We start from the raw sequence: 57301 nt of genomic DNA on the forward strand, positions 1-57301 counted from the left end.
AAAAAAAAAACAAAAACAAACTCAAGAAAGGAACCATGAAAAAGTTCAAAGACTGCTTTGGATTAGAAATACAGTGTTGTAAGCTATCTTGATTTATGAATTAATAAGGATTATATCTATTTCTCTAAATGAAAAAGTGAAGATAACGAAGGGTAATATCTTGCTGTATAATAACAAGATGATAAGAGAATTATGATGAATATTGGGAGTCCAATCATTTAAAATAAATAAACTGATTTCTTTTTAAATATTTACTAAAGAAAAAATCTTTTGTTACATGTATATTTATGCTACTAATACTCTTTTTGATGGCACAGGTATTAAAATCAAGAGTGCATAGTAAATTAAAACAGAAAGCCGAAGGGCCTTGACGGTCAATTGAGTAAAATACAACCCTACATAAATAAATAGGAGCCATCGCACACATTGTCTTATATTTTCTAAGCTTGCTTTAAATTTATTTAATAATGAAAGAAAAAGTGAGCAAGCTCACATACGCTCCCCCAAAACTCGACAATGCAACACGTAATGAATGGCACAGTGCATTTCAAATACACAGTATAATTCAAAAAGGGGCATTTCTTGCAAAAAATCATTACATCAAAACTTCTTGCATATAAGGACATTCAAATCTTTGTTAGAAATTTAAATGGGCTGAAGTTTCTAGATAAATAATGGAATCAAAATTTCTTGGTAATATACAAATCTGTACATTATGTCTGAAATACCTACAAAGTTTCAGGAAATTCAGTGCAGGAGGTATGCTGACAAACTGTTATTTAAATTCCTCAGTGATTTCGATGTGTGTTAATGAGTGTAAGTCCATGTGCAACACATGACAATTTACACATTTAAGTAATTGATGGAAACAGAATTATGATGTAGTCATATGAATTTATTTATATACTGTACTTATGAAATTATTTAAGGCAAAGCACCAATTTGAAGGGGGGGGGGGTAAGAACTATCCAAGATTTTGTGTGTGTTTTTATTCATTAATATTTTGATCTCAAAATCAACAGGGGTCTTTTAAGGTCATAAAATATTTCACATAAAATTTCATTACAAAAGCTGATTCCAGTGGATTTCCTTATTTCCTAGCTGGAAAGTTTCTTCAATAATGGGCAAAACTCTTAAAGCAAAAATAATGGAATAGGAATTTCCTGGTAATATGCACATCTACACACTGTGTACTAAATATCTGCAAAGTTTAAGCAAATTCTGTGCAGCGGTTTAAGAGGAGTTGCATTAACAAACTGTTTATCTCTATATTCAAGATATGGCCAAAAATCTAAGTTGAAAAGTGCCGAAATTCCCAGAAAAATAAAGGAATCGAAATTTCCTCGTAATATACACATCTACACACTGTGAACTAAATATCTGCAAAGTTTGACCAAATTCTGTGCTGCGGTTTAAGAGGAGTTGCGCTGACAAACTGTTCATTTTTATATTCAAGATATGGCCAAAATCTAAGTTGAAAAGTGCCGAAATTACCAGAAAAATAAGGAATAGGAATTTCCTGGTAATATGCACATCTACGCACTGTGTACTAAATATCTGCAAAGTTTAAGCAAATTCTGTGCAGCGGTTTAAGAGGAGTTGCGCTGACAAACTGTTCGCCAAAAATCTAAGTTGAAAAGTGCCGAAATTCCCAGAAAAAAATAAAGGAATCGGAATTTCCTTGTATTATGCACATCTCACATGGTGTACTAAATATCTGCAAAGTTTGACCAAATTCTGTGCAGCGGTTTAAGAGGAGTTGCGCTGACAAACTGTTCGCCAAAAATCTAAGTTGAAAAGTGCCGAAATTCCCAGAAAAAAATAAAGGAATCGGAATTTCCTTGTATTATGCACATCTACACATGATGTACTAAATATCTGCAAAGTTTGACGAAATTCTGTGCAGCAGTTTATGAGGAGTTGCGCTGACAAAAAAAAAGGACTGACGGACTGACTAACTGACTGACACAATGACCGACTGACTGACGGACGGGTCAAAAACATTATACCTCACGCAACTTGTTGCGTGGGGTATAACAAACTTATACCTAGCAAAAAAATATTATTATGTGTCATAAATACCATGGCATCATGTCCTAATATTTGAAAAATAGCATTTTTGAATATTATTTTAGTTTCGTTACTAACGCTTGCAGCAATGCAAAAAAGTGACAGTGACAGTTTCTGAAAAAAATGATCGATGACTAAAAGGCATGATAGAATATATTTGGGAAAATACCTATTACATACGTTACCATGGAAACAAAGTATTGCATAGCAATGGTATTATTCATTGATCAGCTGAGTGACTCAAGTGACCTGAAACCGGCTACCTTGATTGCATCTAGAACCTGTCCATCCTTTATTGCAACTTCTGCAGGAAAAGTTTTCGTTTGCACATGTTTCCAATACGGAGCAATTGGGTGAACAAAAGCTTAGACAATTATCCTTGCCATTTTCTGTGGGACTGCACGCTAAACGAAAGGATACATTTTGTTAACGAAAATAGTCGCTATATATCAAGGATGTGAAAAAATTTAAATTTGTAACATAACATTGACTTTTTCTGTCTCGAACACTGATATGTCAAATACTACATTTTATGTGCATGTATGTTGAATTGTATTCATGGCCCTGTTCGTTTTTTTCCTATATAAAAGACACTGATTATTGATAGGTTCTATTATATCAAGCTGTGGTAATGAGGTACACGGAATTACACGTTTTAAACAATTTTTGAACCATTTTACCTATAATAGTTAAGATATATTTGTAGGTTATCAAGAAGAGAATTTTTATTTATTAATTCAAATAGTATCATTAATTTCATTCTTAATATCTTTAAAACGTCAGTTCCATTGTGTCACGTAAGAGTCAGTTATAACAGTACCAACACCTAGCACATCGTACTTTGATATTTTTATGAAAATATAACTTTTAAAATTTCACTGTAGAAATATCACTTGCGAAAACATCACGTTTATTGAAAATATTATAGCATTTCACTGCTAAAAATATACTATACAATAAAATAATGTATATTATGCAAGCGAAATTTGTTTATTTTATCAGTATCTTTATGCGTTTCATGTTTTCGATAAAATGTATGACAGTATGAGGAAATTTAACGAAATAGAAGAATATGAGGATAAGGAAGTAAACCTAAAGTACGAATATGAAAATATGTGCTCTAGTTCTAAAAGTACGCCAAATCATCCCCACAAAACTTAAATATCCGACACATATATTTCTCGTTCTTTTCATCTTGTTTGTATTGCTTTCAGTAATATGCTTATGCAACCATTTTAACCAGCAACAAAAAACTATTGAGAAAATCACTATGACAATTCTAGGTATTATTAAACATTAAAAAGAGTTATTTGACATTTGCATGCAAGTTAGAAGTAAGCTTCTTATATACAACTACTTTCTTCATTATGGCAACAATGAATAAAAAGATTACTTTAATCAATAAATCAATCTTACCATGATATAATAAGATAACAATTTTCTTTACCAAAAGGCAATTGTGTTGCGTTGCAAATCAATTTTAAAGATTTATGGGACATATACTTTAGTCATAATGTGAATGTAGAGTTTGAATTGCAAAATATGTGATGCAAAAAACTCTTACCAAATACATAAACTTCACATAATGTTAAAATCTTGTTTTGACCAAAAGGTAACTCGATTTGTATTTCCTGGACTCGCACGTGTGGCATCCGGGAGGAATCTATCCATAAGTCGTTTCGATCAGTGATGCGATTGTGCTCTTTATCGTCATAAATTGGTATTTTTTGTCCACCATTTGTTACTCCAAATACCATAAAATCATTAATTCTTTTCTCTAATCAAAATTCAAGAATATGTATGATAAATAAATGATTTGAAAATTAATATTTATACCTATTGCTTGCGTCTTTGTTATCATTATAACCAATTTATATGTATGTATGTATGTATATATATATATATATATATATTAGGGATGGCAATTTGTAATCGGTTAACCGGTTACTCGGTCGGAACGATGGTAATCGGTTAGAAAATCTGTAATCGGTTAGTCGGAAAAAAATTAAAATAGGTGTAAATTTCCTTAAAACACGATTTACCTGTTTACAATATTGAAAAACCCTGAATATTGATAAGTTATCACGTTTCCACATTTAATTCGGCTGATTTGGAGGTAAATAATTTAATTAAGACTCTCAAGATTGAATTTGTTGGGGGTAATTGGTCACTTTGCGAGGTGTTAGTTGCTGTTTAAATACCATGTCGTTACCCAACCTGTCTTAATTATGATATTAATTAAATCTTTGTTGTGTTCTGTTTAATGATTTAAATGATTGCAATGTGTATCTTACCTCGTCTATCCTTCGCAGTTATCCATCAAATTATATTTTCAAACAAATATTGTGAATTATTTCAGACTCAGTTTCTGTTTATGGTGACAATGCACAATGACCTTGTGATGTAGCATTATCAACTCTTGCGATATTTGAGAGATGTTTCATGGTTTCCTTATTTTTTTCTTGCCGTTCGAAATTAAAATAAAATATAATATACAGCGTACTAATCAAGCATTAACGCCTTTTTCAGTTTTCTTGTGTATATAACTAGAGTTTACTTGAAAAATAAAATATAAGGAAAATGTGTATTTTGATACGATTAACCGGAACGTCTTTCGGTTAACCGATTAGCAATTCTGTATTCGATTGCCATCCCTAATATATATATATATATATATATATATATATATATATATATATATATATATATATATATATATATATATATATATATATATATATATATATATATATATATATATATATTAAAATTAAAGAAGTCCTTGGTATAGGTAGTAATACAAAAAAATAATAAAGATTTCATAGAAGATGGCACATTATTACGCAACATTAATCAATAATTAAAATATGAAAACAATATTAATAGTCATAGATGCAGACAGGATATTTATCTGTTAAGTTTAGGCTTAAATTTATCAATGAAATATTGTTCTTTGGCCCGCCGTAACTGTTCATTTTCCTCTGTAACTTTGTAGAATTGAAAGGGACTTTTTAGTATCTTTCCATTCTACAAAGTTACAGAGGAAAATGAACAGAGGAATAATGTATCATTTTAAGTGTCAAGTCTATTCATTTTGGCGCTTTCTTCGGACATTTTTTGCGCCAACTTTTGACGTTGTCTTTTAACTATGACGTCATAATAACGACGTTATTATGTCATGTTGCTATTGTAATTGTCAATATTCAAAATACACTGAAGAGCCAAGAGGCGAAAGCGCTATGGATTAAAGTGCCATCTTCTACGAAATCTTTATATATATATATATATATATATATATATATATATATATATATATATATATATATATATATATATATATATATATATATATATATATATATATATATCTCAAGGTTTAATAGACACTTACAACTTGTAGGTAATGATAGAAGTATATTATATCAGGTTTTTTTAGAAATCGTACTTATTTATTTATGAATTGAGTGTTGGGGGGGGGGGGGGGTTTATGCCTAGGTCACATTAAAGCCGATGGTCTGGGGACCACAATTTTTTCTCGTATCGTCGGCTGAAAAAAAAAACGGGATTGGCAGAGTAGTCACATTAATTCCTAGGAACACCGATGTCTTTAAAAGTTAAAAATTTGTAAGTCGGCTAACCGTCGCCCAATCATCGTTCGTTGAGCCGCAGTTTGTTTTTCACTGTCGGTCGACATTTACGAAAACCCAATTCCTAAATGTCGACCGACCGACGACCGAATTAACAAGCTTTTTGCCGATGGTCGGACGATCATCGAAGGTTGGTCGACAGACTATTCTTCGACTGCTTCAAAGGAAGGAATCGGCCACCGATGCAGAAAAAAATTATAACTTGGTCCGACGGACAAAATTGGTCGGCCGACGAAAAAATAGATGGCAAAATTGGTCAGGACAACGCCTGATGAACTGCCGACGGTCGCCCGTAGAATCCTATTTTTGCCTCAAAAAAAAAAAAAAAAACAAAAAACAAAAAAAAAAAAAAACGTCGGCCGTTGGTCTTTTTGTTGTTGTTGAAATTACTGGGGTTTTACAGTTCTTTTGTCTCATATTACATTGTATGTACATTATTATATGGAAACGTGCTAATTGTTTTGAATATCCATTAATTTATTTTTAATTCATACGTACGACAATATACCATTTCTGTAACGAAGTAGTGATTCAAAAAAGTTGTATGTGTGTGTGTGTATGCTTTTGTAATTTGTAATCTTATACAGTATCAATTTTGATGCACCATCTGTGCATTTCGATACATTATGTTTCTTCGGTGATGCACATGCCAAAACGTTAGAAACCCGAAATATTATAGATAGAAACAAGATGTGTTTGTGAAATACTGATGCCCCAGCTGATGGTGAAGGTTAAAGTTTCTCAAATGCAAGTCAAACTCCAGGTTAAATGATCAAAATTGTTGGTACTCAAATAAAGGTCTAGATAGTCTCAAGGAAAATACCTGTGAAATATGAAAGCCCTAATACCAACGGTTGAAAAGTTATGGCAAAGGTTTAAGTTTTTCAAAAGTAAGAAAAACATCAATGTCAAGGTCAAATTGTGCCCAAGGGAGGGTCTTGTCACAGGTGATACACGTGTTCGTGAAATATGAAGGCCCTAGAACCAAATGTTCAAATGTTATTGTGTGATGAAGTTGATTTTTTTTTTTGTATATAATGTTTTACTTTTTGTTATAACGGGGTTCCATACTGTTGAGGTTGTTTTGCTACTGGTATATAAAGGGACCGGTTTTGTCAGAGTGGTTAGATCTAGTTTGGTGTCCGGTAGCGTGACAAGCCGGAGGTGTGCCACGTTGGCTGTATTCCCTGCATGATTTATACAACTGGCGAATATTGAGATATAGCACCGAATGTAACGGGTAGCCATATAACTTGTTAGGCGGATTATTGCAGCGTGTGTATGCAGTTCTAGCCGGTAAGAGTGTTCGAATGTGTACGTATATGTATGTATATAGTGGTTTGTTGTTATGACATTCCGGTTTTCAGTTGTAATTAAGGTTTTGTCAAAGGTCAACATGTCCAAAAATTTATTTTTACAATAGCTTCAAAACTATGTGGTTTATAAAGTTAAAACTTTTACAGTTTATAAATATATCATTGATTAACAGATAAAAAATATCACTTGATAACAAATACTTTAAAAAAGTATTTATCGAGAAAAAATCTTTTTAAAAAATGCATATATTTTCAAAAAATGCACCTTCTTTATTCTGTACTTCTAGTGAAAACCATCATTGCAGAAATAATATATGATTATCAATGAAGGGCAAGTTGGACTTCGATGACCTCTGGAAAGTTGTTTTCCCTGTTTATTTTGTCCAAATGTTAAGATTTGAAACCGAAAGTACATTGCAAATGGCGGATTTTATAGGGGTCTTGTCTTTGTACATCTCATGCTTTCAATAACAGCCTTTAAGAGACCATTCACGTCTAACTTGCCTTTCATTGATAAACATATATTATTTCTGCACTGATGGTTTTCACTAAAACTACAGAATTAAGCAGGTGCATTTTTTTTTTAAATTGTGCAAATTTTTTGCATTTTTTTCCCTCTAAAAATATTTTTTTTAAGTATTTGTTTTCAAGTGATACTTTCTATCTGTTAATCAATGATATATTTATAAACTGTAAAAGTTTTAACTTTATAAACCACATAGTTTTGAAGCTATTGTAAAAATAAATTTTTAGACATCATGACCTTTGACAAAACCTTAAGGTTAGGTTTTTGTAAAAGTAAATTCATTTCAGTGCGTAAAGTGCTGGGAGACTATTATTTGCATAAGTGGATGTGCTGAGGGCCATTTGACAGCCGTAAGGTGCTGAGAGTCAGTTGACGAGTGTTGAATGGAGGGCCAAAGGTGTCATATCTAATGTCCACGCTGTAAATGGTTGTTAGGATAACCGGAGTGGGAGGCTATAGACCCATAGCTGCCGTTAAATCAACTACCACGTGGTGAGAAGAGCACGGGTATGTTAAGGCTACACCCAGAGATATCCTACTTGCCTTAAAAATATGACGTCATAGTAAGCTGTATGACGTGATCTTTACAAATAATGATTTCTTAATATCTACCCCGGTATATTTAAAGTCTAATTTCAAGTCCAAGAAATGAATGGAATCATTCAAAAACATAATTTGAACTAAACCTGTCGTTTTTGGGTGGTATAAGTAGCTAAGTATTTATCACAGGGCTTACCGGGGTAAATACCAAACCCATGACGTCATAACTATTGATCACATATTTGCCGAGTGAAAATGAAACGTGACGAGAATTCATGTAAACAAATATATGAAATGGGAGTTTTAAAGCATATACCGTGGATGTTATTTGTGATTCATAAGGAATTAAATATTATGAATCAGGTACATTGATATATTCTTATCATGTTTTCTTGTAATGAACACAGGCACTGCTTTGAAATCCCGATCAGCCTTTCCTCTGTCGCTCTATAACAACAAAGATGCAAAAGTTCAACACTACGCCGCTTACTGCCAAACAATTTTTGTTTGTATCGAAAGCTTGTATTCTATAGTACTTGGAAAGTGCTGCTAGAATCGTGTGGTTAACATAAATTGATGACAATTCCTTGATCGTACATGTATGTATAAAATGTAAAAATTTTGGTTAGGTTTTAGGCGAAACTTTGGAATATTTTTTTCTGTGTTTGGAGAGTAGGATTCTAGCAGCACTTTTCATGGTCCAGTGACGTTTTTACATAATTATTTTCACAAAAAGAAATGAATTATCCCCGGGGTAGTGTTGAACTTTTCACTTTTTCATTAAGGTAATTTTTCTATTTATAGACGTCACGTGATGACGTCGTAGTGGAGTGCTTCTTTTAGCCTAAGACTCAATGACGTCTATACAATGGATAATAATAGTAAATGTTTTATATATGGCTTTTCCGATTTATCAATGTTACATTTTACGAAAAAAGTCTAAATTGGCCGAAATATGATCTGTGTACTGCCTTAACGTACCCGCGAGAACGGCGCAGTCCTTAGGACATTTCTTGATTGGTGTTAATGGTGGATGAATGAGTGGTGTGACTTTCGGAGAACGTGCTACAGTAATTGTGATATAGTTACTTTTGAGTAACTTTCAGTCTATTAAAGAAAATAAAACTTTTTTATTGAAATATATGATATTATAAATTGAAATTATCTGAGCTTTTTAGGAATATTATTTTTGAACTGATTTTTTTCAAATAGGTCAAACCTCAAGGTCAAGGTCAATGGGCCAAAATTGTTGGTCTTGTCAAAAGGAATACACATCTGAGGAATGAAAGCCCTAGAATCAACTGTTCAAATTATGTCCTAGGTTAACGTTTTTTTCAAAAGTAGGTCAAACTCCAAGGTCTAGGTCAAATGGTCAAAGGTGTTGGTATCCCAAGGAACGTCTTGTTAAAATGTATATACATGTGAAGTTTAAAAGCCCTAGAACCAACTATTCCAAAGTTAAGGTTAAAGTCTGATAAAATTAGCAAAAGTGGTCAAATTCCAAGGTCAAGGTCAAAAAGTCAAATTTGATCGTACCCAAAGAAAGGTCACACGGAATACACATGTGAAATTTGAAAGCCATAGCCCCAACCAATTAAAAGATATGGGCAAGGTTAAAGGTTTTGTGGACAGACAGACTTACAGACGGACAGGGCAAAAACTATATAGCATAAAAAAACTTAAAAAGACTGGAGCCAAATACGTTAAAGGATCAGAGCTATGCATGAGGGAGAAATTCCCTAATTTTGAAATAAATTTCTAAAGGAGATGGGCGAACATAGCGTGCAGAGAGCCTATGGCTTCAGATATATAAAAATCATGTTCTATTTGTGAATTTAGTATTTAGAGTAAAGTTCTCATTATTGAAATTTATGAAATTATGATATGCAAAACTTTTCTGAGGAAAATTTTCTGGACAAAATTCATTCTTTTATTTAAAAAAAATTTGGAATTCGTTGGGTTCGAACCCAAGCAATAAAAATCATGAGTATCACTTTCTTTCGAGACTAGCACTAGACTAACCACTAGACTACACAAGTCCTGATGAATAATGGCATTTAAGTTATGTTTGTGATATGACCCCTGACTTAAAGCTGAACACTACTCGTTAAAGGCATTGTCCGCCATATTTCTATTTCATCGGCGCTATCCCAACAACACCTATATAAGCCGGAGACCTTTTAACAGTTCAAAGTATTACGCTGTAGAGGTCTCGCCTGAGAAGAGGTACATCTTACATTGCCGTATTACTCGGTCGAGATGAAATTATCAAATTTTACACATTTTTCCGAGCCAGGAGAAAAGTAACATCAAATATACAAGTCAATGCATTATTTACAGACAGAAAATGCACATAAAACATGGAATAAACTAAAAAAAAAAAATCTAAGACCACGTACGGAAAACTACATGTCGGCCACGAGTTTCAAGTGTGCAATCGGGTGTAACGAAATCGAAGGGTTTATATATCTGTGTGGAGGTGCCTATTTATGAGTAGTGTTCAGCTTTAATGAATTTAAGTATTTCTCGAAAAGATGCGAATGCTATGTCATAAAAGTATATCTTTAAGGTATAGTGGATCTTTGCTCCATGTTTTTGGAAACCAAAATATGTATTTTTATCCAAACTTTGAAGATTAACTTTCCAAAATATGGAGCGAAGACCCACTCATATCGAAAAATGGTGTTGAAGTATGAGAAAATTACTCTTCTTGCCCTCTTTAGTGCGTGCATAGTATTTCATAAGCAAATAATTTCAATTTTTGTGAGATTTTTGCAAATGGTAGAGATTTTACATCAAGTATATTTTAATGGTACATGTAGGTGAAATATGAAGGGAACTTTTGATATAATTGAGATTTAAATTTTCACTTTCATGTTTGTCACACTATAGGCTTTTCGCTAGTCATGTTCACCCATCTCCTTTACCACATCAATTAAATATATATATATATATATATATATATATATATATATATATATACCAATTTTGCAATTTTGATAAATATACCTGTGTATATTCATATATACTTTAAAAAGCATGCAGAGAAAATATGAATTCGTCTTTATTGAATTCGTTAAATTAAAAAAAAAAAAAAAAGAATTCTAAAAAAAAAAGTTTGAACAGTTCTCTTAATTAATCAAATAAGATTTTGGTAGTGATGACTTCCAAATTATTTTTGAATGTATAATGGACAAAGGTTTATATTTTGTGATTACAAGTACATTTATGTTATATTTCAGGGTCTGGGCAACTTACGCAGTGTATTCCTATTGCGAATTCGAATTGATGTTATGGAAAATGAATTCCCTAGAAGAACAGTCCATTTTGGCCGAGTAGCAATACCTTCTGCTGTGTGAGAACATGTTTTAGTATCAAAATTCCCACCATCATCTCTACCATCCACAGCTTTGTCAGAGGTCCAAGGACCAAGAGTTGAGCTTTGGTTGGTTATTTTCCATAAAGCTACGTTTTTACCTGTAATTATGGAAAACCTCTACAATTAAATAGTGCTTTTTAGGCAATATGAAAAAGAGTTCTATAAATAAATTCTTGGAATGAATGAATAATTTAGATGTTTGTTTCATAGGAATATAGTTGTGAAGTAAATGTTATATACATTTTCGTTTGGATTATAACACAGTTGTTCCTACAAAGGATGTATTCGTAATAATAAAAGATTTGACCTATAGGAGAGAACAATTTTCCGGAAAAAGTCACATTTAAAAATCAATGTTCTTTAGTTGTTTTCTATCGTATATTTGTCTAAATTTTTCAAATTTGCATTTTAAACCTAATTTTTTTTATTGCAACTTTGAAATTAACCTCCAAAGTTGGTCAAAACAGTATTTTGTCCGTTAAAGCACTAATTTTTGCGTGAATTTTGGCATAGAAGTCCTTCAGGGCAGGCCTGCCCCTAAATTAAATTATGAAATTTTGATAGATTTTGATCTAAAGAATGATTTAAAACAAGATCTTTTTAGGGGCACCCCTGCCTTAGGGTCGAAATTCGTAAAAAACCTACAAAAAATGCGAAAACCTATTTCTATCATACTGGATTATATTTATGGAGTACGTTTTCATAGTCAGTATAGCTCAGAGAGATACACCGCAGACTCTTACAGTGGGCATTTTTAGTGTCCTGATTCGAATCCACCTGTTGGCACACTTTTATTTTTTTTCAAATTTTACACCTGTATAAACACGAACTTTAATTTTTTATACAGGCTTTTGCATTTTACTTCCATTTTCTTCCTTAAATGTATGTTTGCTGTTGATATAAAGGACATTTATGGAAATGCGGATCATAAATTCTCTTTAACTAAACGCAATCGACCGGAACTGTATACCTCAGTGTAAGCATACTTTGTTCGAGGACACGAATCATTCACTTTGTGTTACTCGATACTGCAGGTGTCACAAAAAAATCATGCCGAGCAAAAATTGCTGTGTTTGTCTTTCAAGAACACCTCTGGGTAATAGTGCTGTTGTGCCAGTGGGAGAGATACTGCGCTATGCAGAGTGGATGCAGTTCATTCCTCGGGAAAATTGTGTGCATTGGCGACATGTTATGTCAAAAATGCAGGAGGAAGGCTTACAGATTAGAAAAGAATGTGGTAAGGTCAGTTAAGGTTTAATGTCCCGTTGCCATTACTCAGGAATCAAATAAGAACCCTCATACAAAGGATGTATATGTAAATACCGATGTAGGGTCATATGAACACACAGTTGACTATAACTAAAACGATACATGAGAAACAAGAAACTACACGCTTGTGGCCTAAAGTCAGCGACCGGAACGGATATCGATAAGCTTTTTCTAAAGAATGAAACCAATATCGGCCCTATAGGTCAACGCATATATTTACCTAGAAGTGATCCTTTATTATTTATTTGGTCAAGTTCTATTCTCGTTCAAAATAAATAAATAAATAAATATAAATATATATATATATATATATATATATATATATATATATATATATATATATATATATATATATATATATATATATATATATATATATATATATATATATATATATATATATATAACAGAAATATTTTCTGTGTATATGTTTATCAGATAAATGTATTTTCGTTATGCTGTCCTTGGTTCGAAACTCTCTCCCTCTCCCTCTCAAATATAATTTTTTTCATGTAATTAAGTAAAGAACACGCGAGAAGTCTGTGAAGAACTCATATTTTTGGCCTGATGATCATATCCATTTTGAAAAATAAATAAATAAAGGTGTATCAATAATTTAACAACTCTATAAACCCTCAGCGGAGAGGGCATAGAAGACTTTTTTGCAAAAGTAACAATTAATTTTGCGGAAACATACTGAAGAAAAAATTAGCAGCTTAAAACAAAATCAACAGACTTCGTTGCAAAAACGAACCATCGTCGATGCGTGATCAACAATTTTAACTGAATTCCAATGTAATTGATCCTAGCGAGACAGTCATCTAAATTAACGCGAGATGGTGTGCGATTATGTAAGCTTTGGAAAGCTAAAGACTTCAACTGTAATTTCTAAAAAAAAAAAAAAAAAGAAAAAAAAGAAAAGAAAAAAAAAAAGGTAAAGCTTAAATTGTGGGTTGTAAATTTGTAATTTTTTAAATTATATAATCACAACTTGTTTCACTTTCCTTTGCAAAATTTAAAAAAAAACTTTGTTATGCACAACGTTGTAAAATTGATTGCACAACGTTGTAATAATACTTCGTAGACTTTAGTTTCACCAATTTCTGAATTTAAAAAATATATTACGTTGCGTTAAGATACCAAACACAAGGTAGTCTAAGAATTTTTTAAATAAGGAAAATAAAAAGGACATATACAGTTATACTTTAATATTGGATTATGATGCGAGATATATTAATGAAATATTTATCCGACTATTAATTATTTATTTTTTTCATATTGAACAAATTCGAAATGTGCTAGAAAAAATTAATGAAACAAAGCATGAAAATACACATTGGGCCAGCCTGTTGACCTTTACCTTTTAAACTGTTCATTTTTCACGCCACCTAGAATCAATTCAATTAACAATTGTTGATTATGCATTGATGATCGTTCGTTTTGCAACAGAGTCTGTTGAGTTTGCAGTTGATTTTATTGTAAGCTGTTTGTTTTATATTTCAGTATTTTTGTAAATTACATGTTTGTAATATATATATATATATATATATATATATATATATATATATATATATATATATATATATATATATATATATATATATATATATATATATATATATATATATATATATATTTATATATATATATGTCTTTTTTACCCTTTCCGTCGCCCATGCACTCTACTTCAGATGTTAAGACACGATCTTAGTACATGTACCAGTTTCTTGATATAAAAAATCGATATGATTTTTTTTACTGTGAGAAATCCATTTACAGAACAACTGAATCAAACATCGCCTTCCTTTCCTTCGAACATTATAAAGCCAGTTTTGTTTGTAGTTTAATTTACATGTGCATGTAATTGTGCATAAAATTCGAAAGGCTTAAATATCTAAAATGTTTTTCCCTAAATCAAAGAACCCAGTCTTTCAGTTTCATTGTTAAACAATCTTAAAGTACTTAAGGAAAACACTTTTTAAAATATTTTCTCCAAACGCTTTGCTATTATGTAAAATGTATTTTAAAGGTCCGTTGAGTTCTTTAGAAAGTCCTTAAAGTGACACCGTGACGGAAAAACGCGAAAATCGACAGAAGTAGAATTTATGCATGACGCATGCAAATTTTGTTCAGCTCTTGAAAGTATTAGGTTTCAGAAAATTACAGGTTTCAGAACCTAAAAAATCTACTTAAATGGAGAAAAATAAAAGTAAAAAAAATCTTTGTATAACCCAACACAAAAATATTGCTTCACTTCTTCCTCTTTATTGTACGCATGCGCTGAAAGTTGAAGAATTTACCATGGTTTCAATTCCACAGATATAAAAGTCGGATGACCGAGAATTTTTATACAATCTTCAAAAAAAAGATGATCAGAACTTATTTCTCACTTCTGCTTGCTCCAATGTAATGTTGTTTACAAGTTTCACGCTAAAAATAAAGGACGCGTGACCTTGACATTGTGGACATTGACGATAAAAACAAAGCGATAGATACAACATTTGTTTTTCCGGCACTTACATTTTGCAGCTTTTTTCTTGCTTTACAGTGCATTTGCGTTACCAAAACTTCGCTATATTCATATTTCACATAAAACTTTTGTTTTGTGATACAATTTTCTTAAAAGAAACACATGCTTTTGACTCATTATGTAACTTTAAGGATATAGAATGACTGAAAATAATGACAAAATGAATATAATAGCAAACCATACGTATATCAAGTGCCATACCAACACATTTTCAAAAGATATTCATACATCTAAAAAAAATTTCAGATACATTCCTAAATTCGTTTACATCATCCGGCTTTGATTACCAACATTAATTACAAAGTTACTGTAATTTCGAATGGAAAGCAATAAACCAATCAACACGAAAGACAAATTGAGTATCTTATTGATGCATACCTCCAAAAACTTCAATCTCTTTCACAAATATCTGTCTTCCAAATCTTATCGTTATATTGTTTGTTATGCACATTCTGCTGAAGAAAATAGTAGGGGATCCCATGGGAATTTTTCCGATGTAGCAGGTACGGTTATTGATATCACTGATCGTCACAGTTGTAGAGGATTGCATTGGATCGACTGAAAGCGAAAAGAATAAAATAAAAAAAAAAAGCATGAAAAACACACACACACACACACCCTCTCACACACACACACACACACAACGATCATCTGATTAACATTAGTTATAAACACTGAATTCAAAAGATTACGCCCTCCAAGATTTCAAATGAAAAAAATGAACCCATATATGGGCCCATCCTAGCTCTAGGCGAAATACTTAAAACTTTGATCCACGAAACATGAGAATGCCTAAACATCAATAACTTAATGACTAATGTTGGCTTTGCATTCCTGGAATACTTAATCTTTTTGCATAGTAATTACGTACATTGTGTAAAAGATTATACTGTGGTTTTTGGCAAACCAGAAACCCTAAAAATTAATTCACATAGCCTGAGAATATGTGCATATAAAGAAGATGGGTGAACAAGGCGTGCAGAATGCCTATAGCTTCAGATATTTAAAAAATCATATTCAATTTGTGAATTAGTATTTAAAGTAAAGTTCTCATTATTGAAATTTATGAAATTATGATCAACAAAACTTTTCTGAGAAAAAAAATCTAGGAAAAATTATTCTTTTATTAAAAAAATAAAATAGTTTTCGTGGGATTCTAACCCCTAACAATAAAAATCCGGAGTATCATATTGCTTTCAGACTAACACGCTACCCACTACGCTACACAGCCCCTGATGAATAGCGGCATTTAAATCATGTTTGTGATATGACCCTTGACTTAATGAACTTCAAGTATTTTTCGGAAAGATGCAATTGCTTTGTTATAAAAGTGGACTTTTAAAGTATAGTGGGTTTTATGCTCCATTTTTTTGTACACCAAAAAATGCATATTTTTATGCAAACTTTTAGGATTAACTTTTAAAAAAATGGAGCGAAGACCCACTCATATCGAAAAACTTTTTAAAAGTGTGAGAAAATGACCCCATTTGTCCTCTTTAGTGCGTGTATGCTATTTTGTAGGCAAATAATTTCAGTTTTTGTGGGATTTTTGTAAATTATAGAGAATTTACATAAAGTATACTTTAATTTTAGATGAAATATCAATTAAATTTTGGATATAATTGAGATTTTATTTTTCACTTCATGTTTGTCGCACTATGGGCACTTCGCCCGCCTTGTTCACCCATCTTCTATGATGTATTGCCATGTAAATGTTAAAAAGATTTTTTTTGTAGATATTTTTGTGCAATTATAAATCTTGATTCTAGTATTGTGCGTATTCTGACCTTGACTTGAATTCTTGTTAAGCATCTCGACTATATTAGAATGCCTGCATATTATTTTCAGCATGACTTACTAAGACGAAAAGGGGTTTTATTGACAAGATTTAGATTTAGATTTTTTATCAATAAAATCCCATGTAAAATTTGCAGCCCATCCTAGTTCCGAGGCACTGATGCGCAAAAAATATAAATCACCACTACCTTAGGATACTTTCATATTCATATACATATGATTAATCAAGGGCCTGATGTTCCTGAGAAGTTTTTGGAGAAAAAATCCTATATATACTCATGTAGAACTCTTGTCATTCGTGTCACCTCACCATTCTCTGAGGGTCTAGATATCAACAAATGTGAACTGTACATGTAAACGAGACGAGTAAACTAATTTTTTAATGGATATATGATTTGAAAAGCCCTAGCACCAACAGTTCAAAAGTTATTACCAAGATTAAAGTTTTTCAAAAGGAGGTCATAGTCCAAGGTCAAGGTCAAATTGTAGGTATCCAAAGGAAGGACTTGTAAGAAGAAATATACATGTGAAATATGAAAGTTCTAGTATTACATGTTCAAAACTTATTTCCAAGGTTAATTTATGTGAATCAAACTCTAAATTCAAGGTTAAATGTGCTTGGACACAGATTTGAACTTAATATTTTCTCAAATTTTCTGTGTGATATAGCATTTCACACGAAAATATAATTAAAAACTTATTTTATCTGGAAATTATTGGAACTACGAATTCTGGGGCGCGTTTGATTGCACTCAAATAAATTTTAACTTTATCCCTAATATTTAAAAAACGAAGCGATTTTGTTATGTATTAATGAAAAATATTACATCTATAATCCAGAAAATTCAGAGTAGAAATGTTTGAAAGCAAAACCAACCCACCAGTATTGTCGGTCCGTGCTTTGTGATGTGTACAGAGTTAAACAAATTGAACACACCCGTGAAACGTAAACTGTTTTTGTAAACAGGGCACGAGCTCTGTTATTGTTAATGTTTACGATTCACCGGATGTGTTCAATTGTTAAACTCTGCACACACCACTGAGCACGGGCTTACAATACTGTGAGTGGGTTTTTCTTTCGAACATTTCTACTCTGAATTTTCTGGGTTATAGTTTTAATATTTTTCATTAATACACTACAAAATTGCCACTTTTCTTAATTATTAAGAATAAAATTAAAATATGTGAAAGCGCAAGAAATATGTCAATCCAACGCGTCAAGGAATTCGAAGTTTTAATAACTTCGAGATGAAATAAGATTTTGATTATATTTTTGTATGAAATGCTATAGCAACATATAAGTCATGAAATTATACAGAAAATTTGAGAAAATATCAACTTCAAATCTGTGTCCAAGCACCTTTAAAAGTTAAAAAATATTTCTACCCACGTATAGGTCTTGTCACAATAAATACACATGTGAAGTAGGAAAGCTTTAGCATCAACTGTTTGGGTAAGGTTAAAGTTTGGTATTTTTTTCAAAAGTGGGTCAAAATTCAAGCTCGAGGTCAAATATGTTGATACAGAAGGAAAGGTCTTGTCAAAAGATATGCATGCACATGTTAAATATGAAAGCCATAGCTCCAACCAATCAAAATTTATGGGCAAGGTTAAAGTTTTTGCGGACAAACAGACCGACAGACGGGCAGGGCAATAACTATGTTCCCCATAAAAAATAAAACTTAGTGGAAACACTACTTCTGCAAGTCTTACATGTATCATGTCTCGAAATGTGAGCAGTATTGCATTTAAAAGAAATGATCAAATACTCTCTTAAACTTTGCAAAATTTCAAATTCTTAGAAATTGGCCCAGTTTTAGTTCCTTGGCAACGGCAGCTATTTTGGATATGTAATCCCAGAAACTTGAAAAGAAACTTACACATCAATATTATGCATAGTTTTAAATAAAATTGGAGTGATAGATTGTATTTGGTTTTTCTTATTATTCAAGAATATTTCTCTCATAAAGATACGTGTGAAGGACATTAAATTTAGACCTTTACTCGGCACTCAAAGACCTCCCATCGGATACCAACAATATTGACACTTTAACCTTGAAGTTTGGCCCTTTCTAAAACAAAATTTTAACCTTGGTCATAAATTTCGAACGGTTGGGTTTTCATATTTCGCAAGTATATTTATGGGGACAAGCCCTTTCTTTGGGTAATAACATTTTTGATCTCTTCACCATGGAATTTGACTTGCATTTGAGGAACTTTAACCTCTGCGGTAAGCTGCCATACGGGGACATCAGTGTTTCATAAGCATATCTTGGTTTTTGCAGTAAACAACGAATATCTATCGCATTTTACAAACTATAAACAAAATAAGCAACTTATAAATTTAAAAAGTTGCACTGAATTTTTGATAAATATTGATGTGCATGTTCACAATTTTAAAATATTTTTCCTAGAAATCACATAATCTATTAAAGCTTCCAGGAATACAAAATAAAATGCAATTTTCGATCCCTTTATTTTTGAAACAATTTCGTTAAAAGTTTTAATAAGTTGATAAATAATGAAAAAGAATTTTGAAGAGAAAATTCCTTATACTAAATCGAATGAAAGTTGCTACTGAGACAGTTCTTTGACAAAATAAACAAGAGGCCCATGGGCCACAACGATCACCTAAGTCACTTTGGCCCTGCTGTTCATATTTTCATCATATTTTTCCATTTGTAATATTTATATTCCTTATTGTGGCCCTTCCCCTTGGGACCATGATTTGAACAATTTAGAATGATCTGAATCTACACTACCTCAAGAAGCTTCCACATAAGTTTCACCTTTTCTATCAAAGTAGTTTTTGAGAAGTTGTGTTTGAAGATTTTTTCTATATATTTCATTGATTTGAACAATTTAGAATCTACACTACCTCAGGAAGCTTCCACATAAGTTTCACCTTTTCTGTCAAAGTAGTTTTTGAGAAGTTGTTTTTTTTTTTAAATTCTAGATATTTCAATGTTAAACTGATTCCCTATCTTAGCCCGCCCCCCTCCTTACCTCTTAGGGCCATGTTTTGAACAATTTAGAATCTACACTACCTCAGGAAGCTTCCATATAAGTTTTTTTTACACCTTTTCTGGCCGAGTGGTTCTTGAGAGAAATTTTTAAAAAAGTTTTTTTCTGTGTATTTCAATATCAAACTTTGATTTCCTATTGTGGCCCCACCCTACCCCGGGGGCCATGATTTGAACAATTTAAAATCTACACTACCTCAGGAAGCTTCCATAAGTTTCAGTTTCTCTTGCTCAGTGGTTCTTGAGAAGAAGATTTTAAAAGATTTTTCCTATACATTTCAATGTAAAACTCTATTTCCCTATTGTGGTCCCACCCTTTCCCGAGGGGGCCATGATTTGAACAATTTAAAATCTACACTACCTCAGGAAGCTTTCACATCAGTTTAAGTTTTTCTTGCCAAGAGGTTCTTTAGAAGAACAATTTATAAATATCCACCCCCATTTTTGTCTTTTCTTTATTATCTCCCCGTGTAAGGGTGTTTGGTCCTTCATTTTTATAACTCCACGTAAGGATGCTTTGTACCAATTTTTGTTAAAATTGGCCCTGTGATCTTTGAGAAGATGAAAATGAAACAAAGTTGAAAGACGGACGAACAACAGACGGGAAACGGACAATGGTTGATCAGAAAATCTCACCTGAGCTCAGGTAAATTTTTACTTATTTTTTACAATGTAAACATTTGATCCCCTATTGTTGCCCTACCCTTCCCCGAATTGAACAAACCTGAACCTGTACTATGTCAGAAAGGTGTCATACAAGTTTCTTTTTCTTGGTTTTTGAATATTTTTTTTAAAAGTGGCCTCACTTAAGGAGGTTGGATCCTGACATCAAAAGTAATGAGAATTTTTTATCAAGTATATTTTTAGAATTTATACACGTAGCTTAATTAAAAATCAAAACAAAAAATTGGGGTCAATGCGCTTTTTTTGGCGCTACAGAGCATTTAGTTTGACCTTTTTGCACTGTAAAAACGTCTTACACATAAATCAATTTTTTAAGTTTTTCCTCCGATATTTTTTATTCAAATAAGTTATGGGAACAAACACAGTTTTATTTCATCTTGAATAGACCCATTAAAATTTTTGACAACGAAAAAAATTTTTAAATTACTCCGCACGTTCAATTATTTGACCTTTTTGCACTCAAAAAATTTCATTTTGCTAGCATTACAAATTTAACAAGCAAAAAACTCATTTAAAAGTAATGACATTTTACTGAATTTAAGAAGAATGATTAAAAGTATCTTGTATATTCAGAAAAGAAAGTTAAAAGTGGGGGTCTGTGATGTTAATTTTTAGATATTATTAAAATAGTTTATAAAATAGATTTATTTATCAAATATGATGATTGAATTCATGACAGTTTATTAAATATATAATTTAGGACCAGTATAAATCAGTTCACTGCTCAAAATAATTCTGTGTTCAGACTGCATGTAAAAATAGGAATCCAAACTTAACATACTTTAAATACTTCGAAAGAGAAAAATTGATCATTTTCTTCTAAAAAACCTTCCGCCACAAAATATAGTTCCTCACTTAATGCTTTTATTAGGGAATTTAATCATGGAGTTTTAACTGAATATAGTTTATTTGGCATTGTAGAATCCAGATTTATTGTAAGAATTAAAACATTACGCAGATTTTTTTAAATATAGGTTAAAATAGAAATCTGCTCAAAAGCTCAGCAGCGAACCTCGTTAATTAGCACTTTTTGATTAAACAACCTTGATTTCCCTTTATTCAACGATGCTTTGTGGTAAATTTAGTTGAAATTGGTCCAGTGGTTCTGCTGAAGAGATCAGAAGTCTACAGACGACAATCAAACAGACTAACTGACAAACGCCGGACATTCTCCGATTAGAAACGCTCAATTGAGCATTGGGTTCACATGAGCACATGAGCTTAGACAGTATGCAAAAGGAGCAATTAAATTTACAATAAAAATATGTATCTTTTCTTGAATTTTGCACAAATAAAGGTGAAAACTCCTTTATTTTCGGAGAAATGAAGAACAAAACATACCATGAATGTTGACTGCTGTGACTGTGAATGTTCCTTTCAGGACAACATTTGCGGTTTGTATGACACGGCCAACGTTTTGGTTTCCGTCAAAAACAAAGTCATTGTTCCCAGGTTTGATAGCAAGATTAACTGAATAATCAAGACAAAGAACGCATCTGTTTGTTAATTGCTTAGATATAGGTCCGGTTATTTCAGAGTACAAGAAACATGCATGTACTGGTATTTAGGTAAATGCATAGATTTTAGAAAAATACAACATTCTGAACTATACGGCATGCGCAATAAATAATAATACACTTTTTTATAAATGGGTGGCACTGTAGATCTCTGGTCGTCCTTCCCATATTTTTTCACAGACCAGCGAGCTACATGAAGCATTTAGCGATGTTTCAAGTACCGGTATTTTGCTTTTGCAAACATCAAGGGAACTAAATAAAGTTTATGAACTTGGTTATTTAATTTATTATATTTTTCGTCGTTTCTCTTTATCATTTATTTTTAAAGAAAAATGTAATGAACTGAAATAAATTTTATTTATGCTTGACTGCTGAAAAAAAATGTTTATCACGTTGCTTTAATATACCGTTTTCTACGCGTTAAGATTCAGAAGTGAGTATCCATCAATACGGTATTATCTAGATTGCAAGTGAAACAAAAGAAATACATTGTAGACTTGTACATAAAAAGTAATTAAAGGGAAAATACACTGCATTTACAAATCTTTACCGTATTGACATCCTGGTCCCATCCAGCCTTTCTCACATTGATTATTCTGTCCAGTACAAACACCAGTTCTGTCATCAAATGTGTTAACGTTATCACAGTGTTGCAGTGCAGTGCAACCGTTCCTGTTGTCTGCCTTACGATTTAGTTGATAATCACAGAACTTCTCCTGTCGCTGATTTGTTGTTTCTAGAAAATAAATGCAATGCAACATTATTAAAAGAAAATTCAATTAAAGCTTCCTCTAAATATTTACCTTCACACTCATTTCTGTCGTGATTTTAATACTACACAGCAGGGTCACCTTACAAATATGTATGGCCCCTGGGGGTGGGGCAGGGCCACAACAGGGGCGTCAAAGGTTACCATAGGAATATATAGAAAATATCTATAAAAATCTTCTTCTCAAGAACAGCTAAGCCATTATTAGACATATTAATACAGAAGTATCCTCAAGCAGTGTAGATTCAAGTTTGAACAAATCATGATCCCTGGGGGTAGGGCGGGGCCACAACAGTCGGGCAATGTTTACATATGAATATATAGGTCTAATGGTTAATTACTATTAGCATGTAAGGGTGGGATGTGCCCTAATTTAGGAACTTGAATTTTGGTAAGAGTTATCTCCCTCAGTTTTTAATTTTAAAAATCTTACCTTGAAAAAAAAATCATTTTCAATTGTCATTCTATTTCTAATGCGTTTTAGTGCATTTTTTCACTGCAGTATTTATTGATATTCTTTATTATTTGAATTTTAAAAAAAAAATTGCTCCATAGACTTCAATGCAATCTTTGTTAAGTTCTTAAGTTCTGGGTGTAATAAATCTGAAGAAGATTGAAAGAACTGTTTCTTATCTATCAATGGGAACCTAGGGGAGAAACACGGTGCAAGTAGTACCTTACCCAGTTCCCATCTCTAGATGAAAGAGAAAATGTAACTACTATGTAATATACCCTCAGACATAGCTGTCCAATCATTAACTCAGACAGAGTAAAAGGAAAACCTATATATCCCTTGTAAGAACCTGATCATGCGCGTTGCCTAGGAAATAGCTTCGAAATCTTCTTCTCAAGAACAACTAAGACATAATTAGTCATATATATACAGAAGCAAGCTTAGGTATTGTAGAATCAAGTTTGTTCAAATCATGACCCCCCAGGCGTTGGGGCACAACAGAGGGTCAAAGTTTTGCATAAGAATATATAGGAATCATCTTGAAAAAATCTGCTGCTCAAGAACAGCAAAGCCATGATTATTCATATTATTTTAGGAGCATCCACAGGTAGTGTAGGTTCAAATTTGTTCAAATTTACGGTGGATAGGGTGGGGCCAAATGCTCAATCAGAGTTTTACATAGGAATACATAGGGAAAAAATCTTTAAAAGTCTTCTTCTTCTAAATATAGCGAAAGGGAGTTTCTTGACAATTAAGATTTCATTTTGTTTCACAAATCATGTGCATTGCAGACCAGCTAAAATAAAATTTTCTCTCTCTCTCTCTTTTCAATAATAAAATGGATAGTTTCTGCATGCCCATAAAAGTACAATATTAATAAACATACGAAGTAGCCCCTACCCCCCGATTCTCCACGCCAGACACACTTATGTACTTCCAATTTGCTTAGCAATGAACACATGCACGTCGTACATGCATATCAAGAGCTTTTGATAGACCCATGGTCAATCTTTGGTAATTAAGAATGCCAGTGATGGATATATAATACATACTGATTTATAATTAGACATGTCAATCAAATGTAAATTAATGTTTTATAAGTATTCAATTAAAATGTTAGAAACAGAGTTTTAAAAAAAGTACAATTAGATTTAGTAATGTCCGTAAAGCCGTAACGTTTGTCTCATAGTCACAGGTCTGTCTGTCTATTTAGTAAAATGAGTTTCCACATTATTATATCTTTAAATCAATTTTGAGCATGTTTTGCGTTGATCACAATACAAAAGATATTTATATTTTGGTTTATTACATTTTCTTTTATTACATTTTGCGTTTTCCTCAACGCAAAAATTAAGTAACACAAAATGTAACAACTAAAAAGTGCATGATTACATATTGATCCCAACTCAAAATGTAATAACGCAAAATGTATTAATCCAAAAACTGTTTTATTACATTTTGTTTTATTACATTCTGCGTTGATCTCGACGCAAAATGTAATAACACAAAATGTAATAATCCAAGTTTATTTCATTTAGCGTTGTTAAGACATTTCGCGTTGTAACAGTGCTCCTACTTACTTAATTCTAATTAAGCTTATTTAGGGACGAAATGGTAGAAAGTACTATAGAAAACAGGTATAACCAATCATAATCCAATTACGGGTCCGTTATCTTTATTTTTTTATTTTTTGTTTTCATGTAATTACCTTGATCACAGAACGGTCCACTCCAACCGGGAAGACATTTGGAACAGGTAAAGTTGTCATTCAGACATTTATCTGAAGGTTCACAGTTTTGGGGACAATATGCACTGCACTTTCTTTGTCCGCTTTCACTAGGTACACATGCTAAAAATAAAAAAAAATAAACGTTTCGAGAGGGTGCTCCGCTTTGCGGTGCCCTTGTTGTTTTCTTTTTTTCATGTCATAATTATAACATTAATTTCCTTATCCATGTATAAATTACATTAAATTTGGCTATTGTTTCCATAGATGTATATTAATTATGAAAAAAAAATTAGTTTAAACAGTTTTTCAAATGGTTACACAATGTGTTAAATTTTTTGTACCCCCTATGGAAAATAAAGAAAGACTATAGCTTTATATAAATACTAATTCTAAATGTACGCTAAAATATTATATTTCGATAGTAATGACGCTGGGAAACAAGGGTGAGGTGAGGTGTTAAGTCAAGTGAAGTTAAGCTGGTAACAAGATATTCTTTGTTTGTAAGGCTCATTATTTGAATTCTATTTTAGAGGAACTAGGATTTAATTCTGCAGATGGAAATCCAACTTACATCCATAGCCCACTTTCTATGGAGGAATTCTTCAAAATCATATGTGCGTTTTAGATATTTTTAATATTCCCAACAATCAAAATGAATTTGAATTACCATATCTTTACTGGATTCCTAAACTTCATAAAAATCCTTTCAAACAAAGATACATAGCGGGTTTCAGTAAATGTTCTACCAAGCCTCTTTCTTTACTCCTCACTAAAATATTTGCTGTAATGAAGGAGAAAATTCAGGAGAACTGTACAACAGTATATCTGAGAGGTGGTGTAAATAACATGTGGATACCGGTACTTAAAAATTCCAAGGAACTTTTAGACAATTTGAAATCACAAAATTTTTAACAAAATCAAAAACATCAAAACGTACGACTTTTCAATACTGTATACAACCATTCCCCACGACACATTGAGGTGCAGGCTTTTTGACATCATAGACAGCTAAAAATGGAACTCGTAAATATACTTACCTTGTCATTGGTCATTTGCAAAATTATTTTGTTAAAAAGCTTTCTGATTGTAAACATCAGTATTCTGAAGTTGATATTAAAAAGATGCTTGACTTTCTGGTTTATTTGACAATATCTATGTAGTTTTTGGTCTTCCAACAATCTGTTTGAATTCCCATGGGTACCAATTGCACCCCCTTATTAGCAGACCTATTTTTGTATTCATATGAAGCAGATCTATTCAAAAACTTCTACTTGAGAAGCATCCTCACAATGTCAAGGTTTTGTGATTTCGGCACTCCACACAAACCCTTGACATAAGTCGTTATTTAAAAGTTGGGCTTGTGGTTACACATTACGTAATGGGTAATTATAAACTATCCAATGACAATATAATTTTCAAATCCGTCTTATCAAATTGCCCAACTCCAGAGCATATCTTTTGTGATTGTAAGGAGGACGATCTTCAAAAAATTAATCCACGATGTTTCATTTAAAGTAACTAGTCACAAATCCTACAATATTGGCACTTTCCATTTTAAAGACGAGTCATATTTATTTACAAAACTTACCTTCAATAAAAGCTGTTTTCTGATTGGTTCCAGTCCTAGACCAGAAACAAATGAAATAGTAGCTGTCTAGCCCAACTTTTAAATAGCGATTAATGTCAAGGGTTTGTATGGAATTCAGAAATTACAAAACCTTGACATTATGAGGATGTATGAGAAGAAAACACTTGCTGTGGCCTTCAACTCGACGTTTAGATTTAGATGACGTATTATCAATTAACAATCGTTACTTTCATACATAGGTCGACTCAATATACAATGTACCCCAGTGAGCTTGAAATAAAAGATACCACAGAGTCTGAAACATCTGTTTCATATTTAGATTTTTTACTAGAAAGTGACGTTAATGGTAACCTAACAACAAAGCTTTATGATAGACGTGATGTCTTCAACTTTTCAATCGTCAACTCCCCTTACTTATGTAGCAATATATCCTTATCACCTGCATACGGGGTTTATGTATCTCAGTTGATTCGATACGCAAGAGCATGCTCTATATGGCATGTCAAACGTTGCAATATTTGACCTTTTCCATTTGTATTGTATAATTTCCCATTTGTATTGTATAATTTTCCATTTGTATTAAATAATTTTCCATTTGTAATCTATATTTTTTCATTTACATTGTAAAATTTTTATTTGTATTCTATATTTTTTTAATTTGTATTGTAAACTTTTTATTTGTATTCAATAATTCTTTATTTGTATTGTATATTTTTATTTGTATTGTATAATTTTTATTTGTATTGTGTAATTTTCTATTTGTATTGTATAATTTTCCATATGTATTGTATAATCTTCCATATGTATTGTATAATCTTCAATTTTCCATTTGTATTGTATAATTTCTCATTTGTATTGTATAATTTTCCATTTGTATTGTAAAATTATACAAAACAAATGGAAAATTATACAAAACAAATGGATAATTATACAATACAAATGAAAAATTTTACAATACAAATGAAAAAATATAGAATACAAATAAATATTTTACAATACAAATGAAAAATTATACAATACAAATGAGAAATTAAAGAAAACAAATGGAAAATTATAGAATACAAATAAACATTATACAATACAAATGGAAAATAATACAATGCAAATGGAAAAGATCGAATACTGCAACGTTTTACGTGCACTAGCTCTGCGTATGAATAATTTCTAAAATTTGCTTTTGTTATCAATTTTGGTACACAATTTCGACGATTCGAACGGTTGTTTTGTGCACATTTGATTATGACGTCAGTTACGTCACAAAGGCGACGTTGCGTTGTTTCCCGTATAATTCTCTGAAAATAACTTCATAAATAGTCACAGGTACGAATCAAGTAGATTAATTCAAAGTGCATGCTATTGTATGTAAACCTCGCACATGCCTGAACCAAGATCGGGTATCATTAAGGACATACGCAACGTATCTTACCTACTGATGATTTTTCAAGATATTCTTAATTAAAGATTATAGTGCCATAAGATGTTCGTAGACAAAAAATCAGCATGCACTACGAGGGGTTTTGAAAAGATATCAATTTATGAAAATTCTTGTATAATTCAAAGAAAAATATACAAAAATTTCTAATCATTTATTGTAGATGTTTTGTTTACCCAAACGTGTTTTACAAGAAGTGTACAACAGCATATATAGACATTAAAATGTAACACACAGTTCTTTTAAGAATTGGTACTCTTCAACTCCAGGGAAAAAGACAATAAAGTTCAAACTACATTGCGTATGTCCTTAAATGACAGTCTAAATTCTGATGTGATCATGTGTATTGTCTTAGAGCAAACTAAATACGATACCAAATGAAAGGAATAATTTATACACTGTATTGTAAGTGTTACTAAACTGTAAAAGTCAATCAAAATGAGTCAGCATAAAAGTTATGGTATGAAAAAAGAAAATATTCTTAATTCTCGTAGCCAAAAACTTGAAGAGTTGTTTGCGCGCACGTTTGCACCTCAAAGAGAAGTGCGTATTACACCACGTTTGCCGAGGCGAAACTGTTTCAGGATTGAATCAATCCTCAACACTAAAAAAATGAATGAAAAGTAATTACAGTACATGTATTTTCCTGTTATCTATCATTATTATTTCAATCATCATAATTATTTTTTTTTTTATTTTGTATTTGAATCTCGTATAGTCGCTATGTATATGCAGGCTAACAAATTGTGAAATGCATTTAAAAAATAAATTTAAACAAACAACCGGACTATCAGACCTATATGGCACTGTAAACGTATTTCAAGTATCAAGTACATTTTTTCTATATAAGAAAAGCTCTCTGTGTATAAGCTAAATGCAAGTTGCGTATGGAAATTTGATTGAGAGAATTCGAAATTAGGAAATGTTTGAGAGTTAGGGCTATATACCAGCTTGCGACTAATATAGAAAGAACATTGCCGGTATCCCCCCCCCCCCATTTTTCTTAGTATTGGGATGTTTTTTCTTCACCGTTTTACCGTTCATGGTAGCTCAGTCGGTAAAGCGCTTGCTCCGTGAACGGGAGGTCGTGAGTTCGAATTTCGGCCGCGACTGACCTAAGTCGATAAAAAATGGGTAGCAACTGTTCCTTCGCCATGCGATCGGCACTTTGAAGTGAAAGTTGCGGGTCCTTCGGATGAGACCTTAAAACCGAGGTCCCGTGTCACGGCAGACGTTGGCAAGATAAAGATCCCTCACTGCTCAATGGCCCTAAGTGCCGAGTAAAGGTCAAAATTTGAAGCCCCTCATATATGGTGACGTCTCTATATGAGTGAAACATTCTCGAATGGTACGTAAAACAACATACAATCAATCAATCAATCAATCTTCACCGTTTTCGAATGAAGTGATCAAATACATGTGTTATGCCTGAAATCCTACTGAACATGAACATGCTAAAAATACATGAATTAATATTACATGTATGTCACTCGCCGTGTTTTCGCTGCATGATTATTCTAATACACTTGAAATGTTTAATATACCGTTCATTCTGACTTTGTGGGCAGAATATGATTTTTACAATACTAGTGTAAATAAGTTGCCGGTCATCCTAACATGTTTCCGCAAAAAGTGAAATGATGAATAAAATTACATTTCGCAACCACGTCACCTTTTAGATCTTGCATATTCCAAATGTAAAGATATTTATACTCATGTGTAAACGTGATTACGTTGTAGTCATACATAACGCCATAAACGGAACATTTTGGCAATATAAAAGCAAACTTTGAAATTATTTAGCAAAAAAAAAGAAAAAAAGAAAACTAGCGAGACATATTGATTTTTTTTTTTTTATCTCAAATGTTTAATTTTACTTCATCTGGATATTTTTAAAATTCTTGACTAATCCGTCTACGTCTTTAAAACGTTATCCAACCTTTCTTAAAGATACTCTTTCCGCAAAATTGGCTTAAAAACGTCATTATCCTAGATATTTCAATAGTAAAGCGTAACAATAGTACTAAAACTATACCGCGTTTACAGTAATACAGCATTAAAACTACTTCGAAAAATTTAATAAAAAATACAGATAAGATGCTATAAATTCTAAGGAACATTATATCAAATTTTCAGCATATGTTTTCTAGTAAGAATTTTTAAGCAGTAAACCCGCGACCTACCTTAAGTCAAATACTTACTGACGTTTCTCATACGTAATGTTAGACCATTACTTACATACTGATATGTCGACGGATTCATTATTTCCAAAACATGACTAGGAGCACACGGCGGGTGTGCAGAAGATGCTCACTCCTCCATTGCATCTGATACCATCTCTCATGTTTTAAGGGTCCGTGTTTGCTCTACTCCCGGTTTGTATTGTTTTAATGGACTTTTGAGCTTGAATGCTTTCCGTTATCTCCATATATTTCGTTCAATTCAATAAAGATTTTAATATTCTAGTTCATCTTTGAGTTGAAAAATGAGTCTAAGTTTGTATTACCGTAAATCTGGATATTTTAACGCAAACTAATTTACTTGAAGAAATTAGAGTCAATTCACAAAGATTTTTTTTAAATGTCTTATAAAAGGTTACCAACATCTCTTCTCTTTTAGCTTGCAGTAAAGGGAAACAGAGACAGAATAATACTAATTTTGATCTTAAATAATACATAAAACAAACACTTACCAAAGATGTAAACCTCACAGAGTGTAAGGATTTTTTCTGTACTCGTGGTATTGCCATGGATTGTAATCTCATTCACAGGTTCCAAGTTGATATTTCCCGAGTCTATCCAGATATCACTCCTCCCCACTGACGGTGGGTTCACATCAGAATAAATATGGATATTCATCCCATTCCTTGTTTTACCGGTTATAGAAAATCCATCTATTCGTTTTCCTTTAAAATGAAATATTGCCTTAGTCATTTGACTTCAGATCACACTTCACTTATCGCAGCTAGTGCCGAAGCTCAAGCGAGTTTTCCTAATACCCTATTGCATCTGTTAATCGTTAATATTTTCAATTTCTCCAGAACTGCTGGAGCTACATATAATTTCAACAAAATTTGGATCATTTGGAGGATTTAATGGGTTTTTTTTTTCAAATCAAGGATCATGTTTTCTCTCAAGGCTGTTTTATGTTTTTGATGGTTAAGAAAAACAGCTTCTATTGAATTTATTTAAAGCAAGATTACCAGACTATTTTCATGTTACGAGGGTTGTTCGGAAAGTTCGTGGACTACTGTCATAACTTTTATACTTAACGTCATATTATATCCAAACTTGGTAGAAATATTTCAACAAATAATATAAATGACGTGAATAAAAAAAATTAAATATTGAGATTTATTTCAAACTTATTTAGAGTTAAAAAAAAATGCGAAAATGGTATCGCGGCGCAGGTCAATATTTCGTAATTTACAATCAATACACTATATAATGTCTGTAGTCATTTCCTGTGTAAAAATGGCGCAAAAACAGAAAAATCCTAGACGTTCAAATTATGAACTGTTACATCGTTTCATATTCCAAATTATGACTTTATATTTTGCTTCGTTGAAAAGAAATCAATTTCAGAAGATAGGCAGTCCTCATTGAAAAGCGCAATAAAAAGATGACGTGTAGAACGTCACGGAGCAGCGGTTAACGACACGATTTTGTGTTTTACTCTGGAAAACTCCAGAAAAAAACTCTGAAAATGCTGGAAGAAGTAGGAAATATGTCAAAAGCGAGCCATGCATGTGTGTGTACAGGGGCCAGGCGGTATATGAATGATAGATACTTTGTATCAGACGAGGACGATCTGTGTGGAAACTGATTATCTGTAAAAATCTGTTTAAAAACTTAGTAAGATCATGGTGAGAGTTAGGCGCTTCACAGCTGCTAATCTTGTGAAAGCACAGTTACGCAGTAAACAGAATATAACATTGTCAAACAAAATTATGCTACTGGAACAAATGTTAGCAAAATAAATTTCACGTGATAAAGAAACGTTTTAGTAAGTGCCCTGGTATTGGGCCATACTGTGGGAAATGTATAGGGAGAATATTTGTGAGAAGTTCATGACGCTGTTTTTGACGTTACAATGTTGTTGAGTTTGCTCCGTGGGTACAAAACATGTAGATTTTTAAAATTAAATAACATGACTTCTATTAAATCACATGGAATGAAACTTCACACATCAACAAAATAAATATTTTAACATATAATTATGTGCTCATTTTAAATTTTTTGAAGATAGTATAGAGAAGATTGACATTGTCCACGAACTTTCCGAACAACCCTCGTACGTTTACATACACTCTAATTCAACAACAAATGAATCTAATTCTTAAAGTTTGTAATTATATCATTAAAATGTATTAACACTAACACGTGTGACCGTGGATTATATTGATCGCCTATGACAATGTTATCGGTGTACTAACTTACCGAATTTATCTTTGCCTCCAAAGCTCTCGCTCAAACAAACAAAATTTTCAATCTTGGCTTTCGTATTTCACATGTGTATTCCTTGCATTTGACCTCTTGACCTTGGAGTTTGATTCACTTTTGGAAAATTTACAAGATTATATCCTCGGCCATAAATTTCGATTGGTTGGAGCCATTGCTTTCATGTTTTACATGTGTATTTTTTGTGACAAGATCTTTCTTTGTGTATCATTTTTGACCTTTTGACCCTGACCTTATGGTTTTACCAACTTTTAAAAACTTTAACCTTGGCCATAACTTTTAAACAGTTAGTACTAGGGCTTTTATATTTCATGTGACAAGACCTTCCTTTGAATATCAATAATTTTACCATTTGACCTTGGAGTTTGACCTACTTTTGAAAAAAAAAAACCTAACATTAGACGTAACTTTTGAATGGCTGGTGCTTAGGTATAATATTTCAGTTTGACTTGCATTTGAGAAACTTTCAAAATAACCTTCAAAATAGTGTCACATAGGCGCATTAGTGTTTCACAAACACGTCTTTTCTTTTCTTTCTTTTTTTTTTTTTTTTTGGTTTTGTTTTGTTTGTTTGTTTGATTTTTTTTTTTTGGTTGATTGTTTTTCTTTCAATTGGCCCTGTAAAACACATGACAGCACCATTCAATTTCGTAAAAATAGTATACTTTTCTGCACCATTAAACATGCAACAGGTCCTTTTTCGTGTTGTTTTAAGGACAAAAACCGAAAATTTGGGGGTATAATGCTTAAGCCCTGACTGTCCGTCTAGCTCTCTGTTTGTCCACAAAAACTTTAACCTTGTCCACAACTTTCGATTGGTTGAAGCTATGTCTTTCAAATTTCACATGTGAATTCCTTGTAACAAGTCCTCTCTTTGGGTAGCAACGCATTTGATCTTATTGCCTTGACCTTGGAGCTTGACCAACTTTGGCAAAAATTCACCAAACTTTATCCTTTGCCATAATTTTTGATTGTTTGGATCTTTAGCTTTCATACTTCACATGTGTATTCACTGTGATAAGACCTTTCTTTGGTTCCCAGCACATTTGACCTTTTGACATTGACTCTAAAAAACTGTAATCTTGGTCATAAATTTTGAACAGTTTGTACTAGGTTTTTTTCACAGGTGTATTCTTTGTAAAAAGGCCTTCTTCTTGGTTTCATTACTTTGACTATTTGACCTTAATCTTGGAGATTGATGCACTTTAAAAAAAACTTTAACCTTAGCCATAACTTTTGAGGGATTAGTGCTTGGGTTTCCTATTTCACAGTTATATTCATTGAAACAAGGTCTTTCTTTGGGTAACAACATTTTTGATCTCTTGACTTTGTCCTAGGAGTTTGACTTGCATTTAAGAAACTTTAACCGTCACCGTAAGTGTTTCACAACTTGTTTACTATACAAATAGAAATTGCTATTTGTTATAAAGCAATATGAGCTGCAACTTTGCATTGGTGTCAGAAATTTTTGTTGTAAATTTGTAATTAACTTTTTCATTGACAGAAAAAAAGAATGTTTATAAACTTCTGTTGTTCATATTTGCGATGGAAGAAGCTTTAATTCAAGTAAAATTACATTACTGTCGTATTGTACAATATTGATGTCTTATATAATACGATAGATTTGAATGTACAGAATCCTTTATTCTGAAACAATTTCATACTTTATTTCTATCTATTGATCATAAGGGTTTAAATTACATATAAATTTATCATTATAACACATTTTAACAGCAAAATAAAATTCTCAAAAATGCAGCTTATAATGCTTTAAGAAGAATGAATGCATATATATCTTCTAAATTACATGTATATGTCATTTTCCTGGCACTAAATACGGAATAGTGTGGTTTGTATCTGTATATAATGTATTCCTATTGATTCTTACTATTTTGGTCGTCCCTGTTGGCTATTAGTATTGACATAATAGAGTAAAAGTCTTCTAGTGCAACAGTCCACGTGGGATCTTCATAACCCGAGGTATGAGTACAGGAATCAGAGTCAAAATTATGCCCGCCATCCCATCCATCCACAGCTTTGTCTGCATCGTATGTTCTGCTCTGATAGAAACTTGTCTGATTGGTCCACTTCCACAAGGCAACGTTTGTGCCTTTAAAAAAGGGAAAAACACACACATTACTTCAATAATAATTTTCAGATAATCAATAAACTGATTTACCGATCATTTTATTTTTTAATTTCTGAAAGGTTGTGAAACACTACCTCCAAATACTTCTATTTCCTTGACATGAATTTGAAAACCGAGTGATACATTTAAAACACTTGTTTTCAACACTCGACGACAAAGTATTGTCCATGTATTTTCAGGAAATAAACCATGGTAACAACTATTTTCATTGCTGTCCTTGACTGAAACCATCAATCCAGATGAAAAGTTGCCTTTTAAAGATTATCTCCAAATGAAAATATGCATCAAGGATCAATGATAAAAAATAATCTAAGAAATATACGTTCAATTTTCTCAATTCCCGTACGTCTGGCAATGACAAACTCGTTAACATAACATAGTGTTTTCGTTGTGAAATATACTTTTCAAATTATCAATATTTTATATTGCAGCTTAATTAAAGTTAAATTCTCTGTGTTTTTAACAGAATATGGAAAAGTTACATTTAGATGATAAAATTTATATTTTACCTATAATTGTTATGGCCGACACGATAAATGTATGACGTAGTTGTATATTTACATTCCTTATATTTACACCAGTAGTCCAATTTCCATCAAAAAGATGATCTTGGTATCTCAAACTGTACGCCAGGTTTCCTAAAAGCAAATATCCTGCTCCATTAAATCTCATGTAAGACTAAAAAGATTTCAATCAATGAGAATTACTTTAAAACAAGAACTACTTATACGCTATGCATTCATTTTATAACAAAAAAAAAATGTTTTCAATAAAAATAATGACATGATTTTATAAAAGTATAAAAGTTGCACTTAAACCAATTCTTTTAAAATTTACAAAATTAAAAGTATGCTACGCAGTTGATTAAAAGTGAGAGGTTACTGAAAAGCTCTGCCATTTAGCCTTTGGGTGCAGCGGCGTAGCTTGGAATCGATCCGTGTAGAAGCGTAAAATGCTAGAGGTTTGGGGGCCATAATAAGGCCCCGATAGAACCAAGGCAAAGTCCTGGTGGGACTTAGGTTGTGAAGTCTTGTGGAAGCCGATGCATTTTAGGCAATTGACGATTTATAACATTATAAACCATTAAACACCAATTGTTTTTCAGCATTTTTTCTAAATAATTCCTCAGATATTGTCAGCAGTGCGTTTTCAGCGAGAAAAAATCTTACGAACGACATCAGCAGCCCTCCCAGATGTCCTTATCATTAACCTTATTATAGGCCGATAAGCATTTTACGTATTCAGTGTTATACAATGTATATTAAATATGTCTTTACAAAATGCCTTGGAACTTTTTATAAACCTCTTATAACCAGTCTTATAAATCATATACAGCAGTAATATTCATAAATTAATATATGAATTGATGAATTAAAACATAAATCAAATATTGCAGAATTTTACTAAAATTCGGGGGGGGGGGGGGGGGGTCTCCAGAGAGTGTCCTATTACTCAAAGCATTTAAACTTTTTGAACTCATATTTTCCACATTAAACAATGTGGAAGCACTCGCTTCCGTGCTTCAGTTGAATTCTATTTTCAGTAACTGTAACAACAGCATCGAAATCGAAAACATACATGTTTCTTAATTCAGTAGATTATGGACTTATTGGTCATATGCCCAGCTCTCCCTTTGAATCAGGAATGGTGATATAAATATTTTTAGAATAGTGAAGGGTTAAGCAGGTATTGCACAATCTCTTAAAATTGATTAAGCTCTGTAGTCGAATTAACTACACCAGTGTAGCTTAATTTTCCTATTCAAAAGACCTTGATCAAGCTATTTAATCATACTTTTTTTCAAAAATGTGCACTTTTATTAACATGGAAAAAGTCACATTATGTTGACATAATATAAATTCTAAATGTTCAGCTTTGAGGTGTTCTGAAGACAATGCATGAAAAACAAGAGGCCCAGGAGCCACATTGCTCACCTGAGCACTTTTGCAAGGAAAAAGAAGAAATCAGTTTACTGTTATTAAGATGTTCTAAAAAAATTTTTTTTTATCAAAATATCTTTTATATTCCCTTGTATAACTATGAACCCCTGCTATGGCCCCTCTATTCTCCTGGAGGGTAATGATTTGAAGAAGTTTAAATCTACATAAACTGGGGATTTTTTCAATATTATTATGACCAATCATGGCTTTGCTGTTCTTGTGAAGAATTTTGAAGATTTTTCCTATATAATTCTTATGTAAAACTTTGGTCACCCATTGTGGTCAAACCCTACCCTTGGAGGTCATGATTTGAACGAATTTGAATCTAAAGTACCTGAGGATGCTTCCATATAAATATGACAAATCATGGCTTTACTGTTCTTAAGAAGAATTTTAAAGATTTTCCCTTTGTTTTCCTATGTTAAACTTTGATCGCCCATTGTGGCCCCATCCTATCCCAGGGGTCATAATTTGAACAACTTGAATCTACACTACCTGAGGATGCTTCCATATAAATATGACCAATCATAGCTTTGCTGTTCCCGATAAGAAAATTTTTTAAAGATTTCTCCTATGTATCCCTATGTAAAATTTTGATCGCCATTGTGGCCCAACCTTACCCCCGGGGGTCATGATTTGAGCAATCTTGAATCTACACTATCTGAAGATGCTTCCATATAAATATGACCAATAATGGTTTTGCTGTTCTTGAGAAGAAAATTTTTAAAGATTTTTCCTATGTATTCCTATGACAAATTTTGATCGCCCTTTTGGCCCATCCCTACCCCCGGGGGTCATGATTTGAGCAATCTTGAATCTACACTATCTGAGGATGTTTCCATATAAATATGACCAACAATGGGTGTGCTGTTCTTGAGAAGAAGATTCTTAAAAGATTTTTCCTATGTATTCCTATGTAAAACTTTGATCACTCATTGTGGCCCCATCCTACCCCGGGGTCATGATATAAACAAATTTGAATGTACATTACCTCACAATGATTCCACATCAGTTTCATATATTCAAGCACACTGGTAAAAGTAGAATATACTACGATAGACAATTCTTAACAACAGTTCTTAATTTTGACAAAGACTAATCCTATAGTTGCTAAAAATAGAAATTTCTTTTAAATTCATTCAAAATGCTACTCATCAAACAGATTTTGTCTGATTTTTTTAAGTCTTGGTGTTCAAGAAGATTATATTAAGATAAGATTATCTTATATATCGGTATTTTATTTTAAAGAAAATGTGTTGTCGTGGTTGCTGATCTCTTGTAAAACTGTATTTAAAAAAAAAAAAAAAAAAAAAAAAAAAAAAAAAAAAATTAACAAAAATTGTGTAATGAATTTCATATTTCGCCAATTAATTTTACATATCAAACCCAAAACTTTAAGTAAACGAAGAAAAAAAATAAGTTTGAAAAGTTTGTTACACTTTACGTGAACATAAATTGGCGTATTCCAAATTAAACAAAAACAATGGGTATGGAGTTGTTGGCGAAATCATGAATTAGCGCTATACATGTTCGTGCTGTATATTGTATTTATAATTGATTTCTTAGCGGTATTCATGAATTAGAGCATTGTTTTCTGCGCCAAAGCCGCTAAAATATGAAGCCCGCTTTTTGAAATACATATACAGTATTTCCCTATTTCTACATATATGTATCTATATATATATATACATTGTAATCACACAGAATATTGATATCACTACGGTCTCCTCAGAGACTTTTGGTTAATTATTATTAACTGAATATTGCTTAAAATGTCAGAGGAGTTCTCAGAATCAGGGGGTTTTTTTGTAGAAAAACATCATTTTTGAACCCCATTTGACCCCCAGGGTGAAATGAAAATTGCAAAACCTTATTGCACATCTACAGGACATCAGCAAGCAAACATCTTCTAAAAGATAATTTGGCTACTGATTAAAATGTAAGAGGAGTTCTGAGAACCAGTTTATTTTTGTAGGGTGAAAATCAAAATCTGAAAAAGTAATTGCACATCCACAGGACACCACAAATCATCATGGTTACTGCTTAAAATAAAAGAGTTTAAGGAAGAAGTATATGAGACAGACGGACGGACGGACCAGGATAACAACAAAATATAATCGAACTCTCTTTAGAAAATGCGGGTATAATAATTTGAACATTCTTTTATCCAGTTGGAATTACGTTGGCCCAACGTATCTTTTTGAGGTTCATATTTAGTATAATATTATTTGTCCAACCTGTTTCCACTAGTTGGCAAACGTATAACTACCTTAAGTCTAATGTATGTCCGATATTGGGCCAACGTCCATGCAACCCCAATGCAATGTTGGGTCAATACATTGCCAATATATTGACCCAACAAAGGCCCATTTTGCTTTTAGATATTGGACCAACATTGACATTCATCATTGGGCCAACAATATGAGCTTTGTTGGCCTAACGTCTGGCCAAAATATTGATGCTGACTAGTTATACGTACTTGGGGCTCTTGTTCTTGAGAAATAATATTTTATTTTATATCCATTGTAAAACTTGACCCCTGTTTTACCTGCTCCCATCCAACTCATGGAGGATCTGACGTAAAAAGATTGAAAAATCTACATAAGAAAATGCACACATGTACATACGACTTATATCAAACTAAACAAAAGTCGGACAGTTTAACATGTTGAAGTTTAATCACTTTTAGGAAGAGACATTGAAAAATTACAAACAATTCGACAGTTTGCTAATGCCTACTTGTACTTATGGCATGTTTCTAAATTATTTAAAATTAAAAGCGTGAAACGTTCCTTATGTCCACAGTTTATAATTTTTGTGTTTTTATTGTGGATAAACCGCGGTAATTAACCAATTATTAACTCAAATGAAAACCCCTGAATTAAAAAATCTAAGTTAATTAGATAGCGATCACACGACCCTGTGACGTCAAAGGCGACAATGGCTAATCAGCTTTTCACGTTAATCTTACCAAAATATACGCAATACAACCTGAGTTCTCTGCGTTGTGGACGACCAAATCACTGATTTTATCGATATGAAATTGAATATCCAACCTTATATATAAGAATTGTCAGCAAGAAAAAAATTGAAAAATCTGTTAACATTGTAAAAATTGCAGCGACGATAGCGAGGGAGACGTGGCGAAGACGAAGAAAATCGCCATCACAATACAATTTGATTTGTCATCTTATCACATATATTAACTTATTTGATACACAAATTAAATATTTAACTTTGTTATTCTTCGTTTATAACATATTAATTTATGAAAGTATGCCTTCATATGTTTTGTAAAGGATGACGGTGTTGAAAAATAGTTTTCCGATCTCGAAACATAGGCGCAATCAGAGCCATTTATTCTAAGTGTTTGGAATAAAAATAAAAATATCTCAAAAGCCTTAACTAATTAATGTTTCTGTAGTAATTGAAAAGCATGTGAGGAATTTATTTTTTCAGCATTTTTTTTAATTAAAGCTGCATTTGTCGTTGATAACTCTGTAAATAGTGTGGATATTCTCATCTCTATTTCACTGAATTGTCACCTATGACGTCAGAGCAGTCGACTGAAATATGCATGTCGCCGTATTTGAATTTCAACTCTCAATATCTCTTAAAATATGCTTTCAACAACATATATTGAATTCAGTATTTTAATGAATAATATTTTTCATAAAATTACGATTTTTGAAAGATCATGCGGTAAGTCCTTTAAGGCATTCAACTTAAAACAAATATGTGTCAAGGCAATATCTGAATGCTTAATGGTTATTTTAGTTGTATGTAAGTCATGATTTTATACAGAAACAAACGTATATTTCCTGATCATATTGCAAACGGCCTTAGAGGTTGGGCATATACATGTATATTCTTATTTCTACCAATCACAACCTATAGTTAAGATGGTTAAAATTGAATACCATTTGTTTATTTAAATAAAATTTATTTTCTTTAGAAATTTATGTATATTTTCCTCATCATATTGCAAGAGGAGATAAAAATTAAGTTTATCCTTATATATCAATAAGAAGTACTTGTAGTTATAAGATGACTCAATTTTATATATATATATATATATATATATATATATATATATATATATATATATATATATATATATATATATATATATATATATATATATATATATATATATATATATATATATATATATATATATATATCTGTGTGTGTGTGTGTGAGGGTGTGTGTGTGTGTGTGTGAGGGTGTGTGTGTGAGGGTGAGGGTGTGTGTGTGTGTGGGTGAGGGTGTGTGAGGGAGGGTGTGTGTGTGTGTGTGTGTTTTCAATTTATTCTGTACTTGCCAAAAATATTTGTATCTATATATTTTTTTTCTGTCTCCTTTAGGTCTGAACTTTTGTAGGATTACACTTAAGTGAATATGGAACGCTGTTTCTGAACATACATGTAAGGACTAGGTTTTGTACAATTTGCAAAATAATACGTCAAAAGTTTGTCACTAATTAGATAATTAATGAGAATAATTAAATATTTTGTTACTTCGAAATATTTACTCTATTTAAAGTGATAGTTGTAACTTAAATCTTTTATAAATGGTAATTGCTAATGAACATAATCAGTTATAGTTTTCTACATAATTACTCGTAGTCTTAAAATGAATTAATCAATAAAATGATGATGATGACAGAATGCACAATACCTTGTTGTCCCGTATTGTTTATTGAACATATTTAAGAAGGGTTTAGATGATTGCAGATCGTTTTATTACGTACACACGTATTTGTCACATAGATATGGCAAGGAAAAAATATTATTTGGAAAATGTTTTTAAAAAGCTGGAGCTCTCGCCCTTAACTGGAAATCTTTGATCTGCTATGGTGTTAAAGCAACCAGTGTCCTTTATGTTTTCCATTTGGAAGCAATTTGCTTTACGTTTATTAGTCCCCTACCGGTAAAACCGGAGGGGACTTTAAGTTTCGTCCGTGTCTAGCTGTCTGTCTGTCTCTCTGTCCCTCTGTCAGCCTGTCCCAATTAAGTTTTCCGCACTTTTTTCTAAACGCTTTCAGATATTGAGCTGAGTTTTAGCATGACAGTTGATGAGTTACAGATTGAAGATCCATTGCGTTCAGCTTCGATGATTTTTGACAGAGTTACAACCTTTTTTTAAGGGGAACTAGATTTCCCACTTGATTTTCCATATTTTTCAGCTGATTTTTGGTTTGTAAGTCTACCTCAATGAATTATAGGTCAACTTTGTAGTTTGTTCCACTTCAATGATTTTTGATGGAATTATGGCTTTTTTAGGAGGAACCAGATTACACTTGTCGGCAGTACTTCTTTCTATATATATTCCATGTCCATTGACTTAAAACCAATATGCCTTTGTAAGCAAATAGTTGTTTCTAAACATTGATTTGTTTTTTGTTAAAATCAATATTTAACTCCTGAAATCTGATTTTTACGGAAGCCCGTTGAGGCCAGTTCAGAGAAAGAAATATTTTATATTGCGTTTATATTGCGTTTAAACGCAATAATTATTGCGTTTAAACGCAAAAGATTGCGTTAAATCGCAATGTATATTGGGTTTAAACGCAAAACACTTTGCGTTTAATCGCAAAAGATTGAGATTAAACGTAATCTTTTGCGTTTAAACGCAATCATTTTGCAATTAAACGCAATACTTTTGCGATTAAACGTAATAATTTTTGCGTTTAAATGCAATATTTTTGCGATTAAACGCAATAATCTTTGCGTTTAAATGCAATAATCTTTGTGATTAAAGGCAATCATTTGTATCAAATCTTGAAGAATACAACGGACACACATAAACTGATATATTATATTTCTTTCTCTTTTTTACTTAAGGGGATGAAGGACACATGGTCACATGACTCTGTTTAACTACGTCATAGTCTCCGTTTATATAGGTGCAAAACGTGTAAACCATCAATTCTTGTATAAGTTTTTGACAATTTTTTTTAACTTTAATTACCATTTTATATAAAAAAAAAAATTAAAAAGTTTTAACATTCTTGTAAAGATTAAGAAATTATGAAAAAGATTGATCCACTCCTCTGTTTCCCTAAACTGCGCGTCCAACAAGTCGGTGACGTCATACACGATCTGTTAGTACAGCAAGATCATACTCGGTGAACACAGAGGCGGTATTATTATGTAGAAACAGGTCATAATCAGTATCTGATGAAATATTTTGAGAAACGGGGAACACAAACATTATTTTTGCATGGCTGATGACGGAAATCATATGTAGGTATATCTTATTTCGCTTATTTAGCTTACGTGTGACGTCATAGTTGGTTTTTCCCGTACTCGAGAAATGTAACATGACGCGATTTTGTCATGATTATGTCCTCTTTAACGATGTCCTGTGAAATAATGAGGTCAGCTTCATCATTCGAAATTTTTACAGTTAATCAATAATTTGAAGAATTTGCATTTCAATGTAAATTAAAAAATATTGAATGATAGATTTTTTTGTAAATTACGTTTTTTATTGTTTAAGTTGTCTTAAAAAGTGTGTAATTTTCCCTATCCAGATGCAGTGTGATAGACAAAACTTGCTTTTTTGAATTTTAAATCTTAGTTATTTAAAAGATACATGTCCACTTTGATATTTTTTATATATGATTAAAAAATCTAATTATGGACAGAGTAATGAGACCGGAAACATGGAGAATTAAAACTCCACTTAGATACGGTAGGGCATAGTATTTGTCAATCAATATCTCCAAAATAAGGTAAGAAACCTAATGATATAACTGCTTTAAGATATGTGGGACATACTTAATTAGAAATATAAAAATATGAAAAAAATTGAATGACAAGTATTTTTTCAGCTCAAGGTCCTTCTCCTCCTTAAAGAAATTGTGTAATGTCTACGTAGCTTTATAGAATCAGATTCCTACGAGTAAACGCTCTCTAAAAGGATAAATCACTGGTGTGAATTTATAGATGAGAAAAAAAATGTCGGGTTGTAAAAACAAAGACAACCTAAGAACGAAACATGTATTTTTTTCGCTATATTCTTAATGATGATTTGCTTACAATCACAAATCACTTTTCTATTTTGTTATTTTTTCTACTTTGGAACAATTTCTGCAAACTGGATCTTCTGAATAAAAGACTAAAGAAGGAAAAATGATTTTAAAATACTATCCCCCACGTTGTGGTCACAAAGTTTAACTCATGTATAAATGGGTTCGGGAAAGGACTAATGAAATGTTGGAATTACGTAAAACATGATGAAATATTTAGACTCAAATGTATATTCACAACCTTTCCTATGGTTGCATACAGTAAACACAAGAACATAGGTGATGGAATCATTTGAGATCAAAATGAATTGAAAACAGATTGATCGGTGTGTACTACGAAATTAAATTGACAAGTTTTTATTAATACCACTGAAACGTTCTTAATTAATTGTGATACGTAAGCAATTCATCAAAGGCTTCATTAAGAGTGATGGGTTCTAATACTTTTAAGGCATTCTGGTTGGTGGGATGCCATTGTTTAACTACAATTTTCACAAACTGGACAATTTTGCAAAAAGACACAGAACCAAACGGTTCTTTGAAGTGTCGGATCGCAATATTATTGCTTTTAAACGCAAAAATTATTGCATTTAATCGCATAAATTATTGCGTTTAAACGCAAAAATATTATTGCGTTTAAACGCAAAAAGTTTCGCGTTTAATAGCAAAATTATTGCGTTTAAACGCAAAAGATTGCGTTTAATCGCAATCTTTTGCGATTAAACGCAAAGTGTTTTGCGTTTTAACGCAATATACATTGCGATTAGATGCAATGTTTTGCGTTTAAAAGCAATAATTATTGCGTTTAAATGCAATAAAAATATTTCTTTCTTTGAACTGGCCTCAACGGGCTTCCGTAGATTTTGAACACCCAGATAAAAAGATTTTTTTTTAAACGTACCTTTGACTAATATTAATCTTAAGTTACCAAATACATGTACCTTAATAAAAAATACCCATGCAATCTCTGAGGTCAATTTTAAGATAAAACATCACTTTCCATGTCTAAACCTAGTGGTATTTATTTGTGTTGATCTAAGCAAGTGCACTCTTATATTCAATTAACAGCAGTTCTTACTATACTGACAGCTGGGTCCCATCCATCCCGGCTTACACTGTACACCAGGATTACATTGTCCTGTGGTGATATCAGACTGGTTATTTTGACAATGTTCCAACTCTGTACAATTCCCTTTATTGTAAAAAGTTCTTCCTTTTTCATACCCGCAAAAGTTTGCTGTAAATGGAAAAGTTATCAGCGAATTATTAACGTTTTCACAAAGGACATTGTGTATGTTAGTCGCCGAATATTTGTTAATTTGCTGGTAAAATTATCTTGTGCGAGATGTGGAGATAAAAGCTTTGATAAGAAAATGAAATAAAGGAATAACATGTAAAACTTACCATAACACAAGGAAAACAATGTTACTATCAACTGAACAGCAAAAAGAGAAGTCATTCTGATCACTGAGTAAAGAAGGAAGTTTAATTACATACCTTATCAGACTGCGCGTTTGATAGATATAAACACTGATAACGATCGACGTTTGCAACTTCCTCTGTAGGCGAATGTAAATATGACAATTTATTTGATTCGTACTTGGCAATGATATCTAAAAGTAAATTTGCCCTGTTTTTCATGTAACACTTACAGGAGATGTAGAGATAGCAAAAGTACAAACGTAAAACACATATTTTGTTGTAATTGTAACAAAAAAGATATTTCTTCATTCCTTGCATATTTTTTGGTTCACACCCTTCCTCACAGCTAAGATAGAATCTTTTCATATAAAAATAGACATATCAATAAAAAGGTGAGAATGTCTACATCAAACGATACAAAATTCTTTGACTTAACAAAAGATTTCTGAAATTCTATCATAGATATTATACTTGTTATCTAGTAAGAAATCACAAAATTTAAGTAAAATCAATAACATTTAGATTTACGAATTTTCAAAACTTTTACAACCATTCCCCACAATAAATTAAAGGCCAGGCTTTTTGACATCATAGACAACTGCTTTTTTCAGTATAAAAGGAACTCGTAATTTAACATACCTTGTCACTGTCATCTGCAAACTTTTTTTGCTTTTTTTACGCCCCCGTATCGAAGATTTCGGGGGTATATAGTTTTTGTCCTGTTCGTCCGTCTGTCTATCTGTCTGTTTGTCCGCAAAAAACGTTAACCTTGCCCATAACTTTTGATTGATTGGAGCTAAGGCTTTCATATTTCACATGTGTATGCCTTGTTACAAGACCTTTTTTGGTACCATCATATTCGACCTTTGACCTTGGAGTTTGACCCAGTTTTGCAAAATTTTACCCAACATTAACCTTGGCCATAACTTTTGAACAGTTGGTGATGGGGCTTTAATACTTTAAATTTGTATTCTTTGTGAGAGGACCTTTCTTTGGATAATAACAACTTTGACCCTTTGACCTTGGAGTTTGACATACATTTGAAAAAAAACTTTAACCTTGGCCATAACTTTTGAACAGTTTGAGCTAGAGCTTTCATACTTCACATGTGTATTCCATCTGACAAGACCATCCTTTGGATACAAACAACTTTGACCTTTGACTTTGACCTTGGAGTTTGACCTACTTTAATATTGAAAAACTTTTAAGGTTTGAACAGTTAGCGCTAGGATTTTCTTACTTCACATGTGTATTTCTTGTGTCAAGACCTTTCTTGGATACCAACATCATATTTGACCTTTTGACCTTGGTATTTGACCCACTTTTTTAAAATTTTATGAGACTTTAACCTTGGCCATAACTTTTGAACAGTTGGAACTTGGGTTTTCAATCTTCACATGTGTATTCCGTGTGATAAGACCTTCCTTTGGATACCAGCAACTTTGACCCTTTGACCTTGGAGTTTGACCTACTTTTGAAAAAAAAAATTAAACTTAGCCATAACTTTTGAACAGTGGATGGTAGAGCTTTCATCCTTCACATGAGTATTCCTTGTGACAAGACCTTCCTTGGATACCAACATCTTTGACCCTATGACCTCGACCCTGGAGTTTGACTTACTTTTGAAAAACTTAAACCCTGACCATAACAGTTAGAGTTAGGGCATTCATACTTCAGATGTGAATTCCTTGTGACATATTCTTCCTTCAGATACCAACAACTTTGACTCTTTGACCTTGACCTTGGATTTGACCTTCTTTTGAAAAACTATAACCTTGGCTATAACTTTTGAACCATCGGTGCTATGATTTTCATCCTTCGCATGTATAATCCTTGTGACAAGACCTTCCATTTTTTGCATTGATCTTGACTTGGGAGTTTGACCTACTTTCAAAAAAAGATTAACCTTGGCCATAACATTTGAGCGATTGGTTCTATAGGGCTTTCACATCTAGGGTTTTCACATTTAATGAACATGTTTATCACTTGTGACAAGACCTTCCTTTGGGCACAATTTCACCTTGACCTTTGACGCTTTATTTACTTTTAAAAAACTTTAACCTTCGCCATAATTTTTCAGTGGTTGGCTTAAGGGCTTTCATATTTCACAGGTATAGCCTATTTCTTGAGACAAGACCTTTCTTTGGATACCAACTTTTTTGATCTTTTGACCTGAAGTTTGACTTGCATTTGAGAAACTTTAACCTTCGCCATAAGCTGCCATACGGGGGCATCAGTGTTTCACAAACACTTCTTGTTAAAATTCTTTATCTACAAACAAGGACTCCAAAGATTGAATTATAGAATACTTGAGTTCCTGATTGAAAATATCAATGTATTTTTCTGAGACCAGTTCTCTTCCCAGCCACAAGTGCACAACCTAGAGAAACACAAACTCTATCGGCCCAAAAGCAACTGGGAACCTGCAACGGGCTTATGCAGAGCCTTTGCGTCGTACATTGACGCCGTTGTCAGACATTGAGAAACTCCTTTCCATGCCAGACAAGGCCCCCGAAAACTTAAGTAAGGATGAGAGATCTGCCTTACAATTATTAAAAAAATAGAGATGACATCGTGATTAAGAAATCAGAGAAAGGCTGTACAGTAGTAGTACTTGACAAGGCCCATAGACTACTCTCAGACGAACGTTTCTATAAGAAACTGGACTCTGGTCCTACTAAAGAGTTCTCCACCGCTATCACCAAAACTTTCGACGAAATGTTTGAAAATAATGTGATTGGTTTTGTTTGTTTTGTTTGTATGTTGTTTAACGTCCCTCTCGAGAATTTTCACTCATATGGAGACGCCACCACTTGCCGGTGGAGAGCTGCAAATTTTGTCCTATACTCGGCACTTAGGGCCATTGAGCAGTGAGGGATCTTTTTCGTGCCAGCACCTACTGCGACACGGGACCTCGGTTTATGCGGTCTCATCCGAAGGACCGGTCTCCACCTCCCACAGTGGGATTCGAACCCGCGACGTAAGGATCAACTCCTAACGCCGCAACTCTAGAGCAGACGCTCTAACCACTGCTCCACGCGGGCGACTAACGTGATTGGTTTAAACGTCTATGAGACACTCAATCCTGTTGACTGTAGAGCAGGACAATTTTTGCATCTCCCTCCACATGTAGAGAATTCGCCATCCTATCTGAAGGACGCCACAGACTATATTAACAAAACGCCCTCTACTGGTCATCCAGATCATACCCTTCAAGTGACTATGGACGTTACATCTTTGTACACCAACATTCCGCACGATGAGGGTATCGAGGCCTGTAGAGAAGTCTGGGATAGAAGATCAATACAAACTCCTTCTGAGTCCCTTGCCAAGCATCTTGAACATATTCTCAAGTGTAACAATTTCATGTTTGCTGGAGAAAATTACCTGCAGGTTAATGGCACTGCTATGGGTACGAAAATTGCCCCATCTTACGTCAATATTTTAATGGGCAGACTTGAACGCAACTTCATACTTCAAGCACCATTTAGGTCCCTTAGCTGGTTGCGTTTCATTGATGATATAGAGATGAAGTGAGTGGAATGCTGCGAGAGCCTTGAAGCATTCATTTCCTTTGCCAACACCTTCCATCAGTCTGTCAAATTTACTGTAGATGTATATAATTCCAAAAACATATTCTAGGAAACATCTACCCTCATTGATGGTGAAATCGAGTTTAGTTTCCGTACGAAACCCACCAGTTCCCACCTGTATCTCATGCCGACTAGCTGTCATCCCAAACACATTTTCAAGGGTGTGCCTAAGGGTCTGGCTACCAATGTACATCCCCTGTCTTATATCAGGAACAGAGCAGTCTCCTAAAGTCCAATCTATGTAATAGAGGCTAAAAAACCCACCCCTAATATATATATATATATATATATATATATATATATATATATATATATATATATATATATATATATATATATATATATATATATATATATATATATATATATATATATATATATATATATATATATATATATATATATATATATTTTAGGAGGTCAAATGTCATCAAGTGGCTGAATCACAAGGAGGAGTGATATTGCAAGTCATAAAATAAAAGGACAACAAAGCAAAACACAAACTACGTATATATTTTCGATATTTGAATTGCACAGATTTGAATCTAAAATTTATATATAAGCACAATTTAAACAAGTCTATTTTCTAAGTTTCCCTTGGTTAAAAATAGAAACATTGTTTAAAAGAACTTGACTGTTATTTTTATTTTATTTTTTGTCATAACATTTAGTATACTATTATTTTTTAACATTACTTAAGTACAAGGAAGAAAGAGATGTATTTAAAAGGGGGCACATTGCAAAGCAGGAAACACTTAACGAAAGAATGAAAGTATTTTTCAGTGGTTGAATAAAAAGTGACGCGACTCATATACATGTAAATGGAAGTTAGAGCACCTCTTAAATAAATCTTTAAAAATCAAAAACAAACAACAAGGGAAAAAATTATGAAGAACTGATGATGCGCTGCAAGATCGCACAAGATTGTCCTTAACGTACATGGTAGGCTTGTGCTGCATCTTAAATATAAGGTAAAATAAGCGTGCTCGTGTTCTGAAATAAAGAAGCATTATGTAAATTGCACACGTTAGATAAATCGAACTATTGAAAGTACCGGAAAGCGCAAAGCAATGAATTTTACGAACGCAGCACAGTTAAGGCTGCAATAAAGAGGCGGGGCCTAATTTTTGCGGGAAATGCTTACTATGACATCACACAAAAATACATGTCCTTCAATTTACCATAAAATGAAATGATACGATATTTTAAACTGTTGGGTAGCTTTAAACTACATCAATACTTACTATTGCATGTATTTTTGTCGTTGGTTAAATCCCACACAGCAATATATAAACAATTCACTGATCGCAATGCAATTGTCAATGTGTCGTCATATCGTAAAATTTGACGCAGTTTGTATGCAGTGAGAGGCGGATCAAGTTATTTTTTATACAATGAAAAATGTGATTTGTAATTAAATAAAATATTATTTTCAGATATATAAGAGGTCATTAACTTGGATGCGATGTCTATTTTATGATTTTATTCATATACTTCCCGTACATTCCCTAGACAAGTGAAACTGCCGTACATTTGTATGCAGATTCATTGAAGGGTAATAGAAGGGTCGTAATAAATCGATATATTGCAAGGGCATACCCTTAATGAATTACGACAAATTTTTACACATAAACTCGAGAGGTATGAAGATATTTGAAAAGTGCTGCGAACCTGATGAAATCTTGCAAATGAATTATTTATATCTACATTTAATGTACTTGACCAGCAAACTATTCAACATACGGTCTAACAAATGTAATTTTAGCAATTATATAGTAGAATCTATATAGGTTCGCAGCACTTTGCACAAACTACAAAGAGTGTTGAAAATAATTATAAATTAAACTTAGATTTTTAACTTGGTTATGCCCTTGCAATATTGGAAATTATAGATGACCTCAATACTGCAGGTATATTTGCTAAAATCGCGTGACTGCCACATTTCGTGACAATTCTAAATAGGAAATATAAACGTCCTCAACATGTAGTTTTCAGCCACATTACATTTGTCCGATAATAGTAAAGGTCTAAAAAGAATCTCCCATCCTTGTAAAGAATGTATTTTCTGTCTAAAAAAATCGCCAATATTTCCATTTGGCACCTTAACTGTACTGCGAAATGAATGAGGTTTGTTCTTTATTCGAAATCCACCAGGAAAAGATATATTAGTATATAAGGTGTCCGAGTACTGGTTGAAGATGAACCTGGCTGCTCTACGCTGTACCTGCTCCAAATCCTTCGTTAAGTTGACCTGATAAGGATCCCACACTGATGACGCATATTCGATCGATGGTCTGATTATAGTACAGTACGCTGTTGCATTTACTGATGGTGTATATTGGCTCAGGTTTCGTCTCAGGAAGCCCAAGGTTCTTGTAGGGTCCATTGTAGGTCTTGGGAGATGTTAACACCAAGATACTTCCCATTCCCCACCACTTCCAGCTGATGTCCATGCAAAGTGTATGATATTTGCAGTGGCTGTCGTTTGTTGAAGATCCTAATAAGCGTGCACTTTTCGGGGTGGAAACACATCTGCCACATTTTTCTCATCCTTCTAAGGCAGTGAGATATTCCTGTAACTTGACTGCATCGTATTTCGGATTTGACGATAGACGAGGCAACCGTCTGCAAACAGTCTGGCGTCTGAATTGGTGCACTCCGGTAAGTCATTAATGTAGAACAGGAATAGGAGCGGTCCCAGGACAGTTCCTTGTAGTACTCCCGACAGGACATCTAGAAGTGAAGATGCATGTCCATCCAGAACCACTGATTGGGTTCTACAACTTAGGAAGTCCTTAATCCAACCCAGGGTGGTAACTGACACTCCGCTGTGCTCCAACTTCAGTAGAAGACGTTGGTGAGGGACTTTATCAAAAGCCTTTGAAAAGTCCAATAGTATAATGTCTGTCTGGTGCCCCTGGTCGAATTCCTGGCTATATGGTCCAGCGTTATGACAAGTTGTGTCTCACATGATCGGCGGGCACGAAAGTCATGTTGTTCATCACAGAGGATGTTGTTCCGATGAAGTGGTCCTAAACTGTGCTGTGTACAACATGTTCCAGGAGCTTGCAGGCTATTGATGTAAGGGAGACAGACCTGTATTTTGATGGTTGATGTTTCTCCCCTTTCTTGTATATAGGAATATATATTGAATGGGCGCAGTCCCTTTAGTAATTTCAATTTTCCCATCTCATGAATGGTTATTTTGTCCATAGTAGGGAAAGAGCTTGGTCCTAGATCAGGTAGAGTACTTAGATCTTCCCGGGTATATACAGACTGAAACTGCTCATTAAAAACTTTGCTGGCAGTGTCGCTGTGGAGGAATCCGTCATTGGACTTCGAAGTCTCTATTTGGGATGAATCCTGCTTCCTGTCTTTTATAAATGTCCAAAAACGTTTCGGATTGGTACGCAGGTCATCGCTGAAAACATCTTCCAAGTAAGCTCTGTGTGCTCCCCTGGATTCCCTATGTAATTGCCCTTTGAGTGCCTTATATCGCTTCACAACTTTTGGGTCCTTGCTGCGCTTAGCACGTTTATAGGCTTTCTGTTTCCTGTTGCTAAGGAGTCTCAGCACAGAGGTAATCCATGGGTGGATATGTTTAGCCAGTGTGCGACGAGATGGTACATGATGTTTTACGGCTCCTAATATGAGATATTTAATATATCCTCACATGCTGTTTACATCTTCAAAGTTGGTATGCTTGAAGGTATCTACAAAAATTATTAGGTCGTCGTCTCTGATGCCGTTGATATTGGCTTTCTTCCACAAATATATAGTTCTCCTCTTTAGTCTCGGTCGAGTTATGTGTATCGTAAAATCTATGAGTACTACATCATGAGCGCTGTTTCCGAGTGGTGGGTTAGTCTTGCATCGACTAAGTTGTCCAGGATGAGATGTTAGAAGTAGATCCAAGATTTTCTCTCCTCTAGTCGGGATATCAACTACTTGCTGCAGGTTTAGGTTGTCAGTCATCTGCATGAAAGCGTTGTTTATCTCTCTTGATGTTTGTGAACCATTGATGGCATAGTTATCCCGGTTGATATCTGATAAAATGAAATCATCTCCTAGAATGAAAATGTTGTTCTTATGTCGAGAACGCAGATCACTTATATCATATATAGTTTTATCTGTTGTCTGCTGATCTTACCTATTTGATGGACGGTAAAGGCATGACAATATCACTTTCTTTCGGGGGCTTATGTTGATGCTACTCGCTATGAGTTCCGAGTCCTTGGTATATATGTGAAGGTGATTCAGACCGAATTCAGTTGTAGCTGCTATAAGAACACCACCATGTGCATCCCCATCGCGGTCCCTACGTATCACATCATATCCAAGTTCAGGATGGAATATTTCGGATGTACATATCATATCACTCAGCCAGGTCTCGATCCCAAGGATAACATCGGGCTTTGTTGATTCAGTCATGACTTGGAGATCATTGCGTTTATTTTTAATATTCTGAAAGTTGGTAACGAGAATTCGAAAATTCTGCCGCTCCTTTCCTCGTTGCTGTTGTTTTGGCTGCTTAATGATGGTTGGTGGGTAATGACGATGTCATAAAATCCCCAATGCTGGTATCTGATAAACTGCTATAGATTGGGTCTACATTAATAGTATCTCGTGATGACAAGACTGAAAAGGTATTACTATCACCAGAGTCAATTAAGTCGAACAATACAGTTGAGTGATTTGGGGCATTGCAAACTACACAGTACCATGAGACAGACTTGTTGGATAGAAATAAATATTCCTCAGAGACCACCCACGTACATGATGCATGGTACCAATAACTGCATTTATTACATGCAATGGCTCTTTGTCCCCAGTCACATGGGACAACTATAACTTGAGATGGAGAGGCCAGGGTTTGTTTCTACACCGCCTATAATTAAAAAGATAGACAGAAAGTTTGAATTGCCGAAAACCACACGTGGCTGGAATTTCCTCTATTGGGATGTGTTCATATGCCAGTAGTAAATGCAGGTGTTCGCACAGATATAATTGGGCTGTTGGAGGGAGAAGGAAAATTCCCTAGACACGTAGGTGTTTGGTCATGTTTTACATACAATACATTGTTTTACTTACCACAAAAGTCATGAAGCTTAATGCAAGCAGAAGATTTTTCATTGTTTACATTTATTGCTTAACCGGAAGTAGATAATATTCTATTGTCAGCATTAACTTAGCTGTGGAAAAAACTAATATTGGTAAATCCATTAATTCCCATGACGATGGAGTGTAGGAAATGAAAATTTAGTAGACCTTGTAGATCCTCACGAGTCCAGTCCTGTGGGATCAGCCAGAAAATGTGAAATTTTATAAAATTTCATGATAGCTAAGAAGAAGCGTCCTGTTTTACAGAGTATGCGCATGTATGTTTTCTGTGCATGTATGTGCATATTGCCACAACGAGTGTTTTAAAGATTTTTTGTCAGTTGTTATACTGTAAACGTGGTTATTTTGACGAGTTGAAAAACTGACGATTTTTTGTGTACGAAAATTGACGAATGTTAATTTTGACTAAATATTGAATCAAGAGTTATGTATCGTTGATTTCAAAACGTTAAAAATGAATACAAAAATTCCTCAAAAAAAGTGTTTCAAAACTGGTACTCAGAGAAAGTTCGCCAGAAACTAGGGGACCAAAAACCTGGTGAAAACATTGGTTTAGTTGACATAAACTTGAGAACGTCTACGATTAAGCCTCCATGCGTTATGGGTCCTGAAAATTCACGATATGTTTTAAGCAAAGATCGCGACTTCCTTGTGAGCTCATTAACAAGCTTTGGCATCAATAAAATTTAATTTTGCTTGTAAAAACAATCTACATTGTATAAGATTTGATTGAATTAATTGTTCTTTTGTGTTTTGTTTTCATCATAAGAGACCAATTTCCTGAGGTGACAAAGTAGGTCAAGCACGGCGTGATAATTACGCAAAGTTAGAATGTTGTGAGCGTGAATAATAGTATATGACATACTTGTTTAGATTCAATGGTTTTTAAAACTGTAATTATATGTTTTCATAACTATTTGCAAAAAATGAATAAATAAATCAACATTAACTTTGATCTAGTTTTAATGGGGTAAAGCCGAGACAGTTGTACAACGGTCAATGTCTGTTGTGACGCTAAATAAATGATGTGAAGTTTGACGAGTGGAAATTTTGACGAGAAAAGAAAAATCGTCAATATAGTCAAAATTAGCACGTCGTCAAAATGTTCACGTTTACAGTAAATCTAAATAAATAAGGGAAGAAAATACTAGACGTAACTTTATTGTACATGCATGTTGGGACAGACTCCCCTTCCCAATTAATGTTCTATACATTTTTTTTTTCATTTGAAAGCTCTTTTTGGTCATCTTTTTTTTAAAATATGACACTGATGGGGCCATGAACTTCACAATTTTAATAGAGGGCTCAATGCTTATTACAATCATGCCAACAGTTTGACTGCTTGATGTTCAGGAGAAAAGAAGAAGAATTTTAAAGATGGCATTAATTTTAGTGGTTTTGGCCCCATCCCTCAGGCCCCAGGGACCATGAAATTCACAAATTTTATCCCCCTTTAGCCATAGATGCTATATGCCAAAATTGATTGAAATTGGTTCAGCGGTTTCAGAGAAGAAGCTGAAAATGATCAAATGTTAACGCATGACGCACGCCAACGGACGAAAACGGATAGCAATAGGTCTCCTGAGTACACTCCGGTGACCTAATAAAAATATAAAGAAGTATCTCCGACGCAAGTTCCTAATCGAGGCTCCTGACAAGTCTATAATATGCAACAAATGCCGTCATGTTTACAGAACTGTAACTAGGAAAACAAATGTGTACGCCCCTGTTCACTCTGCATCAGCGTCAACCTCTGATGACTCTAACAGTAAAAAAATAATTTGTCTAGTCCACCATCTGTGTCTCTGACTTTGGCTTCTACAGCAAAAACCCATGCTTATTGTTGTATCTGCAAAAAACCTGGTCCAAAGTTAGTGGTGGTTCCAACTGAAAGTCGCACAAATGTTTTTGATTAGAAGAATATTCTAATTCCCCCAGGGAACAGGTGTTGTCCTGTGCTTTTAGATAGTAGAAATGGATTGTTCACAAGTGATGCTGTCCAACAACTTAAAACAACTGAAAATGCCTTCTTAAATAAAACAACCATTTCAGAACTATTACAGCAAATGCGCATATTATGTCAGAAAAATGGAAAACAGTTTTTGGACTTTGATGATCCGAAAAATCTGACAGACTCTGACAACAAGTCATTATTAGGAATCAACAAGGAAAATTTTCAAGAAGTATTAGACTCTGTGCAGGGTTTTGTTAAGAATACACCTGCAAGAAGCTTGATTACTTCTGTTGCAATCTTTTTTTGCAAAATGAAAACTGGACTATCAAATTTGATACTATCAACCTTATTCCGCACATCCAAATCCAGCTTAAGGAGAGCCATCTCTGCAGTCAGAAAAGCATTGTTGACTACATTTGTTCCGAAATATCTCGGTTTTGGTCACTTTTCAAGAGTTGAAATCACCAGTAACCACACCAGACCCCTTCCTCAAACTTTATTTGGAAGTGTAGAAAAAAGCCAAGTCATCTTAGTATTGGATGGAATTTATATCTACGTGAACAAAAGTAATAATTTCCATTTCCAGCGAAGATCATTCACTATGCACAAAGGGAGACCCCTCATTAAACCAAAGGTAGTTATCTCAACAACAGGATATTTTGTCTCCATTTTGGGCCCTTATTTAGCTGATAGAAAGAATGATGATGCTTCCATCTTTACACACATCATCAACAGTAACGCTGAAAGTATTCTCTCCTGGCTTAATGAGGATGACATATTCATTGTAAACAGGGGCTTCAGAGATGCTCTACCTTAGCTAGGTAGATTTGGGGATCCAGGCCGAGATACCAATGTTTTTAGAGGCTGGTCAAAAGCAGATGTCGACTGAAGATGCCAATATGAGTCGACTAGTGACAAATAACAATGGGAATTATATTTATAGATATTTGATATTTATATACATGTACAGTCAAACCTCTTTATCTCAAACTCGATGAAACCGAGAAAATAATTCAATATATCTGAGGATTCAAAATATCCAGAGTAAAATACTTAAGGAATAAGCGTTTAGGACTTCCAAATCACTTCGACATATCCATGGTATTCGAGATATCAGTGTTCGAGATACCGAAGTTTAACTCTACTTAACTACATATCTAAAAATGTATTTGCAGACATTCATACTTGCACTAATAGATAGTCTATTTACTACATTCTTAAACATAGCATACCAGTGCATTTACAGTTATCTAACTCTATGTCTGGAAGATGCTAGAAGCAACGATATTTATTTTCATGATGTGCCAGGTCAGATGGGTGGTACAGTCATCTAATGCCCGTATCAAGAGATGGAGA

The 57301-nt window shown here is 33.2% G+C and overlaps 2 protein-coding genes across 2 annotated transcripts; both read right to left on the bottom strand.

Annotated features, from left to right (window-relative positions):
• Nucleotides 1-2310: 2310 nt before the first annotated feature.
• On the bottom strand, nt 2311-35124 carry LOC133190633 (uncharacterized). Its single transcript, XM_061326323.1, has 10 exons — nt 34954-35124; nt 34619-34840; nt 30963-31175; nt 25230-25370; nt 22849-23034; nt 22123-22251; nt 15656-15835; nt 11358-11576; nt 3635-3847; nt 2311-2474 (listed from the first exon to the last, which is right to left on the bottom strand). Exons 1-10 carry the CDS (start codon nt 35108-35110, stop codon nt 2311-2313), a joined length of 1824 nt encoding a protein of 607 aa, XP_061182307.1. The 5' UTR covers nt 35111-35124.
• Nucleotides 35125-51711: 16587 nt separating this feature from the next.
• Nucleotides 51712-53301, bottom strand: LOC133190634 (uncharacterized). Its single transcript, XM_061326324.1, has 3 exons — nt 53085-53301; nt 52617-52937; nt 51712-52514 (listed from the first exon to the last, which is right to left on the bottom strand). The coding sequence occupies exons 1-3, from the start codon at nt 53299-53301 to the stop codon at nt 51712-51714; spliced, it is 1341 nt and encodes a 446-aa protein (XP_061182308.1).
• Nucleotides 53302-57301: the final 4000 nt, after the last annotated feature.

The sequence above is a fragment of the Saccostrea echinata genome, unplaced genomic scaffold (genome assembly GCF_033153115.1).
Source record: "Saccostrea echinata isolate AGI-Se365-2 ecotype Australia unplaced genomic scaffold, CSIRO_AGI_Sech_v1 ptg000022l, whole genome shotgun sequence".
Classification (NCBI taxonomy): domain Eukaryota; kingdom Metazoa; phylum Mollusca; class Bivalvia; order Ostreida; family Ostreidae; genus Saccostrea; species Saccostrea echinata.

Coding starts and splice junctions, on each gene's coding strand:
- LOC133190633 (XM_061326323.1), bottom strand. CDS start 35,110: ATGGTTTCAGTCAAGGACAGCAATGAAAATAGTTGTTACCATGGTTTA. Junction 34,841..34,953: donor GGAAATAGAAGTATTTGGAG/GTAGTGTTTCAC, acceptor CCTTTTTTAAAG/GCACAAACGTTGCCTTGTGG. Junction 31,176..34,618: donor CAACAGGGACGACCAAAATA/GTAAGAATCAAT, acceptor TTCATTTTAAAG/GAAAACGAATAGATGGATTT.
- LOC133190634 (XM_061326324.1), bottom strand. CDS start 53,301: ATGACTGAATCAACAAAGCCCGATGTTATCCTTGGGATCGAGACCTGG. Junction 52,938..53,084: donor GGACTCGGAACTCATAGCGA/GTAGCATCAACA, acceptor TTTTCATTCTAG/GAGATGATTTCATTTTATCA. Junction 52,515..52,616: donor GAAGAAAGCCAATATCAACG/GCATCAGAGACG, acceptor ATCTCATATTAG/GAGCCGTAAAACATCATGTA.